Source organism: Vicia villosa, linkage group LG1 (genome assembly GCF_029867415.1).
Source record: "Vicia villosa cultivar HV-30 ecotype Madison, WI linkage group LG1, Vvil1.0, whole genome shotgun sequence".
NCBI lineage: Eukaryota > Viridiplantae > Streptophyta > Magnoliopsida > Fabales > Fabaceae > Vicia > Vicia villosa.
The window spans coordinates 238,574,064-238,644,613 of NC_081180.1; the positions used below are offsets into that span (position 1 = coordinate 238,574,064).

Here is a 70,550-nt window from a genome sequence, read left to right on the forward strand (position 1 = left end):
GGAAAATTACAAATGAAAATGCAGAAATGAATTGATGATTGCCATTGTTGAGGAGGCTTGACTCTGTCTGGACTTATTGCTTTTGGAGATGCTTTATGAAATCTGGGTATTCATTTGGGTAGGAACACTCAATTTATGTGAAGAACGTCTGGAGTGAATGATATTGCTTTGGAGTCAATAAGATCTTTGACCTTGCGTTTCAGAATATTACAATCCTCAGTTGAATGTCCAGATGCCCCAGAATGGTACTCACACTTGGCATTTAAGTCATATCCCTGAGGAATCGGTGTTGGAGGGGGCTTAGATTCCCTTAGTTTGACCAAGGAATCATTGAGTAAATGTGAGAGCAGTTGACTATAGGTCATAGGAATCAGGTCAATCTTTCTTGGTGGTCTTCTTGGCCTTTGTGGACCTTGTTGCTGGTAATTTTGCTTATAGTTCTGAGGATGAGAAAACTGTTGTTGAGGTATAAAGGGTTGTTGATGAGCCACCCATGGTTGTGGAAGTGCAGCGGCATATGCTTGAGGAACATATTGACCAGGAACAGCAATAGGCATTGGATAATATGAAGGCTGAGCAGCAAAATAGGCAGGGACTTCGCCTTTGTCAATAGAAGCACTACTAGTCTCACCCTCTTTCTCTTTAACAAACCCTGAGTACGGTTTCTTGCCATTGCTATCAGTGTTGCTAGAACCAGAAGTACCTTGAATAGTACCAGCTTTGACACAAGTCTCAACCCGTTCACCAATAATAACCATATCAGAGAAAGATGAAGAAGTATTGCCGATCATATGTTGAAGATAAGGGCCTTTCAAGGTTCCCATGAACAAATCAATCAATTCACAAACCAGAAGAGGAGGTTGGACCCTACCAGCAAGCTCACGCCACCTTTGGGCATACTCTTTGAAAGATTCCTCAGGTTTGTGTGACAAATTTTGAAGTTGGACACGGCTAGGAGCCATAGCAGTGTTGTAATGGTAATGCTTCAAGAATTCATCAACAAGCTCTCCCCAAGTATGAATGTGAGTCCTCTCGAGTTGCATATACCATTCTAAGGGAGCTTCAGTAAGACTGTCTTGAAAGAAATGCATAAGCAACGGCTCGTTGTCAGCATGACCAGCCATCTTACGGCAATAAGAACGGAGATGAGTCTCTGGGCATGTGACCCCTTTGTATTTGTCAAAATCAGGCAACTTAAACTTCGGAGGAATGACAATTCCAGGAACTAGGAACAAAGCAGCACTATTGAAGATAGAAGTCTTGGCAACCTCAATGGCCTTGAGACGCTCCTCGAGAGCACGATACATTCTGGCAGTTTCAGTAAAACCAACAGTAAGATCTTGCTCATGGTCAATAACATCATGGTGGTCATCCACAACCTTCTTATGAGGATCCTCTACAGGAATTTCCACATGCATAGGTTTTGGTCCCCCATTAGCAAGAGTGGTGGGAGCAATAGTGGAAAGTTTAACAACATTTTCTCGAAGCTCACCTTGCCCCTGAATAACAACATGGAGAGTCTCCAAGAGTTGGCTCATCCTCTCCCCCATAGTATCTATGTCCTTTCGAAGTTCAGCCTGATTCTGTTCAAGATGGTCCATGATTCTTCTCTGATTGCTCCTTGGACGATACGGATGTAGGGAAGTCAGTTTCGTTGATGAATCAAATATCTGAATTGAAAGGGACCCCAATAAGCTTCTGATAGAACTATGAAATGCAATATGATATGAATGCAATGTTTCATTTCCAAAGGATCCTAAAGTCTTTTCATACACTTTTGTTCCTCTTTTTCTTTTGAAATCAAAGCTTTATTTTGTATAGAATCTATTTTTTTTCTTTTCTGTTTTTTTTTTTGGAAACAGACTTTAGGATCCCCCACAAATGAAGTGGATGAAGCAATGACGTAATTCAATGCAAAAGCATGGGATCAAGATCCATAAATAACCACTGTACAATCTTATGAATAACTGATATAGGTCAGATGTCATGAGATCAAAGTTCCGACATAGGCATCACGGAACCATAGGAACAATAGTCACCATCAGAACAGAAGAGTCACCAACGGTACCTGTCATGTGTATCCCTCCCCACTAACAGGTGAATCTAGGCCAGGGTAAGGTCAAAATGGCAACCAGCGTTATCAGTCCTCCCGAGGTACCACCATTGTTGCATCTACATGCCAACAATGATACCCCATTTGGACCTCGACTGGGCGTGGGTCTCATGATGGCACTAGACAAGACCTGACATCTCGCCGGCGTCATGACTATCCACTCTATCCTAGGTATCCTATATGTCAACTCTGGCCTGGGTATTGGGCCTTTTACCTCATAGAAACAACCCACCCAACCTGCAAACAGAGAAAATATGTGGTCCCCACGGGGACCCATAATATAGTCCAGATGCATGCGAAAAGTAAATATGATATGCAAGCAGAAAATAAACATGATATGCAAGCATATATATACAAGATGTAAACATAAACAAACAAAGAAACACCCAACAAAAGAAACAAACAAAGGCTAGGATCGACTCGCTAAGTATGGACCCGCAATAGGTCTAACATCCCCAGCAGAATCGCCAGTTGTCGCACGCTCGCAAAAAATGAACAGAGTCGCCACTAATATATTTATCCCATAAGGGAAAGGAATATCAGAAAACCTGGAATATAGAAAGGATAAGAAAAGGTCTTGCGACCAGAGATAGGGTACGGGAATCGGTTACGCGAGGGGAAGGTGTTAGCACCCCTCACGCCCATCATACTCGATGGTATCCACCTTTGTTTGTTTCTATCTAAAGAGTGTGAAACTATGTCTATGTCTATATGAGAATGAATGAAAAATGTAGGGAAAAGAATGAATTGTACTCGCACGGGCCCTACCCTGCTGCCTACGTATCCTTTTTAGGAATCAGAGTTACCGTAGCTCGGCTCACATGTTTCTGTTTGTTTTTTGTGTTTTTTAGTTGGGCGGAGTTAACGTTCGTGCTCCCGCATAAGGGGACAACCTACGATGCGATCGAATGCCCTTAAGAAAGAAAAGAGAGAGAGAGAGGGAGGATTTGGTTTGTGTCTTTTAGGGTAATTCCATGATGACGAAACCCACTACAAGGCTTCGCACCACTTCCTTAATTTGTTTTAAATCTGATCATTTATTAGTGTTTTAAGTGTTTTTGATTGGTTTTTTTTAAGGGAATTTATTTGTGATTTAGATCATACAAAAAAGAGTTTTTTTTGAATATTTAGAGAACGCACATCAAGGCCTACACCTCAATCGTTTCTCTAAATAGCGGTTAAGAAATACACCGAGGCCTACGCCTCAATCATTTCTCTCCCGCTAAGTAGAAAAGAAATATACCGGGGCCTACACCCCAATCATTTCTTCCCTACCATGAAAAATAGTAGCGGTATGATCCTCATCGATATTTATTAGATTTTTTAAGGTTGAAAAAGAAAAGAAATGAGAAAGGGAACTAGCCTATTTTCTAATCTATGTTTATTCAAGAGAAATCTAAATCTAATGATCAATATAAATTGCATAAATGCAACAAAATAATAGGCAAAAACTATACAATTCATCAAGGAACATATAAAGCAAACATGAAAGGTTCAATTAAATTTCTACCCAAAATTATTTACAAAAAGAATCAAAGCAAAAAATACAAGTACACTATGAAAAAAAGATTTATTAAAGGTATTGAAAACAATTAAAAAAATCGACAAAAATTATGACAATTATTTACACATTCTAAAATACCTAAAAACAAATTTTTATGTATTTTATATTTGAGCTAAAAAGGAATTATGAGTTAAAAAGTAAGAGAAAACAAAATTAAAATTGAAAAAATAGAATCTAAACTTCAAGGGGGTGTGATAGTATTTTCTGATGAACTGAAATGGTGTTATGAAGATTCTGGGCCAGAAGCAGGGGGTGGGAACAACAATCTAGCGCTAAGGCCCAGTTCAGTAGCATATGGTGTATTAGCAGTTAGGAGGTGTGAATAAGGAAACGTGGAAGGCCCAAGCGCGTGGCCCAGAATGCTTCACAAAACAACCCAATCTTATTTCATTTCACTTTATTCTTCTTCAGCATGTGAGATTAATGTGTCATATGGTTTTTTATTGTTTGCAATGTAATACGCAGAACTAACATACACAACATCAATTGGTCAAATACATTTTAAGTGGAATAAGACAAAAAACCAGCATAAGCCAACCAGACTATGACATGTCACACTCATTGTAATAGAAAATTATGAAAAGAAAGAAAAACGTAAAAGAAAGGAGCAGCATGCATGTGTTACTCACGTGATCAGTACATGAGGTACTGTTCACCGTCTTCTCCGACGTACCAAAGCGGTAGTCACGACAGCATCGGCGCGGGAGCTCCCGGAAAATGAAAAACGAGACCTTGCTCCCACTCGGTTTTGCGCACTGAATACGAATCCGCCCTCCATTTCTTCATTAGATGCCTCTAAGCCCCTAACCGAGAGCAATCACAAAACCCCTAAACAACAAGAACTCTAACTAAACACAACTCTAAGCATAGCAACGTGATTCTTACAACGCATAGCAACCAAATATGTCTTCCCAGCGTTCAAACAAATCATCTCATCACAAAAATTGAGCAAGTTCAAGATTCAAACATACAAAGTAACATACGCAGCACCTGATTCATAAAACTCACTCGTGTGCTACCATCATTTTCATTAGGATTAGAAGGCGTACCTAAACGAGATCTTGAATTGATGGAAAGCAAATCTCCACTGCTTGTTCTTGAATCTTGCTTTGCACTGGTAACAACGTGATAAAAATGATGATGATTCTGACTAGATGATGAGATTCATGGAAGCCTGATGTAGATGAAGGCGTGGTGGTTGTTGCAGTGGTGATGATGAAGATTAAGAAGCAGTTACGAGTTTGTTGCAAGTTTGTTAGGATTCGTTGAAGAATATTGCAGAGATGAAGTCGCTATGGTGTTTAGATGAAGATAGAGATGAGGGAGAGAGAATCCAAGGGTGAGAAGAGAAGAGTGTGATGATTTTTATGGAGGTTTGAAGGGATGAGAATGGAGGTTGATGATTGAAGATGGTGGTGGTTAGAGGTGGAGGAGAGAGGTTGTTATGGTGGTTAGAAAACGGTTAGGGTTGTTGGAAGAAGATGAAGTGAGAGAGAAAAGGGAAGGGATGAGAGAATGACGAGAGGTTTGTGAAACTGAAAAGAAAAAAGTGAGTGTCTGTTAATTTGTGAAAGGCTTGGTTTCTTATATAGCATGAAGGTGTATGTGGCTTATGGTGGTATGCATTGCATTGAGCCCTCGTGCGTGCGGCAAGTTTTGGCCTGCTGCCTTCTCAAATGTAAGTTTTCAAGGGCACGACTTCAAGGCCTTATATCTTGCTCCACCTACAACCCAATCCCACGAATCTTATCTTGTTGGATAGAGGGCGTGGGATGGAGTACGTTGACATTTGAATGGACTTCATATGATGCTTGTACTAATTTGAAATTAGCTTTGAATTCAGCACGCCACATGTTCGATGAAACGTTCACGCGTGACCTAGCCTCCGGCCTAGGTTCTTGGCAATGCGTGTCTTGGCGAGGTCATGAGTTTGAGGCATCATATCTTCCAAACCACATACCCAAAATCAGTGATACTTTGCTCATTGTATAGAAGGCATAGAGGAGAATAGAATGATACCAAACTTAGACCAATTGGGTGCTTGTAGTTTTCTGAATATTGTCCCAAAGATGGTACCCCATGTGTTTGTTTAATTGCTGACGCGTGGCCTTGATTTTGGCCTGGGTTATGACTTGAATCAAATGAGTTTCTCAAGACTTCAAACCAATTTATCTTCTCAACCAAGCTTTAAATGAAAAAACTCTCAACTAGAGAATTGTAGTATGCCATGATCTGAACATTTTTATGTTGGGAACTTTCTGAAATAGGACCTTTTGACACGTGTGAATCAGGGCTGAAGTGGACTGCTCATCAAACTTTTTAATAACCAAAATTGTCCTAAGTATAAAACTTTCCTTTTTTATTATTTTTCTATTTTTGGCAACTTTTGTCAAACTCATGATTTTATCCATTCTTTGACTTTCCTTGACCGATTTTCTACCAAAAATCAATATTTGAGTGATTGACCTGATTTTGACCCAAAAGTCAACTGTTCCGATTTTTCTCCGATCTTAATGAAATTTTTGATTTATTAGCATCCAGTCAAATGAATATTTCCACAAGGTCAATATGAAATCTTCCCACTCATAGAATCAACTCCTGATTAAATGTTGACGAGAAAGTCGACTGATCGACTTTGGTCGAAGAAACCCTGATTGAGGTGATCAGGTGACTTGCAAGCTTGCACACTCCCATCAATGCCATGAACTGGAGAAAACCTTAATTTCAAGAGATCTTGAGTATAAGGATGACATCATCTGTTGAACTTCAAATCCCTTCTTCTGATCAAGTACCAATGATATGAATGTATGCAATGATATGACCTAGATGGATGTATGCTTATGGATTGTGAGCCAGATAAATGAGGGTATGACAAATTTGGGGTATGACAGACAGCAACTACCGGAACCGGAGACTCAACCACTGACTTAGATAGGCAACAACCATATTTATCGGGCCTCATCAATGGTCATAAATTAAAACCAAAAGTGCAAGAACACTACTAAAAGTACAAAAAGTGATACTCTAAAATAAAACCAAATTTGTGATTTGCAATTATATAAATGAAATGTAGATGCTGGTTGTGTTACATTTTTCTCTTGGTACATGAGAAACTTTAGATTGTCAACACCAAAATTATCTTAGATAACTATGGTCAAGTACAATCTAAAGACAGACTAGCTTAGGAAGCCAAAAGAGTGTTGGAGTAATTTTCAGAGTATAAAATGTTCTTATATGATAGATATAGAACTACTAAGCTGATATTAGAGAATTTTTATTCCTATTATAGCTTTCAAGGTCAAATAAAACAAACTCCTTAAAAATATTTTCTATACTATATGTAAAAAGCGCTGCTATTATGACTGACAGTCATGGCAATAATTGTACCTGGATTCTCAAACATATCATGGCAAGGAAAACTGATATTGGAAGAATTGAGAATTGTTGGAACAACATGAGGAATCAGAGGAAATTTAGCATGATGAAGGTTTATAATCTCTTGATTGAGGATGATAATAGGGTTGATTGGTACCATATGATGGCTCATAATTTTGCAAGGCCTAGAGCAAAAGTGATCCTTTGGCTTGTTTGTCAAAATCGATTTCTAACCAAAGCTAGAATGAAAAATATGGGAATGCTGTAGAATACCATTTGTGATATGTGTAAAGAGGATGATGAAGATCTTGATCATCTAATGTTCAAGTGTAAGGGTACATTCACTATTTGGCAAGAGATTTTGAAGTGGCTGGATATGAAGATGGATCACAATATTGACATGGCTTGGATTAAAAGGAAATCTAAAGGGAAAGGTTGGCCAAATGCTCTATTAAAAGCTGCTACAACAGAAGTCCTTTATGGAATTTGGATGTATAGAAACTCTATGATTTTTGGTAATAAGAGGTCTTATAGAGATACTCAATGTGTCATTAGGAATATAATAGATTCTATAGTCTATAGAGGGTGGATGAAATCCAAGTATAGAAACCACATTGTTAATATTCTCATGTAAATATGGTCAACTTATATGGCTTCATAGCCTTGCTTTGTAATAGCTCTTTGAAATGAATAAAATCTTTTATTTTAAAAAAAAAGCGCTTCTATATGTCCCCTTTAGGCAACGCTTTGACTTAAAAGCGTTTTCTTATGCACCACTTTAGAAAGCGCTTTGGAAAGTACCCCTTTAGCAACGCTTTCCCACTTTAGGCAGCGTTTTCCCCACTCCAGACAACACTTTTCTCTTTAGCGCTGTCAAATGTTCACTAAATTTTTTAAATATAAGACTTATTTTCACTTATAGAAAGTGCTATCCAATATATACACTAAATTTTCACCATATTTTACACCAAATTTTCACCACATTTTGCACCAAATTTGGTAGCTTCAATCCAATAATTATGCACCAAATTTGCATATACAAAAAATTTAAATATATATAATAGATGATATATACAACAACAACTTGAAAATTGATGATACTACTAGAAAATTCTAAAATGCTAAATTTATGTTAAATCTACATATTACTATCTTCGAGAATTTCTAAAAAACAACAACAATGAACTTGTTAGCTCTATCTTCTACAGCTGCACCTATAACCTGAAACAAAACCAAAAGATCAAAATTCATACCATGATAAAACAAAATTTTATTCGAATTTATACTCAAAACTCGAAAGCTATATTCAAAATTCTCATCAATGAAAGAAAGACAATATACCTTATAAAATTCTCAACTCCATAATGAATTGACACCATTCTTCCATAAGTTCATCCAATTGATCTTTTGAGTAATGAGCACACTTGAATTCTTCAAAGTACTACATAATAATATAACATAGTATGTGATTTAGTTAAAATACTATGCCATTTTATGAGAAATATTAAAATAATTCCTAAGTTAGAAATCCATACCGTGGATGGAATCTCTATTCGATCCAAAAGAAGAGTTTCTTTCATAAACCTCAAGATGAAATAACCGCAATCTATACCATTACGCTGAGGAGGACACTACACATGGAAAGAAAATACAGATATATATCAGGAAATATCCCTTAACTTGTTTTATCAAGTATCATCACTAATATAATTAAAATTGTGAAAATATACTTGCACTCTGATCCACGTAATGTTGTTGGCTCTACTCTTTGGTACTTGAATATCTCTTTGTGATCGAAAAGCTTGTAGAACGCTATAATAAAATATAAACGACTTTTTAGATTGTCAACACCAAAATTATCTTAAATACACTATAGTCAAGTACAATCTATAGACAGACTAACTTAAGAGCCGAAAGAGTGTTGAAGTAATTTTCAGAGTATAAATTTTTTTTATATGATAGATATAGAACTGCTAAGCTAATATTAGAGAATTATGATTCCTATTATAACATTCGAGGTCAAATAAAACAAACTCCTTAAAAATATTTTCTATACTATAGACAGCATACCTTATATGTTTAATCAAGGAAATCATAGTTGATATAATTGTGATTTCTTGAATCTTGTTAAAATAATCACATGCCATCCTCCTACAAGTTTCTACCGCCTGAAATCTTCAACACATGTTAGTGAATGTGTCAATAATGAAAAAGAAAATCAGCCTTTAAGAACAAACTAAAGATCACCGGAAATTGTGGATCAATTTCTCGTAAATAAAACATTGGAAGAGAAAGAATAGATCATAGATGAAAGATTACCTTTACATGGAAATAAATGAAGGAGTGAATTATGCAGAGAAGTAAGTGGGGAGAGCTTAGATCTAGAATCTATTGTTGGGTTTATTTGGGAATGCTGTAGAATACCATTTGTGATATGTGTAAAGAGGATGATGAAGATCTTGATCATCTAATGTTCAAGTGTAAGGGTACATTCACTATTTGGCAAGAGATTTTGAAGTGGCTGGATATGAAGATGGATCACAATATTGACATGGCTTGGATTAAAAGGAAATCTAAAGGGAAAGGTTGGCCAAATGCTCTATTAAAAGCTGCTACAACAGAAGTCCTTTATGGAATTTGGATGTATAGAAACTCTATGATTTTTGGTAATAAGAGGTCTTATAGAGATACTCAATGTGTCATTAGGAATATAATAGATTCTATAGTCTATAGAGGGTGGATGAAATCCAAGTATAGAAACCACATTGTTAATATTCTCATGTAAATATGGTCAACTTATATGGCTTCATAGCCTTGCTTTGTAATAGCTCTTTGAAATGAATAAAATCTTTTATTTTAAAAAAAAAGCGCTTCTATATGTCCCCTTTAGGCAGCGCTTTGACTTAAAAGCGTTTTCTTATGCACCACTTTAGAAAGCGCTTTGGAAAGTACCCCTTTAGCAACGCTTTCCCACTTTAGGCAGCGTTTTCCCCACTCCAGACAACACTTTTCTCTTTAGCGCTGTCAAATGTTCACTAAAATTTTTAAATATAAGACTTATTTTCACTTATAGAAAGTGCTATCCAATATATACACTAAATTTTCACCATATTTTACACCAAATTTTCACCACATTTTGCACCAAATTTGGTAGCTTCAATCCAATAATTATGCACCAAATTTGCATATACAAAAAATTTAAATATATATAATAGATGATATATACAACAACAACTTGAAAATTGATGATACTACTAGAAAATTCTAAAATGCTAAATTTATGTTAAATCTACATATTACTATCTTCAAGAATTTCTAAAAAACAACAACAATGAACTTGTTAGCTCTATCTTCTACAGCTGCACCTATAACCTGAAACAAAACCAAAAGATCAAAATTCATACCATGATAAAACAAAATTTTATTCGAATTTATACTCAAAACTCGAAAGCTATATTCAAAATTCTCATCAATGAAAGAAAGACAATATACCTTATAAAATTCTCAACTCCATAATGAATTGACACCATTCTTCCATAAGTTCATCCAATTGATCTTTTGAGTAATGAGCACACTTGAATTCTTCAAAGTACTACATAATAATATAACATAGTATGTGATTTAGTTAAAATACTATGCCATTTTATGAGAAATATTAAAATAATTCCTAAGTTAGAAATCCATACCGTGGATGGAATCTCTATTCGATCCAAAAGAAGAGTTTCTTTCATAAACCTCAAGATGAAATAACCGCAATCTATACCATTACGCTGAGGAGGACACTACACATGGAAAGAAAATACAGATATATATCAGGAAATATCCCTTAACTTGTTTTATCAAGTATCATCACTAATATAATTAAAATTGTGAAAATATACTTGCACTCTGATCCACGTAATGTTGTTGGCTCTACTCTTTGGTACTTGAATATCTCTTTGTGATCGAAAAGCTTGTAGAACGCTATAATAAAATATAAACGACTTTTTAGATTGTCAACACCAAAATTATCTTAAATACACTATAGTCAAGTACAATCTATAGACAGACTAACTTAAGAGCCGAAAGAGTGTTGAAGTAATTTTCAGAGTATAAATTTTTTTTATATGATAGATATAGAACTGCTAAGCTAATATTAGAGAATTATGATTCCTATTATAACATTCGAGGTCAAATAAAACAAACTCCTTAAAAATATTTTCTATACTATAGACAGCATACCTTATATGTTTAATCAAGGAAATCATAGTTGATATAATTGTGATTTCTTGAATCTTGTTAAAATAATCACATGCCATCCTCCTACAAGTTTCTACCGCCTGAAATCTTCAACACATGTTAGTGAATGTGTCAATAATGAAAAAGAAAATCAGCCTTTAAGAACAAACTAAAGATCACCGGAAATTGTGGATCAATTTCTCGTAAATAAAACATTGGAAGAGAAAGAATAGATCATAGATGAAAGATTACCTTTACATGGAAATAAATGAAGGAGTGAATTATGCAGAGAAGTAAGTGGGGAGAGCTTAGATCTAGAATCTATTGTTGGGTTTATTTGGGAATGCTGTAGAATACCATTTGTGATATGTGTAAAGAGGATGATGAAGATCTTGATCATCTAATGTTCAAGTGTAAGGGTACATTCACTATTTGGCAAGAGATTTTTAAGTGGCTGGATATGAAGATGGATCACAATATTGACATGGCTTGGATTAAAAGGAAATCTAAAGGGAAAGGTTGGCCAAATGCTCTATTAAAAGCTGCTACAACAGAAGTCCTTTATGGAATTTGGATGTATAGAAACTCTATGATTTTTGGTAATAAGAGGTCTTATAGAGATACTCAATGTGTCATTAGGAATATAATAGATTCTATAGTCTATAGAGGGTGGATGAAATCCAAGTATAGAAACCACATTGTTAATATTCTCATGTAAATATGGTCAACTTATATGGCTTCATAGCCTTGCTTTGTAATAGCTCTTTGAAATGAATAAAATCTTTTATTTTAAAAAAAAAGCGCTTCTATATGTCCCCTTTAGGCAGCGCTTTGACTTAAAAGCGTTTTCTTATGCACCACTTTAGAAAGCGCTTTGGAAAGTACCCCTTTAGCAACGCTTTCCCACTTTAGGCAGCGTTTTCCCCACTCCAGACAACACTTTTCTCTTTAGCGCTGTCAAATGTTCACTAAAATTTTTAAATATAAGACTTATTTTCACTTATAGAAAGTGCTATCCAATATATACACTAAATTTTCACAATATTTTACACCAAATTTTCACCACATTTTGCACCAAATTTGGTAGCTTCAATCCAATAATTATGCACCAAATTTGCATATACAAAAAATTTAAATATATATAATAGATGATATATACAACAACAACTTGAAAATTGATGATACTACTTGAAAATTCTAAAATGCTAAATTTATGTTAAATCTACATATTACTATCTTCGAGAATTTCTAAAAAACAACAACAATGAACTTGTTAGCTCTATCTTCTACAGCTGCACCTATAACCTGAAACAAAACCAAAAGATCAAAATTCATACCATGATAAAACAAAATTTTATTCGAATTTATACTCAAAACTCGAAAGCTATATTCAAAATTCTCATCAATGAAAGAAAGACAATATACCTTATAAAATTCTCAACTCCATAATGAATTGACACCATTCTTCCATAAGTTCATCCAATTGATCTTTTGAGTAATGAGCACACTTGAATTCTTCAAAGTACTACATAATAATATAACATAGTATGTGATTTAGTTAAAATACTATGCCGTTTTATGAGAAATATTAAAATAATTCCTAAGTTAGAAATCCATACCGTGGATGGAATCTCTATTCGATCCAAAAGAAGAGTTTCTTTCATAAACCTCAAGATGAAATAACCGCAATCTATACCATTACGCTGAGGAGGACACTACACATGGAAAGAAAATACAGATATATATCAGGAAATATCCCTTAACTTGTTTTATCAAGTATCATCACTAATATAATTAAAATTGTGAAAATATACTTGCACTCTGATCCACGTAATGTTGTTGGCTCTACTCTTTGGTACTTGAATATCTCTTTGTGATCGAAAAGCTTGTAGAACGCTATAATAAAATATAAACGACTTTTTAGATTGTCAACACCAAAATTATCTTAAATACACTATAGTCAAGTACAATCTATAGACAGACTAACTTAAGAGCCGAAAGAGTGTTGAAGTAATTTTCAGAGTATAAATTTTTTTTATATGATAGATATAGAACTGCTAAGCTAATATTAGAGAATTATGATTCCTATTATAACATTCGAGGTCAAATAAAACAAACTCCTTAAAAATATTTTCTATACTATAGACAGCATACCTTATATGTTTAATCAAGGAAATCATAGTTGATATAATTGTGATTTCTTGAATCTTGTTAAAATAATCACATGCCATCCTCCTACAAGTTTCTACCGCCTAAAATCTTCAACACATGTTAGTGAATGTGTCAATAATGAAAAAGAAAATCAGCCTTTAAGAACAAACTAAAGATCACCGGAAATTGTGGATCAATTTCTCGTAAATAAAACATTGGAAGAGAAAGAATAGATCATAGATGAAAGATTACCTTTACATGGAAATAAATGAAGGAGTGAATTATGCAGAGAAGTAAGTGGGGAGAGCTTAGATCTAGAATCTATTGTTGGGTTTATTTGGGAATGCTGTAGAATACCATTTGTGATATGTGTAAAGAGGATGATGAAGATCTTGATCATCTAATGTTCAAGTGTAAGGGTACATTCACTATTTGGCAAGAGATTTTTAAGTGGCTGGATATGAAGATGGATCACAATATTGACATGGCTTGGATTAAAAGGAAATCTAAAGGGAAAGGTTGGCCAAATGCTCTATTAAAAGCTGCTACAACAGAAGTCCTTTATGGAATTTGGATGTATAGAAACTCTATGATTTTTGGTAATAAGAGGTCTTATAGAGATACTCAATGTGTCATTAGGAATATAATAGATTCTATAGTCTATAGAGGGTGGATGAAATCCAAGTATAGAAACCACATTGTTAATATTCTCATGTAAATATGGTCAACTTATATGGCTTCATAGCCTTGCTTTGTAATAGCTCTTTGAAATGAATAAAATCTTTTATTTTAAAAAAAAAGCGCTTCTATATGTCCCCTTTAGGCAGCGCTTTGACTTAAAAGCGTTTTCTTATGCACCACTTTAGAAAGCGCTTTGGAAAGTACCCCTTTAGCAACGCTTTCCCACTTTAGGCAGCGTTTTCCCCACTCCAGACAACACTTTTCTCTTTAGCGCTGTCAAATGTTCACTAAATTTTTTAAATATAAGACTTATTTTCACTTATAGAAAGTGCTATCCAATATATACACTAAATTTTCACCATATTTTACACCAAATTTTCACCACATTTTGCACCAAATTTGGTAGCTTCAATCCAATAATTATGCACCAAATTTGCATATACAAAAAATTTAAATATATATAATAGATGATATATACAACAACAACTTGAAAATTGATGATACTACTAGAAAATTCTAAAATGCTAAATTTATGTTAAATCTACATATTACTATCTTCGAGAATTTCTAAAAAACAACAACAATGAACTTGTTAGCTCTATCTTCTACAGCTGCACCTATAACCTGAAACAAAACCAAAAGATCAAAATTCATACCATGATAAAACAAAATTTTATTTGAATTTATACTCAAAACTCGAAATCTATATTCAAAATTCTCATCAATGAAAGAAAGACAATATACCTTATAAAATTCTCAACTCCATAATGAATTGACACCATTCTTCCATAAGTTCATCCAATTGATCTTTTGAGTAATGAGCACACTTGAATTCTTCAAAGTACTACATAATAATATAACATAGTATGTGATTTAGTTAAAATACTATGCCATTTTATGAGAAATATTAAAATAATTCCAAAGTTAGAAATCCATACCGTGGATGGAATCTCTATTTGATCCAAAAGAAGAGTTTCTTTCATAAACCTCAAGATGAAATAACCGCAATCTATACCATTACGCTGAGGAGGACACTACACATGGAAAGAAAATACAGATATATATCAGGAAATATCCCTTAACTTGTTTTATCAAGTATCATCACTAATATAATTAAAATTGTGAAAATATACTTGCACTCTGATCCACGTAATGTTGTTGGCTCTACTCTTTGGTACTTGAATATCTCTTTGTGATCGAAAAGCTTGTAGAACGCTATAATAAAATATAAACGACTTTTTAGATTGTCAACACCAAAATTTTCTTAAATACACTATAGTCAAGTACAATCTATAGACAGACTAACTTAAGAGCCGAAAGAGTGTTGAAGTAATTTTCAGAGTATAAATTTTTTTTATATGATAGATATAGAACTGCTAAGCTAATATTAGAGAATTATGATTCCTATTATAACATTCGAGGTCAAATAAAACAAACTCCTTAAAAATATTTTCTATACTATAGACAGCATACCTTATATGTTTAATCAAGGAAATCATAGTTGATATAATTGTGATTTCTTGAATCTTGTTAAAATAATCACATGCCATCCTCCTACAAGTTTCTACCGCCTGAAATCTTCAACACATGTTAGTGAATGTGTCAATAATGAAAAAGAAAATCAGCCTTTAAGAACAAACTAAAGATCACCGGAAATTGTGGATCAATTTCTCGTAAATAAAACATTGGAAGAGAAAGAATAGATCATAGATGAAAGATTACCTTTACATGGAAATAAATGAAGGAGTGAATTATGCAGAGAAGTAAGTGGGGAGAGCTTAGATCTAGAATCTATTGTTGGGTTTATTTGGGAATGCTGTAGAATACCATTTGTGATATGTGTAAAGAGGATGATGAAGATCTTGATCATCTAATGTTCAAGTGTAAGGGTACATTCACTATTTGGCAAGAGATTTTTAAGTGGCTGGATATGAAGATGGATCACAATATTGACATGGCTTGGATTAAAAGGAAATCTAAAGGGAAAGGTTGGCCAAATGCTCTATTAAAAGCTGCTACAACAGAAGTCCTTTATGGAATTTGGATGTATAGAAACTCTATGATTTTTGGTAATAAGAGGTCTTATAGAGATACTCAATGTGTCATTAGGAATATAATAGATTCTATAGTCTATAGAGGGTGGATGAAATCCAAGTATAGAAACCACATTGTTAATATTCTCATGTAAATATGGTCAACTTATATGGCTTCATAGCCTTGCTTTGTAATAGCTCTTTGAAATGAATAAAATCTTTTATTTTAAAAAAAAAGCGCTTCTATATGTCCCCTTTAGGCAGCGCTTTGACTTAAAAGCGTTTTCTTATGCACCACTTTAGAAAGCGCTTTGGAAAGTACCCCTTTAGCAACGCTTTCCCACTTTAGGCAGCGTTTTCCCCACTCCAGACAACACTTTTCTCTTTAGCGCTGTCAAATGTTCACTAAAATTTTTAAATATAAGACTTATTTTCACTTATAGAAAGTGCTATCCAATATATACACTAAATTTTCACCATATTTTACACCAAATTTTCACCACATTTTGCACCAAATTTGGTAGCTTCAATCCAATAATTATGCACCAAATTTGCATATACAAAAAATTTAAATATATATAATAGATGATATATACAACAACAACTTGAAAATTGATGATACTACTAGAAAATTCTAAAATGCTAAATTTATGTTAAATCTACATATTACTATCTTCGAGAATTTCTAAAAAACAACAACAATGAACTTGTTAGCTCTATCTTCTACAGCTGCACCTATAACCTGAAACAAAACCAAAAGATCAAAATTCATACCATGATAAAACAAAATTTTATTCGAATTTATACTCAAAACTCGAAAGCTATATTCAAAATTCTCATCAATGAAAGAAAGACAATATACCTTATAAAATTCTCAACTCCATAATGAATTGACACCATTCTTCCATAAGTTCATCCAATTGATCTTTTGAGTAATGAGCACACTTGAATTCTTCAAAGTACTACATAATAATATAACATAGTATGTGATTTAGTTAAAATACTATGCCATTTTATGAGAAATATTAAAATAATTCCTAAGTTAGAAATCCATACCGTGGATGGAATCTCTATTCGATCCAAAAGAAGAGTTTCTTTCATAAACCTCAAGATGAAATAACCGCAATCTATACCATTACGCTGAGGAGGACACTACACATGGAAAGAAAATACAGATATATATATCAGGAAATATCCCTTAACTTGTTTTATCAAGTATCATCACTAATATAATTAAAATTGTGAAAATATACTTGCACTCTGATCCACGTAATGTTGTTGGCTCTACTCTTTGGTACTTGAATATCTCTTTGTGATCGAAAAGCTTGTAGAACGCTATAATAAAATATAAACGACTTTTTAGATTGTCAACACCAAAATTATCTTAAATACACTATAGTCAAGTACAATCTATAGACAGACTAACTTAAGAGCCGAAAGAGTGTTGAAGTAATTTTCAGAGTATAAATTTTTTTTATATGATAGATATAGAACTGCTAAGCTAATATTAGAGAATTATGATTCCTATTATAACATTCGAGGTCAAATAAAACAAACTCCTTAAAAATATTTTCTATACTATAGACAGCATACCTTATATGTTTCATCAAGGAAATCATAGTTGATATAATTGTGATTTCTTGAATCTTGTTAAAATAATCACATGCCATCCTCCTACAAGTTTCTACCGCCTGAAATCTTCAACACATGTTAGTGAATGTGTCAATAATGAAAAAGAAAATCAGCCTTTAAGAACAAACTAAAGATCACCGGAAATTGTGGATCAATTTCTCGTAAATAAAATATTGGAAGAGAAAGAATAGATCATAGATGAAAGATTACCTTTACATGGAAATAAATGAAGGAGTGAATTATGCAGAGAAGTAAGTGGGGAGAGCTTAGATCTAGAATCTATTGTTGGGTTTATTTGGTTGTGTTGTACAACTAGCTTCTCTGGTTGAGTTTAATTGTGTTTCATTGGTTAATTTAACTCACTCATTCACTATGTACGGTAAAGTTACACAACCTTTTTTAAATGGATAGATAAGAATTTGTTTTTATTTTATTTTTGTTGTTTCGATTCATTTCATGTTTCCAAATTAATACATAAATGTCACTGTTTTTTTTATAACAAACTATAAAAAAGTATTTTGATATTTTTAAATGCATACAAAATATATTAAAATAAATTATTAATCTATTTATTATATTTAAAAATAAGCTAATATTATTTAGGCTTAAATTCACTTTTGGTCCCCCTAATTTAAAGTTTTTTTAAGTTTTAGTCTCTCTATTTTAAAAATCAGTTTTTTGGTCCCTAAATTTTACTTCTTATGGGATTTCCACGGTCTCCCTCCATTTGGCAATCTCATTAATGACGTGGCATAGATACAGTACCTCCACATCATATTTAATGAATATTTTAATTTAAAATATTTTATTTTAGTTTTAAAAAGCAATTTTAATTAAAATAAAATTTTTAAAAAACTTTTTAATATAAACCAAGGAATACATGAACATGAACCCTAGTTCCTCTTTTAAAATCAAACACAAAAACCAGCAAGCCGACTCAAATAATGATTGATTTGTGATGCTACTTTGTGAATCTACTTCATAATGGTTAATTTCAACTTGTTGAGGTTTTACAAAAAGAGCTACCCCAATATTTGAATTATTGATTTGAAAATCAAAGGTTGAACCACCAAATAAGATTAGAGTAAAGTAATTCATATCCAAAAGATAAGTAAGTGAACAACTCTTTATAAGGTTCACGTTCAATCTTTCTTGTCCATCCTTATTTACTACTGTAGAATCATTAAATTGAAGTGTTGAATAGTCCTCGTTTTTGCAGGGATGTTTTTCCCATGTGTTTCTTCTTATAGATCCTACTAAAAACCCAGTCATCAGCACATACGAAAAAAAAACAAATTAAATATAGTTCAATAAACTCTTGAAATTTGGAAAGTAACAAACAAATATTACGAATAGTTTAAGGTTTGAAGGACTTTCTCGTTTGATTTTAAGGAAGAAGAAGAAGACAACTTGCGGCTTGTTGGTTTCAAAAGAGGAACTAGGTTATGTTCATGAGTTTCTAGGTTTGTATTAAAAAACCATTTTAAAATTATTATTTGAATTAAAATTGTTTCTTAAAACTAAAATAAATACTTTGAATTAAAATATTTATTAAATATGATGTGGCTCTCCTATATCTATGCCACGTCATTAATGAGATTGTCATATGGAGGGGACCATGAAAATTCCCAAAGAAGTAAAGTTCAGGACCAAAAAACAGGTTTTAAAACGGAGGGACTAAAACTTACAAAACTTATAATTAGGGGGACCAAAAATACATTTAAGTCTATTATTTAATCGACTGTATTTAAGAATGATTACTTTAAATTTATTATTTCTCTTTTTAAAAAAATTAAATCAAATTGAAAATAAATTTAAAACTTGAATTGACCCAAATTTTTAATTAATTAAAGATTATAAGTTTGAGAGATTTAATCAAAATACATTGGACTTCAAACTAAAATTCCAAAATTCTAAAAATAAATAAGAAAAATAAAATTTTAATATTATTAGTTGATAACTATGAGAATTGGTACAAGTAAATGAAGAGTGTTTTCTGTTATCAAGATATTTGGGATGTTGGGAAAGAAGTGGTAGCACCAGTTGCAGAAAACGCAATGGATGAACAAAAAGCTGCACATAAGAATTGGAGAAGAAGAATTATAGGGCTCTCTTTATAATTCATCAATGTCTGAGTCGAGATAATTTTAAAAAATTTAGTTATGTAAAATATGCAAAAGAAGCTTGGAAGATTTTAGAAAAGTCTTTTGGAGCATCATCGACAACCAAGTGTCATGGAGAAAATAGTTCTATAATAATGAAGCAAGTCCTCGGGAGAATGTTGCTCATTTACTTATGAGATACATGATTTTTATGGTAGCTCTTTGTAGGATCCTTTGGGTTGTTTGTACATAAATTCTTCAAATTGTCTTTTCAAATTTGTTGTCTTAACTATAGCTTTATCTGCACGAGCATTAGCTAATGCAACCTCTACGTGCTTTAGAAGCCTCGGCTTTAGCCGTCTCAATGGCTCTGCTATCCGCTTCTCTATTCGGGTTTGAAACGGTCACTTATGTCACGTAAGACACTCCATATTGCACGTTAACTGCCATTCGGGCAGTTCCGTAACACCGGCCTTGTGACTTACCGCCGGCAACTTCTTTCCATAATTGTAGCTTTTCTGACCCATCCATATTATTATCATTTTGTGTGGCTTGTATCAAACGAGACATATAATCTTCCTGTACAAGATAAGATAATAATCAGTACAAACATGTCATGCTACAAGTTTGCATATATAATCAATCCACCAGCCATAGTTCAAATAAACCATCCATTTACCTAAGGCTGCTATAACATGAACTAGTTCCTAATTCAAACATTGCATCAACCAACGTTGCATTCATAACTCTAAACAACTCACTCACGAACCACTCATATTTAAGTAACACATTAAACCATGCCAATTCAAAGTTTTTCCACTACAAAAAAAAACTCAAGTTTGTCAGGTGAAAACCACCATGCAAATGCAAATATCACCCTACAATGCACCAGTTACGAGGTGATACGCTCACCCTGCAAAAACGTTAGTTGCAACTTTTTGCAAGGGGATTCGCACCCCGAAACTTTGCCAAGTTTAAAGCACTCCGTAAACACACTTTCCAATAGTTACAGACAACTACGTTCCATGTGACATTCACCTAGCAAAATTTGAATATTCAAAAACTTGCATGGTGAAATTCACCTGACAAATATTTTGAGATACCATGTTAAATGCACAACGCAAACAGTAACGTATATAATAAAAAATATATATATTTATATTATTCTAAATATTAAAATTAATATTTAGAAAAATATAAATATAATAAATCATTTAAATTAAAAAAATTTAAAATACTAAATTTATAATAAATTCTAAATATTTAAATTCATACTCATTAATATAAAGAAAATCATACTTAATATAAAGAAATTCATAATTAATCCAAAATATTTAAATTCAAAATAATATTCACTCTGGATCTGAGACGTCCGCGTTATTTTCGTTTTCTTCATCATTCTCGTCTACCACTCCTTGGTTACCAACTGCTCCAAATCCACCACCACCATATTGTTGTTGAAATAATTGTTGCATTTGTTGTATTTATTGTTGCATTTGTTGTTGCATTTGTTGTTGTATTTGTTGTTGCACTTGTTGTTGAATTTGTTGTTGGTGTAAGCATTATTTTCTCTTGTGAAAGTCTCAATGCTTCCTCCAACTCCATCTTTTTTTTTCTCAATGTTTCATTTTCACACACTGCTTCACTCTGAGCTAGTTGTCTAACTGTTTCAATTATTTCAGGAGTTACTGTCGGAGGACGTGAAGACCCTTCCCCGTCTGCAATTCTCCTAAATAAAGAATGTAACAGCCCGATTTTATTAGATATTTTATTTATTAGCTTATTTGTATGTTTTATTAATTATTTGTTTATTTAATTATTATGTGGTATTACTAGTTAAATGAAATATCTAATCATATGCATATTTGTGTTTTATGATTTAATTAGGTTATTAGTAGTATACTATCTATTGGGCCTAATTAATAATTGGATGGGTGGGTAATAACATAACTAAGCCCATTAAGAGAAAGATAGTAAGAAGAGAAAACTAGGGTTTTAGAGATAACACAATTTGGGGAAAAGAAGAGAAGAGAGGAGATAGGACAAGAGGAGAGGAATTGTAGATTTCTTGAAGTTAGAAGGAGAAATTCAAGAGGTAAGGGTTTGAATACAAGTTCTTGTAGAATCTATGATTGGGTAATGTGTGTTGTTGTGATTATCTCTTTATCTTTACCATTTCATGGAAACATAGAAAAGTTAGGGTTTATGAACAAATGCATGAATTTATGATTTGAAATGTGTTTTAATTGATGTTTGATGATGTTATGATGTTAGAAGATCCATAATATGTGTTATATTTGTGGTTATAACATGTATTCTATTGTTGTTCGTGATGGTTGGTGTTTTTCAACTTGATTTGGTCGGGTTTAGGGGGTTTGGGATGAAATTCGTATGCTGTTTTCTGTGATTTGAGATTTTCTAAAATCGCCTGTTCACGCCGCGAACTTTATTGGCGCCGCGAACTGCTTGGCAGAAACTCAGGAAGATTTAATTCACTCAGTTCGCGCCGCGAACTTTTTTGGCGCCGCGAACCCTGCTGTATGCAGAATTTTCCAAACTTTGAAATGTCATAACTTTTGATCCGTAACTCCTTTTTAGGTGCCGTTTGAAGCATATTGAAGCTTAAATAATTGTCTATATGATAGAATAGAATAGATTGGCACTTCATTAATTAATTATGATGATAACTGGGAATAACATTTACCTATATGTGTATGTTATGGATGAATTGTGCATGATCAATGTTCATGGATGTATTATGTGATATAATAACCGTGAATTATGTGATTGATTTCTAAATGCTAGTTGATGTGGAATAGTTTAAATTGGGTGTTAATATATGGATAACATGTGATTACTTATGTGTGCATTATGAATTAATGACTTGTGGTTAATATTAATAGATGTGTTAAGTGATATGATATCCATGATATGTTGGAATGAATATATGTATTTATATGTACTATTTGAATGTATCTTGTTGATGATGATCATTTAAATGTGTATGTATCGAGATGTGGATTGAATAAATGATAATGCTAGACTTGAATACATGTGATTGATTGATGTGTGTTAGTTGATGCATTGTTTGGAAGAGAAGTCATGTTGTGTAATGTTGTGTAAAGTTGTAAAGATGTGATTGCTTAGTTTAAGAGATAGAGAGATCGTCTTAAATGCATGAGTATTATTTTGTTGCACACGTACACAAGCATGAGTCTTTGAAAATGGCAATGTTGGGTAATCTCGCGAAGGTTATTTACTTGTCCCAAACCTAACGAGTATGGGGTTTGAAAGCTTAACGAGTATGGGGCTTTGAGGTGGTTATCTAGTCTAGAGAGAATGACAATCGGCATGACCGAAAATGATAACGGAGGGATCCACATGCATATCGCATAGAGTCACACTTGAGTCGCACGTGTCGGTGTGAAATGTTATTGTTGGTGTGATTTATGTGACATGAATTGTGTGGAATGATGTTGATAGATATGCATATATGTGGATTTGGTGATTCATTTGATATGAATTGTTGTTGTGTTATGAATGTGATATATGTGATTTGGAACACATGTGATATAGATGTGAATTTATATGTATTAATGATATATGTATATATATGTGGATATGTGAATCATGTTTGATCACTTAGAATTGAATGAGCTATGTTGTATGACATGACCATGTGAATCTTGATTAATTGCATATGATGCATGTTTATGGGGAGAGTGATGAATTCTTGAAATGTATTCTTATTGTATTTTACATTTCCCATTATTATGTTTTCTACAAGAAGTTGAATTCTCACCCTTCTGTTTGAGTGTTATCCTTTGTTGGTAACGTGCAGGTTTCGTGGATAGTGACGCTTCGAAGGAGACTTAGCGTCGAGATTTAGATCTCTAGTAGGGTGTCGTGACTAAGTAGTCACTTGTGCTCTGGTCATATGTAACACATGGGAGTTGGGTTTTATGTTTTTATGACTCGATATTATGAGATATTTGTTTACTCATATTGTATTCGTATTTGAATATGTTATTTTGGTTAATGTGTGGCCTTGAGTCAAGATGTTGAGACATGGTGGATGATGTATGGGAATCATCCTATTTTACCATTTATTTGATGAGATGATTATTCCGCTGAGGTTTGCATGTTGTTTTAAAATCTCGTGTTATTTGGAAATGACCATTGGATGTTTAAAAAATAAAATATTTGTTCTATTTTGAAATGTGTGTAACGCCCTCGTGAGATGCATGCTTCTTTACTCTGATTTACGCAAATATATGCCTTATTTGTTTAGTATAGAATTGAGGGTGTTACAAAGAACACTTATCCCCTTTTGTGTAGTTGACAGCTAAAGGTCCAGTAGCATAAATTTTTTCATTTCTATTATTTCCCTAACTTGCTTTCAACCACAAATATTGATCAATAGCTAGATCAAGAGGATGTCGCCCCCGTGGACCACCTAACTCAAGATGTTTAGCTAAAAACTCCACCTTCAACCTCTGGTACTCCTCCTACACATATGTAAATAAATTAAATGAAATAATAGAGTTTAGGCAATTTATTCAAATAAAAAATATAGGTGAAGGCAATTAAATGAAATAAAAATATAGGCAATTTTTATAAAAACATTGATTTAATGCCACTAATGGAAGGGTGCTCTACATATACGTTAGGAGTCTATGGTGTCAGTAAAAACAAAAAGTAACTTTTATAAAAAAAAATAGTTCATAATTTTATCTCCTAATTAATGAATATCAACGAGTATGACCATTTTGATGGTGCTAATTTATTTAGCCAAGTTTAATTCAACTTAATACCTTCTAAACAAATACTTGAAAAAACACTTATGATTTGGAATAATAACAATACATTGTAGTAACAGAACAAGCCAAAGATGCAACACAAACAAACACAGAACTGCACCCACTGATACAAACAGACTAACCATAAACTCCACATGCAACCCCTACACCAACCACTATAACAGAATAACAACCAGATATAATGATACAGGCGTAAAAAAGCAACACAACACAGATGATAAAAACGGACAGATAAGGGAATCTCGGGTACAGACGATAACGGACGATGCAAAGTATTGATTATGTACACATGTACCGTTATGGGTCAATATTGACTATTTTTAAGGCGGAAAAGGTATGGTGCCTTTCCAATAGTTCAGGCTGTGGGATCAATCAAATGGGCCAAACAATGACACATGTACAATTAAAGAAACATAATTAAAGAAAAACAAGCTTCTCTTTCTTATCCCACACCCACACCAGTCAGGACCCATCACGTAGGTGTCGCAAGAGCTTGCTCGACGCAGTTTGAGTTTTCTCGCCGCCATTAATACTTTTCTCCACCCCTTTGATGGTAAAACATACCATTTTAGTTAAGAAAAACAAAGCAACATAAATTGTTGACAAGGGAGCGGTTACCCAGAAAGTTGAGAACGATGGTACACGGAAGGGGTTTGGAAATGAAACAAACATTAATTGCAAAGAGTATTTAGGGGATAAATCAAACAACTTTTTCAGATCTACACAACTATTCATATGTTATTTCTATGAACACGTTAAGTAGAGTAGGGGAAGAGCAACAACTGGTTTGCGTGAAGAGTAATACAAACAAGAAAGTAGAGATGGTGGGGCCTGCTGGACTATTCGTTCTGAATAATTCTTTTACTAATTCTCCTTCTAAACATGAAGAGTTGGCGGTGGTGAAGCATCATGAAGAGGTCACGGAGAGAGAACGTGGTAATACATTGGAGAAAGTCAAAATAGTGGACGTGGACCCCATAGTTGACACGGAAATGACAAACTTAGATAACTTTTTAGAAGTCCCAATCTTTTACACAATATTAGAGGAGGTGGGCCACAATGTCACCCACGTGGGCCAAGAAGAGAGGGACGTTAAGAATTCTAAGGAGGAAGGTTCTGCATGCATTTTCGGGCAGAGCCAAATATCCAAAAACAGCACAAAAATCACAAAAAAATTTGCAGTGCCAATTAAGAAAGTGGTCAAAATTAAAAATAAGAAGGAAGGGAGTATCAAAGGAAAACAAAATTTATATTTTGATGATCATTGTCAAAGGGTGAAAAATTCAAAAAAAGCTTGGAAAAAGATAAGAGAGGTGTTGGACCTAGGGGACCAAGCAGAAGATTTCATTTACCTTGTAGAGATTCGCCTCCAAGATGGGAAGGAATCAATCCTGAAGGGAGCTTCTCCACATTCCAAACAGAACAAGCTTCTCCACATTCCTCAATCTCTAATGCTGATATCACAAACTGTAATAAGAGACTAACTAATGGAGTGCTGAACAAGGCGGCGGAGGGGCTGTGGAATTCAATGGTAAAGTTGAGCATCAAGAACATTTTTGACAAATTTTATCCTATATCAAAACTGAAGGAAATGGAATCTAGGGAACACAGAGGGAAGTTGGTGACGAAGGGGATCAATAATCATGCACCCCCATGATTATTTTTTCCTTAAACTTGAGAGGAGGAGGTAGCCGGGCCAAGAGGAAGAGAGTCGGTTACCACATTCCAAAAGGGGATGTTGATATTTGCTTTATTCAAGAAACAAAGTTAAGTGGCATAGATTTAAATGTAGTCAAGGATATGTGGGGAGATGTTCAAGTTGAGTGGTCGCATTTGGATGCCAACGGGGCGTCGGGAGGCATTCTTACGATGTGGAAAAGGGACTTCTTCACTCTAAACATCAATTTTAGAGGTGAGGGTTTCTTGGGTCTTTGTGCAGAGAAGGAAGGTAAACTTATTTACTTTTTGAATGTCTACGCTTCTTGTGACTTAGTCACGCGAAAAAGGACTTGGAATAAGGTACGTGAGTTCAAAAACATCAACTTTAAAGGATCTTGGTGTATTGGAGGAGATTTCAATTCTATCTCCTCTTCTGAAGAAAGAATTGGGACATTAACTCGAAGTTATAGGAGTGATATAATGATTTTTAATGAGTTCATAGAGGAAATGGAGTTGGTGGATCTACCTACTATAGGAGGCAAGTTTACTTGGATAAAAAGTAATGGCAAGGCTATGAGTAGGCTAGATAGATTTCTTCTATCGGAAAGTTTTGTTGAAGATTGTAAGGTGGATGGTCAACATATTGGTGAGAGGGATGTGTCCGACCATGCTCCAATTTGGTTGAAAGACAATAGAAAGGATTAGGGCCCTAAACCCTTTAAGTACAACAATATGTGGTTCAAGCATGAGGAATTTGATAATTTTGTGAAGGAGGAGTGGAAAAAGATTGAATTCAAAGGGAAAGGTGACTATTGCTTGGTTGAAAAGTTGAAAGTTATCAAAAACTGGATCTCTTGGTGGAAAAAAAGGTCTATGGGTGGATAGATCTCAAAATTGACAAAGATGGAAAAGAGATGCACTCTTTAGATAATGTGCTTGTTCATTTTGCAGGTAACGTTCCGGAAGAAGTGGTCTTGGAAAGAATAAAAGTGGCGGAGGATTTTTGGGATAACATTAACAAGAGATAATGTCTTCTAAGATTAAAGTCGAGACAACTTTGGCTTTCCGAAGGCGATGACAACACTCACTACTTTCACAATTCTCTAAAAGAAAGAAGAAGAAGGAATTCTATTTGCTCCATTGACACATCGGCGGGAAGAATGGAAGGGGTTGACGAAATTAAAGAGTTCACTTTCAAGCATTTCGAGAACTTCTTTAAAGAAGTCCACTTTAGGCCGGAGCCTATCGAGATCAAAATGAACTCTCTATCAATTGAAGAATCATTGAACCTTGAGAAACCTTTCTCCGAAGATGAAGTGAAGGAAGTTATATGGTCGTGTGATGGTAACAAAAGCCCGGGGCCGGACGGATTCTCTTTGGAGTTTTACAAAAGGTATTGGCTCCTCCTTAAAGAAGATTTGATGAAGTTTTGCAATGACTTCTATCACAAAGGTACTCTTGTAAAATCCATTACTTCTTCTTTTCTCGCTCTTATCCCTAAAAATAAGAATTCGCAAGACTTGTTAGAATATCGTCCCATTTGTTTAGTGGGGAGTATTTATAAGATTATTGCAAAGATGTTAGAGGAAAGAATGAGAGGAGTAGTGGATAAGTTGGTCTCTTCCAATCAAACCGCTTTTATTCCGGGTAGAAGCATGATGGATGGGGTCTTAATGGTTAACGAGATTCTTGATTGGGCAAAAAGGAAGAAGAATGGGTGCTTATTACTCAAATTAGATTTTGAAAAGGCGTATGAATCGATTTCATAGAATTACCTTAGGTGGATTTTGGTGAAAATGGGATTTGGCAAAAGATGGATGAAATGGATTGAGTCTTGCATTTTTACTAGTTACATGTCCGTGTTGGTCAACGGTAGCGCAACGAAATACTTCAAGGTTCAAAGAGGATTACGCCAAGGTGAACCCATATCTCCATTCTTATCCGTTCTTTCTATGGAAGGATTAACCGCTTTAACTAAGAAATCGGAGGAGGTGGGAGACTTTAAACCGTTCAAGTATGGAGAAAACGAATTTGTGGACATTCTTCAATTTGCGGATGATACCATCATTATAGGAGAACCCACTTATGATAATCTTTGGAGCTTGAAAGTGTTGTTGAGAGGTTTTGAGTTTGTCTCCGGATTGAAAATCAACTTCTATAAAAGCAATCTTTTTGGAACTCACATAGGAGAGTGGTTTTTCAAATCGCCCACAACTTTCCTCGCTTGCAAAAAAGGATCCTTTCCGTTTAAATTTCTTGGTATTTGGGTGGGTGAAGGAGCTAATAAGAAAAGGGTGTGGAAGGATGTGGTTGACAACATAAAATCAAGATTATCAAAGTGGAAGGGTAGAAACATATCCATTGGTGGAAGGGTGACTCTTATTGGATCCGTTCTTAATGCTATTCCTATTTTTACTCTATCTTTCTATAAAGCTCCGAGTAAAATTATTCATGAAATAAAAGGCCTTCTTAGCAACTTTTTGTGGTGTGGGAATGTGAAAACAAGATGCATTCATTATGTAAAGTGGGAGAATGTTTGCAAGACAAAAGGGAAAGGAGGGTTAGGTATAAGAGATGTGGGATAAATGAACAAATCTCTTCTTCTTAAATGGAAGTGGAGCATTTTGAAGGAAGACAAGGCAATATGGAGTAGATTTTTACTTTTGAGATACCATAACCCGAAACTTAAAGTGTTAGCTTCTTGCAAGGACTCTTTAAACCGGGATGACTCTAGATGGTGGAGAGATATAATTCTTAACGATTTCAAAGAGGATGAATAGGTTGATGGTTTTACCGATTGGGTAAAATATGAGTTCAAGATAGGTAACAACATTCTTTTTTGGCATAGTTGTTAGTTGGGTGACCAAACACTTCGAGCTTCTTTTCCGTATTTGTTTGATCGGACAAACAATAAATTATGTGCGGTGGGTGACCTTATCAATTGGAACAACGGTGACATTTCTTGGAACTTGGAAGCTATTTTTGTTATTGATCTTTTGATTCCTCCGATTCTGAACAATTCTACCTTTAATATTCTTGGTATGGGCTCGGTTTTTGATAATGAATTGAGGGATTTAAAGGCGCTTCTAGATAGAGTCGTGTCGGAAAATTCGGCAACAGATGAATTCCAATGGAAACTAACCTCTACCGGAACTTTCTCGGTGTCTAGTGTATCGCATTTGGTGTCTAATGCAAAGAATCTAGCTTGGCCAATTCCCACCATCAAGTTATTGGATGTTATTTGGAAGACAATCATCCCGGAAAAGATCAAGATCTTTTCTTGGAGATTTTTCATCAATAGACTACCGCTAAAAGTTCTCCTAGCCAATAGAGGTGTGTCTAATTTTACTTCCATTGATTGTTCTTTTTGCTCTAATCATCCGGAATCTTTGGAGCACTTTTTCTATCAATGCCACGTTTCAAATGTGGTATGGAATATAATTTTTATTTGGTTGGGTAATGAAGTTGATCTTTCTCTTGAAGAGTTCAAGAGCTTTGGGTGTATCCAAGACAAGGTGAAAAATACCAACATTAAAGCTAAACTAAACACAATTTGGATGGCTTCAATATGGTGCATTTGGACTATGAGAAATACCATCATTTTTGATAACGCCCTTTTTAGCTTTGATGAGGTGATATCTAATATATTGTATTATATTCTTGATGATGGGTTTGTAATAGGGAATCATCGCGTAGGATTAATTTTTATGATTTGTATAAATTACCATTACTTTGTACCAACACTTTCTAGTGTGTTCTTGATGGTATAATTTTTATTCCATTGCTTATTTAAAAAAAAGACAATTATGAATAAACCGTATAATAGAAGTTGCAGCAGACTTGAAATGAGATTGTATAATATAAAAATATGAAATGTGACAAAATGAAATTTCACGCGTTTCAAACTTAAAGTATTAGTATTGCCAATGTCAGCATGTATGAGTAACTCTAATCAACTATATAATTGCACACATACCCTTAATTACACAAAAAATATAAATTTTATTGTGAGAATGGCATATAAAGTGTTTCAAAGATAAAGTAATATTGGAAATACTATTATGTGTATAGTTTAAAAGAACTATATATTTAAACTATACATTTTTTATCAGAAAAAAAAGAACTATATAATTTGAGAACCTGACTGTTAAGTTGAGTTGAGTGTATGTATGTAACAGTGGAAATGTGACATATTAAACAATGATGAAAAATTGTTGTATTTTGTATAGACATAAAATTGCAATAATCTTTTGGTTGTGCGAGGATGAGACCAGAATCCTAATGCATTCTTTGATTTGTTTTTTTTTTTAATAAGCAATTGATTGGAAAAATCGCACTAGAGTACAACCCTTACAAAAACACAAGGCATTAGAGATAGTCCAAAACTTTAGCAAAAATTAAAACGCAGTAACCTCAAAATTTAAGCTACTTTAAATCTTTCTCTAAATAAGACTACTAAGATGGGTAAATAGTATGACAACATATTGATTTTGTGAAAATTTCAAATGACTTTTCTCCATAATAGCTACAACGCGACAAACAACCGCAAAAGCAACTAACACATTCAAAAGCAACTAACACAATCAAAACATTGCAACCACAGTTGTGTCTACGACAGCATCCGCAAATTAAAAACATTGCTGAGACCTTTTGTTAGCAGAAGTTGATGTCAAAGAAGCTTTTAGAATTCTGAGACTCTGCAGTATATAATCAATCCTAACATTGTAATAATGAATGCAAAATGAAGAACAATTTTAGTGTATTACACAGTGAAATAGCATTGAAGGTTGACAACGGAGTCACAGAAAATGGGTGTTAATGGTGGTTAATGATGGAAGATAATGGTTTTGAAAGGGAAAATGGAAAAAGGGGTTGTTTTTCGCAACTAGCCGTTGCTGACCGTTGGAGGTCCGCGGGCGCGGTCTTTGGAAATTTCAGCTGGGCCGATTTTGCTTCTTTAGATGGGCCTCAATGCTTTTTGCCACAATTTTACTACTTGGGGTGTGTACCTAGTATTTTGATGTAGAATTTTGTTTTTGTTATATATATATATATATATATATATATATATATATATATATATATATATATATATATATATATATATATATATATATATATATATATTATGTGTTCATTATGTCTTTCTTTTTACTTTCTAACTTTTTATTTTCTAATATTTTCTTCTTATATATATATATATATATATATATATATATATATATATATATATTGTTAAGAGTTAATAATAAATGGGAAGAAAATATAAAATAGGCAGGAAAATAGAAATGAGTCTGGAAAATAAAAATCAACAGCATATTAGTAGTAGTAATGGAGAAGGTCTCTCGATCGATGGGAGTCCAAATCACCAACCGGGTGGATGCTCGGAACCTCGTATATTAGCAAGCTGACGTCAAAGGTCAGCAATCTCATGAGTCAAATCATCAATCTCACCAGCATAAGTGGCACCATCTAACTCAACCTGTAAAGTCAGGTCGCTTACCTCCTGACAGAGTGTAGCCATCTCTGCTCGCATAGATTCCATTTGTGATCAAATATCCGGTTCCTGTAAAGCAAAGTTATTAGTATAAACGGTAGTATGCTCATCCTCTGGTCCAGGGGTGTACTCAGGAACTGGGTCCTTTGTAACTGGATCCTCTGCCTCAGGGGTATACTCAGGTACTGACGGATCGATTGGCACCACAAAAGTCTCGCCCCAACCCTCCAAAGAATAATTCCAATTTTCTCGGTTGGAGACGCAGGTCATCTGTGGATCAGGTAGAGTAAAATAATAGACAGCCTGATCGTCGATGAGAAGTCTGTACTGATACGGATGGAATGAAGCTTGTCTCATAAGTCCACGGTCCAAGTAGAAATCTATATCTTCGAGTACTACCACAGTATGGGGTTAACTGAAATAACTTATTGTCTAGACCCAAAGCGGATGCGATCTGTGACACATTCCCACCTGCATGCAAATATCCCTCAGTGGATCTCGGAGCCATATCGAGGCTCTCTATCAGGAAAACCCCACTCGCGATGGGACGTGATTGTTTAGTGCAATACAAAAATAAAATCTCCTCAGCAGTCACGAGATGATCATAGTAGCTCCTCCCAAAAAAGGTGTGGCATAGAATCATCTTAAAATATCTAAAGGCAGGATTGTGGATCCTCTTGGATAACTGCTCAGACGGGTCAAGACTACCTCCGTCAGTGATAGCTTTCCAGAACCTGTCAATGTCACTGCTCATGAAATAACCCAGTGGGAGCTCAGGGATGGCGTTAGGTGTAGTCTGGAATCCTAGCAGATCCCCAAACTCCTTCAAGGCGAGGGTGTACTCCATGCCGAACATGCGGAAATTGATGCGTCCACGGTCATCCCCACTACCTACATAGGGCTCATAATCTAGTGAACTGAGGAACTCCAAGGTAAGGTTCCTGTAGGTCACATGAATGTCCTCAGCGTACTCGTCCCAGCCGATCTGATGGCATAGATATCGGACACTCGCCTTAATTCCTATTGCCTCCATGCAGGCCTGATCTGGATATCTGGTCGGTAGCATGAGTTGAGCAGACAGTGCAGCAAAACGGGCTCTTTGAGTATCATCTCTGAAAGTCACAGTCAATCCATCGATGAAATCCATCCTGAAAAAGGTAACAAAAGTTATATGGTCATGAAAAACATAAATACGAAGATTAGTCCAAATAACAAACTATATTATATAAATTAAAAACTAAAAATTAAATAATAAAAGAAAAAGAAAAGAAATAAATCATAGGTTGCCTCCTATGCACCGCTTGTTTAACGTCGTTAGCTTGACGATAAGATCTCACTTTTCTACGTTGGTATTGGCGAGTCTATCAAGGTTTGACTAGAGCAGTCAATGGACAAGTCACCTCCTTTATATAACTTCAATCTCTGTCCATTCACAGCGAAAGGAGCGCATGAATTATTCTTGATTTCCACTGCTCCAGTCCTCAAAACTTTTGATACTTCGAATGGGCCTGTCCATCTTGAAGTAGCTTATCAGGAAAAGGGGGTAATCTGGAATTAAACAGAAGAATAGGGTCTCCTATGTTGAAATATTTCTTAGTGATTTTCTTATCATGCCACATCATTGTTCTTTCTTTATATATGTTGGCATTCTCATATGCATTCAGGTAGAGTTCCTCTAACTTATGTATGTCCAAAATACGTTTTTCTCCAGCTTTCAGGTAGTCTAAGTTTAAGGTTTTTATAGCCCAATAGTCTTTATGTTCTAATTCAAAAGGTAGGTGGCAGGACTTTCCATCGACCAATTGGTAGGGGGTAGTTCCAATAGGGGTTTTATAGGTTGTTTTATAAGCCCATAGTGCATCCTTTAGCTTTTCAGACCAATCTTTTCTGGATATTGAAACGGTTTTCTCTAGGATTTGCTTGATTTCCCTATTTGATACCTCTACTTGGCCACTGGTTTGTGGGTGATATGGTGTTACCCACTCACTATCCAAGATCTGATATATAATACCAGCTTCTAGTAACTTTAGAACTACTTTCTTGACTACATCGCTCATTATAGGGTTTATCCTTCTTTAGTGTTCTCTTGAGGGTTTTGAATATGCTTCTAACGTAATCTGATGCATGCATACGGATGGGCTTATTCCTTTCAAATCAGAGATTTTGTACCCTAAGGCTGAGGGATATATTCGAAAGATATCTAAGAGCTGATTTGTTTCATTTTGGTTTAGAGTGTCATTGATTATAACAGGTCGATTCATCTCTTCATCCAAAAACTCATATCTTAGATTTTTGGGTAGTTCTTTAAGTTCTACAGATGGATTTTTAGGACACGGCATATGATTGGGGGTAAGGGCTAAACATTCATAGAGGTTGTCATCAATTTAGGATTCCATTCTCTTAAATCCATCATCCTCCAAAATGGGGGTCTAAGGTAATTTAATTATAGATTCGTCTCGCTCAAGTTCATTTATGCATTCGTTAATGATATCGATTGCATTACATGCATCTCCAATCACCGGTGCCATAAAGAACTTGGAAAGAATGGATTCTATATTTTCATCTCCTACATCAAAAGTTAGTTTTCCTTTTTTAACATCTATTATGGCTCCGGTTGTCGGCAAGAATGGTATTCCTAGGAGAATCAGAATTTCTTCATCTTCCTTAATATCCATTACTAAGAAATCGGTTGGGATATACAACTGACCTATCTTGACTGGTATGTCTTCCAATATTTCCATAGGGTATTTGACAAATCTATCAGCTAATTGTAAGGACATTTTAGTCGGCTGAAGTTCTCCTAAGTTTAACCTCTTGCCAACTGCCAAAGGCATTAAACTTACGCTCGCTCCTAGGTCTAAGAAAGCTTTATTGATCATATGATTTCCTAGGATGCAAGGAAAGGAAAAGCTTCCAGGGTCCTTTTCTTTCTTTGCAAGTTTATTTTTAGAAATGAAATTGCATTCTAAAGGTTTCGGATCACCGAGTCTGCGTTTGTTGGACAAAATGTATTTTAAGAATTTAGCATATGATGGTATTTGGGTGATTGCTTATGTAAAAGGGATTTCTACGTGAAGTTTTTCTAGCACCTTGATGAATTTTTGGTATTGACTTTCTATTTTGGGTTGCTTAAGTCTCTGCGGATATGAAACTGGTGGCTTATATGGTGGAGGTGGTGAATAATCTTTATCTTTTGTTTCTACTCCTTGGTTTGGTTGTTTTACAGATTCCTCTGATTTCTCTACTTGGTCCGTGGGTACGACATTTTCCTCATGTTTTTCGGGTGCGCTCAAGGTTGAGTTTTTAGGTCCATCGTAAGTGGTTCCGCTTCTTAAGGTAATGGCGTTTGCTTGCCCTTTAGGATTGGGTTGAGTTTGTCCAGGGAATTATCCTCCAAATGTAGTTTGTGTGGCTTGTGTTTGAGCTACTTGCGAGATCTGAGTTTCAAGCATCTTATTATGGGTTATCATCTGGTCAAACTTGGTTCCTAGTTTTGCTATTAGGTCATTCGTATGAATGTTTTGGTTGTGGAACTATTTATTTTGCTGATTTTGGGCCATAATGAAATTTTCTACCGTCTCCCTAAGATTGGGTTTCGGTGGTATAACCTGCATAGGTTGGTTTTGTCTTTGAGTTTGGAAACCTTGCGGTCTCGAAAATCCAGGATTTTTTATTGGGTTATTGTTTTTATAGGAAAAATTCGGGTGGTTCCTCCATCCAGGATTATAAGTATTAGAGAAAGGGTTCTTTTGGGTGTAGTTAACTTGTTCTGAGCTAGGCTCAAACAATAGGTTACAATCAGAGGTTTGATGTCCTTGGGTTCCACATAGTTAGCATTCCGTTTAGACTGCAACTACTGTGGCAGGGTTTTGAGACATATTTTCTACTCTTAAGGCTAGGGCGTCCATTTTGGTTTACATTTTTTCTATGCAACTTATCTCATGTATTCCTCCTTGGGTCTCCTTCTTCTTTACCGTTGCTCGTTCTGCTCCCCATTGGTAATGATTTTGGGCCATATATTCGATTAAGGCACAAGCTCAGGGTAAGGTTTTTTCATCAATGCACCACCAGCGGCAGTGTCGATAGACATTTTGGTATTATAATGGAGTCCATTATAGAAGGTGTTTATGATCAACCATTGATCTAGGCCATGGTGTGGTCAAGATCTCAAAAGGTCTTTATATCTCTTCCAGGCTTCAAAAAGTGATTCACCTTGGTTTTGAGTGAACCTAGTGATCAGGTTTCTAAGGACAGCGGTCTTGCTTGGGGGAAAATACCTAGCAAGGAATACTCTCCTAAGGTCTTCCCAAGTTGTTATTGAGTTGGCGGGAAGAGAGTCTAACCAGTCGTGTGCCTTACCTCTAAGGGAAAAAGGGAATAGTCTCAACCGAATTGCTTCGGGTGAAGCACCATTTTCCTTAAGGGTGTCAGCCAACTGGATAAACACTTTTAGGTGTTGATTCGGGTTCTCAGTAGCGAGGCCAGCGAATTGGTTTTGTTGTACTAATTGTAATAGTGAGGGCTTTAGTTCGAAATTATTAGTTGTTATAGCAGGGCTTACTATACTAGAACTAGGCTCCTCATTAGATGGTTGGGCAAATTCCTTAAGAGGTCTTTGGTTACGGTCTTCGACCGTTGCTCTTCTTAACCTTCGGATAAAAAGGTGTGCTCGGGTGTCACGTTCAAGTTCCACTAAAGGATCTAATAAGTTTCCGGTGCTACGATTCTTACGCATCTACCGGCTAATAAAACCTTAGTCTAAATGTGATAACAACAGGGGAACGAAATTTGACAAAGATTGTTCCCCGGCAACGGCGCCAAAAACTTGATGGGTCTGTAAACAGAGTCTAAAACAAAACTGCAAGTGCACAGCCTATCGAAGTAATATACAAGATTATCGAACCACGGACACCAAGTCGTCAATCTATCAACTCTATTGTTAAGGTCTTTATCCGAGGCGATTGAGAATATTTGATATGAGTGCAAGAAAGTAAATGGATATTAAAGTAAATAGTAGATAAAAGCAACAAGTTCGAATGTAATTCACGTATATCAGACAGTGTTCCAGTTACACATGGATAGAATTACTTATGGGGCAATATTTTCTACTTATTGAAAGGAACAATTTAACGGGAACTTGTCGCTTTCGCGTACTAAGAACCGAGTTTACTCTTTAAGTCTACTCATTCATTTGTCACATATGAACAGTGTGCATTGCGTTAAAGTAGTGAACCTATTTTTAAGAAATTAATTACTTGTCTTACTAGAAAAGTGATTTTAACTTGGAAAATTTAACTTAAAGAGAATCTTGGCTTTTGGCCAAGAATCAGATTTCCAACCCATAAACGCGTCCGAAAATAGTTTCAAAATTGTTTTCTAAAAATACGTCAAAAATCCCTAATTAACCAAACAGTCGGCATCCGGTAAGCCTGAGTAATGTATCAAAATGGAAATCTACTTCAAATCTAAGCTACACCCTAACAACCATTTCAAACGAAAAGGACGAATCTGCGACCAACTTGCAATAATCGCGGTCGACTTTGGAAAAAAATGTTCATAAACGATGACATTCATCCATGAATAAACTATGGTGCATCTGAATCTTACACGGATGAATGGACACCGAAAAGATGCGTTACACAGAAACACAGTTGAAGACGGAAAATATCTCACTGCGATGGTTTATCGTCCATGGCCGGTAGTTTCTATTCTTCGTGCACCTTCTCATTCGCCATGGTTGATGAATGCTTCGTCGCCTACTGTTTGCGATGACGGTGATTTGTGAGTGTAAAGGATGAACACACTATATTTCGTACACCTTGAATTTTTTATGACCTTCCAATATTGTTACTACCTTTTTGGATTACCAATGTACTGCTTTTAATTCAATAAACCTTCTAGTTTTCTACACTGTTTTATAATAATATTTTCAAACTATTTTATATATTCCTTTTAGGGTTATCTTTATGTACATTTTTTTCCATGTCATTTATTGTTATAAGACTATTTAAGTTTGCTAACAAATTATTTTGAAATATGGACTTATTATTTTTTTTATCAACCTTCTTATAATATTCAAATGTAGTTTCCAATTATACAAGAATCCACTACAAAATTATGTTTTTGAATACTACTTACACCTACAAATATTTTATGCTTTTTCATTTTGCCAAAAAATACACCATATGTGCTACAGCTAGACCAACCCACGCAGGTACCCGTGCGGGAGCACGGGTTTCCCACTAGTTATATGTAAGGTTCTTTAGGAAGTTCATATTACACTACAACGCGGAAGCCCTTTAAAAGCGCTTTTTATGGGCTTTAAAAGCGCTTAAAAGCGCTGTGAAAGCCAGCGCTAGCGTAGGTAACAAAAGCGCTTCAGAAAGCGCTCTGGTAGGCCCCCCCTAGCGCTTTTCTGGAAAAAGCGCTCTGGTAGGCCCCCCTATAAGAGCGCTTTTCTGGAAAAAGCGCTCTGGTAGACCCCCCTATAAGAGCGCTTTCCTGGAAAAAGCGCTCTGGTATCCCCCCTCTATAAGAGCGCTTTTCCAAAAGCGCTTTCGTATGTTGCGTTTTTTTTTTATGCTTTTTTATTATTCTTTGGCAGCGCTTTTACTAAGAAGCGCTTTTGTAGGTGGACCTTTAAGAGCGCTTTTCAAAAGCGCTGTCGTTGCTAAATGATGTATTTTAATGTGCAGCCTGTAATTTAATCCTCCCAGTCGACCTGTAATATTTTCGACCTGTAATATGTTTTCAACCTGTAATATTTTCGACCTGTAATATATTTTCGACGATATAATTTCAGCCATCAGTAAGACAATATATATATATATATATATATATATATATATATATATACACTAATATAATACCATTATAATATCCAAAATTATATATATACATCATTACAACATCAATAATATTATAGTTCAAATCGACACAAATCCTACATGAAAAATTGCTTAATATAAAAGTGACACAAATCCTCTTTGATTTCTTCCAACTTAAGTCTCGGGTACCCAGCAGCACGGAATTCGTCAAGGTACTACAAAACAAAAACATAATATGAATGATATCTTTAGTTAAATGTAATAAATTATATGAAATTATCTTAAGTTATAAATTCATACCGTGAGCGGAATCTCTAATTGATTCGCCTGAAGGATTTCTTTCATAAACCTCAAAACAAAGTATCCGCAATCTGAACTGTTTCGCTGTTGCGGACACTACATAGAAAAACAAATAAGATTTTATAGTTGTCTTGTTTTATCAAGTAGCATCAATATTATAAGCAAAATTGTGAAAAATAATGTACCTGCACTTTGATCCAAGTAATGTTGTTTGATTTAGTCCGGGATACCTGTGCGTCCCGTTGACTTCGGAACACTTGTATTGATCTAACTAACAAATATATAAAAGCATATGTTTAGATCAATCCCAAAAATAAGTAAATATATAAATATACACGAATATTTAGAACGATCCCACTTACAAATCAACGATTTCCTTCATAGCCGGATAATTGGTCCAGTCACCATTTACCGAATTCAGATAATACACGACTTCTCTTATAGGGTTGATAGCAAGCAACAACCAGTGTGCTCTATAAATTAAAACAATAGGTTATATGAAAATTTTGCTATACACAAAAGAAACAGAGATTAGATGAACCAAGAATGAGAAACTAACCCTACTGGTCGGGTATTATACGCCCAAAGATGCAGACTTTCTGAATTGCCGGTGGACATGAATCTATCGACTAAGAGCTGTCTAACTGATTCCGGTTCCGAAGCAATTTCCATTCCGCTGCAATGGGCGGAAGACACGAAACGGAATCTGTTAGACAATACAGTCCCGCGCAACACTCTGTCATACAACAACCTTAAATAAAAACATAATAAACATTAGATTATTTTCATTGAAATGTGTAAATAAATTATATTGTGGGACTAATTAAATAATATATCGGATGAGTGAATATTACCGGATGTATGAGTGCATATTACCGACGCCTAGTTGTTCATGCGTAAAAATCTCTTCCAAGTCATCAATTGCAATATGTGACTTGAATTCAATACCGAAGACACTTTCATCCATATTGATTTCATGTAAAGCACCATCCTTCAAATCGGACATATCAACCATTGTTGCGAGCGTCGTCCGGTACCGAGCCACAAAAGCACCGCCCATTTTGCCGCTATCTTCGGAGGACCAGTGGGTGGTACGCTACGAACTTGCTGCGTCACTTGTTGTGACTCCCGAGCGGATGCCTAAAAATCATATAAGTTAGGTAAAATAAAAAATCATGCAGATTTAGATTCAGATTATATATTAACACTTTAAATGTACCTCTTTTAGTGATGCAACAGACTCCTCCTCCTGTAAAATCCCTTTACCCTTAATTGCGGGTTTTATAGGAGCAGTCTAAAATTAAAATGTAAAACATAATTAATAAACGGTTTAGAATTGACATTCGAAAACTAAATGATTCATAATCGTTTTCAATATACCTCATCACTAATGGTAATGAGCTCCGAGGGCCATGCAACAAATGATCCTATTGCATCTCGCAGCAATGTCGTCTCTGAGACCATGTCAGGTACCGGTAGCATCGCATCATGATCTAATACAACATCCACCGATACTTTCAGGTGTCCATCCGGGAGCGGTCTATGGTGAAGTAAATCTCCCAAAGTGTTGTGCACTTTTCCCTTGCCAACTAGTCGATAATTCGGTGACGATAAGTATAGTTGGCAAGATGAAATGCCCTAAACCAATAGTAAATATAAAGTCATTATCATTAATAAAATAGAACAATTTGTAAGGAAAAAAATTTATAATTACCTCGGGAAATTTCCTTTGACAGTTGATACTAGCCTTATCACTAGTTTCTTTCACCGATGAAGTGTTGCACTTTTCTCTCATATACATATCTTTATCTCTTTGCAATTCAGAGACTTGTGCTTGCAATTCCTGCAACTTTTGCAACACTTCTTCATTGGTAAGATTTGATCTTCTCCTAGGACTCTTGTAAAAAGAGGTTGGAGTCACACCATGACCCTTACCCCTCACCCGACCGGGATACTCAGGAGCATCTAGTGCTCTACTAAGTACGCTCCCTTCACCGGTGGATACCGATTGCGACAAGGTCTCCTGTAATTCATTTACATTTCAATAATTATTAGTGGAGATAAAAAATCATTTATATATTAAAAAACATTTGATTTAATTAAAGACACAGCATTATACTTACACATTCAGTATAAACTCTCTGAACATCGGGATCGACAGCTTGATTCTTGCCCACACGAGCTTCCTTCCACAACACATGTACAGGAAGTGAAGTTTCCTCACTTTTAGTCTCCTCTAACTATGCATTGACACAAATGATAAGATCGTCAAATAAAACATGCACATTTAGACAATTAATTAAAACGTATTTCTATTTACTTACAATTTTATCCTCTAAGCGTGCATATCCCAAACGCCCTTTTTTATATGGATACGCGGGTTTGGATGCTCTCGCACTATTCGTGGCACTCCTTTTCCGAAAATCTTCATCTCTTTGCTTTACAAACTCAGCCCAATCTTTTTCATCAATGAAGATCTCATACTTTTTTGGCCGTCCTGGTGCCTCTTCAAGAAAGTTTCCATCTTTATCCTTAAGATAGGTGTTTGTCAAAAAAGCTTTCCACCCTCTATATCTTTTGCCGGCCAAACTAAGTATGTAGCGTCTACGATCATCTGGTATCTCAAAAGTCCTCTGCAAAAAAACATACGCATAGTGTGTTAGTATAAGTAATTTAAACAATTTATCGTCAAGATAATAACAACAATTAACCATATATGATATATACCTGAAGCTCGACCCAAATCGCTTTTTTTTTCGCATCCAACTCTTCGCTTTTCAGATTCCATTTAGCTATGGAGACCGGAATATGCATACGAACAAGTGTACCAATATAGCTTGTCAACTTTGCAGAATTAGGACCAATTGCTTGTTTATCAGAATTCCAATCCAAATGGTATACTAATCCTTGGTCTCTATGTCGAATGATTCCCTTCATAATGGTGATGCCTCGTGCAACTTCTTTTGCTTCAGTATCAGGTGGAGCATTTGTATCCGTGGCATCTCTTTCTTGAGCATCTCTTTCTTGTGAGTTTTCTTGTGAGTTTTCAGGTGGAGCATCTCTATCCGGAGCCATTGAACCTGTATCAAACAAACTAATGCACATTAGTACACTATTAATAAGCTAACAATCTATACAAGTCAAATGGAAGTCAAACCATGCATGTACAAGTAAATCGGAAACGAAATCGGTACAAATCAAAATAAGCGTCAAAAAAGAAAGTTGTCGGAATTAAACGAAATTTACATGGCTATGGTAAAACGTCCCCACGGACTCAAAAATAAAGTCGGTTTTCCGAAATTCAGACCCTAAGCCCTACTTTTGATTACGGGCAGAAGCAAAACCGATAAAAAAACAGTCCCGAAATGTAAAGATAAGTGCATGAGCAGCTCCGGAATCGTCAAAATAGTATAGTTACATGTAAAGAAGTCAACAAACGGATACATGGTTCAAAAGTTATGTACAAAACGAGAATATGCACCAAAATTGAATAAGTACTATACTATTGAATAAAACAATCGGTACAAATTGAATAAAGCAAATTAGTCGGAATATGTATACTATTACCTTTATCACTGACGTCTCTTTCTTTTCTTGGTAGGATTGTGTTCTACGCGTCTCTTAACAACGCGGACGGTTGGATTGATCCAAATACCCTCATTATGATCATTTCTAGTACACGATTCATTCTCATTTTGATCGTTTCTTGTACAAGATTCAATGCCAACACCAATATCACCTTGATCTTCAATGTTTTCATCAACTATTTTGTTAGATAAAAGCACTATAGACCATTTCGTACTTGTCGGATCATTGACATAGAACACTTGTTTAGCTTGAGAGGCTAGAATGAAAGGCTCATCTTTGTACCCTACCCTATTGAGATCCACTTGCAAAAATCCTGACTTATCCATTCGTATGCCACTATTATTTTCAACCCACTTGCAACCAAATACAGGAATCTGAAACTTCGCGTAATCAAACACCAAAATGCGCTCGATAACCCCAAAATATGACAAATTTGCAAATTTCGGATTTAAGTCATTCGCACTTGATATGTGCATTGCTTCAGCTACCAAGGTAACACCACTATTTTGCATAGTACTTTTATCATCCTGTTCTTTGGTATAAAATGTGTATCCATTAATTGCGTATGCGCTATAAGAAAGCACAATTACACTTGGACCATAGGCTAAACATCTCAACCTTTTTGTTACTGAAGCAGGATCTGAACGATACTTTGAATAAATATGATCCCTAAACCACGGTATGAAACTTCGATTGTGCTCTCGTACTATCCAGTTCTCATTTCTATTTGGATTTAAATCTCGGAGAACAACCTTGTGCATTTCAATATACGGCTCAACCTCAATCTCATTGTGCAGAACATACAAGTGCGCTTGATCCCGTTCGACCATTGATACTGTCACAACTTTATTTCCAATTAGCCTTTTTCCTTCTTTTTTTTCGACAATATGAGATTTGGGGAGTCCAATTGATTGAACATTTGACAGATATTCAGTACAAAACTCAACCGCTTCTTCAACAACGTATCGTTCGACAATACAACCCTCCGGTCGACTTCTGTTTTTCACGTACCCTTTTAATATTTTCATATAACGTTCAGCAGGGTACATCCATCTCATATAAGCTGGTCCGCACAATTGTGTCTCTTTCACAAGATGAACGACTAGATGAACCATTATGTCAAAAAACGAGGGAGGAAAATACATTTCAAGATCACATAAAGTAACAACTATCTCTTTTTGCAATGTTGGTAAGATCGCGGGATCGACCACCTTACTGCAAATTGACCTGAAGAAGAAACACAGCTTAGTTATTGCGCTTCTTACTTTTTCTGGCAGAATAGAACGTATACCTATTGGTAAAAAGTGTTCCATTATAACATGGCAATCATGCGTCTTCAAACTCTTTAACTTGAGGTCTTTCATGGACACAAGTCTTCTAATATCTGAAGAGTAGCCTTCTGGAACTTTAACTTCACTGAGGAACTTACACAATGTTTTCTTCTCCTTTCTAGATAGAGTGTAAACAGCAGGTGGCAGATATGTTCGTTTTCCTTTCGTCACGGGTCCCAATTCAGTTCTCATTCCCATGTTTACCATGTCCTTCCTTATGTTGAGGCCATCCTTAGACTTTCCTTGTATTTGAGTAACGTACCTATGACGCTGTCAAATACATTTTTTTCAATATGCATAACATCCAGGAAATGTCTTACGTACAACGACTTCCAATATGGAAGTTCAAAAAAAATTGACTTCTTCTTCCACCCACCCTTGACAAGTGAATGTGCAAAAGGCTTGCCAAACTGAGTGCTCACATCTTTCACCTTTTCAAAAATTTGATCACCTGACAAAAAAGGCGGGGCTGTACGATGTTCGGCCTTTCCATTGAATGCTTTTCTCCACCCACGGTAGTGATGATTAGAATTTAAGAATCTACGATGGCCGAGAAAGACATTCTTCTGACAAAGCTCCAATCGTGTCGTATCGGTTTCATCTTCACAAACAGGACACGCCTTTTGACCTTTATTGCTGTACCCGGATAGATTTCCGTATGCTGGAAAATCATTAATTGTTCCAAACAACATCGCCCTCAAGTTGAAACTTTCCTTCCTATACCCATCGTAAACCTCCACACCGTTCTCCCACAAAAACTTTAAATCTTCGATTAACGGTGCCAAGTATACGTCTATGTCATTCCCTGGTTGTTTAGGCCCAGAAATTAGCATAGATAACATCATGTACTTACGCTTCATGCATAGCCACGGAGGTAGGTTATAAATCATAAGAATCACAGGCCATGTGCTATGCGAGATACTTTGAATACCATGCGGGTTCATTCCATCAGTAGACAATGACAACCGAAGGTTTCTTACTTCTTTTCCAAATTCAGGATAATCAGTTTCAACTTTCATCCATTGTGGTGAGTCTGCCGGATGTCGCAACTTTCCATCAATAATTCTTTCATCTGCATGCCAAGTCAAGTGTCTTGAATCGGTCTCACTATGATACATGCGTCTAAATCTCGGAATTATAGGAAAATACCATAAGACTTTAGCAGGAGACAACTTTTTCTTATATCGAGGGGCACCACATTTAGGACACTCATTCAACGCTGCATACTCGTTTCGAAACAAAACGCAATCGTTTGGACATGCATGTATCTTATCATAGCTCATGCCAATAGAGGACAACATCTTTTTGGCTTCATACGTTCGATTGGGAAGAACATTATCCTTTGGTAGCATATCTTTCATAAGGGCTAATAACTCTGTGAAACTTTTATCCGACCATCCATTGTCCGCCTTTAAGTTGTACAACTTTAACACCGCAGACAATATTGTGAATTTTGAACAACCATCATACAACGGTTTCTCTGCATCGCTTACCAACCTCTCAAACATTTTGGGACAATCCGCAAGATCTTCTTCAAGCGCTTCTGCAATCTCTTCGACTCGATCGCACTCGTATGTGTCTGTGCAATCGTCGTTTGAAGCATACTTCCTATTACAACTCGACTCAGCATTCCCGTTACTTTTCTCACCATGCATTGTCCAACATGTATAACTTCTATCAATTCCAAACCGTAGTAAATGGGATGCCAACTTATTCCCGTCAACCTTACCCCCATAACAGCAACCCAAGCAAGGACACGACATTCGAAGCGGGTCTTCGGAGTGCGCAACCGCAAACTCAACGAATTCCCATACCCCTTTCTCGTACTCTTTCGACAATCGGTTTGAATTCATCCATGTCTTATCCATGTCTTAATTAAGCTAAACAAAAACGGTCAAACTTTCACTCTTCACAAGTAACCCCTATGGCGAATTCAATTCACAAAGTTAGTAAGTTCATCACTTAATATTATTGACATCAAGAATATTCCACATGTCGGAATAATGAGTATTACTAAATATAATCTAAAAGTTACAAAGTTAGTAAGTTCATCACTTAAAAATCAGAGAATATTCCACATGTCGGAATAATGAGTATTACACTCACGTCTTAATTAATTAAGCTAAACAAAAACAACTAATTATTAAGAAACAGAACGGTATAATGCGTTTCTGTCAAAACGCAAAGGATACACGGAATGAATCAGAAGCAATAAAACGCAATGTAAGATTCTTGAATGAGATCAAACTTTCACTCTTCACAAGTAACCCCTATCTAGCAAATATATTCCCTAAACATGAGAAATTGGGTTCAAAACAAGTTCTAAATCCCTAAACCAACATCCCGGACAGCCATGATATACGTATAAATTGGCTCTCAAAATTCACTTCAAACAAGTTCAAGATGAAAGAAAGTAAACTCAACCATAGCCAAAGCTCAACGATGTCTTTAGAATCAAAATCAAATAATATCAATACAAAATATGACTTAATTCCACTTCAAAACATGAGATCAATTCCAACCACCTTTGAATCAATTAACTTAGAAACCGGGAAGCCACTACACCAACCTATTAACACATACTTAAGTTCACTTCAAACATGTCTTACACAACGAACTCGGACAGCCATGAACATGAACCAAAACCAAAACTCAAAGAGAAGCACAATATCATTCAAACTCAACAATACACTCTAAAGACATTTAATCAAACATGTAATATGCTTCATTCTCAAATTGCAGTGCAACTGTGCAAGGTAAAGAAAAACAACATCCCTTAGTTGAAACCCTTAAAACTAAACCCATAAATCATTCCCAATCTCTGAACTAAACTAAACTAAACTGATGGATTATATCAAATTTCAACTTGGAATATAAACTACATATGAAAATAAACTTAATATGAATCCATTTGTTTTACTATAGAAATGCTACCAAATTTCTTTCAGGCATTTCATCAAACAAGTTGCAGGCAGAAGTCCAATCTTTGATACCAAAATTTTCACTAAAAAAATAAGTGATAGAAAAATAACAAAAGAAAATGAAGCCTAAAACTCACCGGCGGTGAGGTTCTGGATGAAGACGGAGGAGAAAACGAGTGTAGACGGAGGGACGCTGACGGTGGTGGATGGCACCGATGGTGGTGGACGGAAGGGCGATGGAGGATGATGAAGATACAGTGAGGGTTTTTCGCGTGCAGAGAACAGAAAACGAAATAGAGAAAGTGAGAAACAGTAACAGGTGAGAAGCGTGTTTTTGGTTTTTTAGTAATAAAGGCTACTAAAGTGCTTCTGAAAAACGCTCTCATAGCCTGGTCTATACCAGCGCTTTTGACTAAAAAGCGCTCTCATTAAACCCCCCTATAGCACCGCTTTGAAAAGCGCTTTAATAGACAACCCTACCAGAGCGCTTTTGAAAAGCGCTCTCATACCCCCCCTTACCAGAGCGCTTTTTAAAAGCGCTCTCATACACCCCCTACCAGAGCGCTTTTTAAAAGCGCTCTCATACCCCCCCTACTAGAGCGCTTTTTTTACATCATTTTCCCTTTGTTTATTAATTTTGTTTTTAGCGAACCCTACGAGAGCGCTTTTGCTAAAAGCGCTTTAGTAGCTGCGCTGCTACAGCTTAAATTTGTCGTAGTGTTAATTGTTGGACAACATCTATCACAATAGGACAACCACTATCACACTTGGACAACAACTACACAGAGACTCAACCACTGACTTAGCTAGGCAGCAACCGTATTTATTGTGCCTCAGCAATGGTCAAAAAATAAAACCAGGAGTGCAAGAACACTACTAAAAGTACAAGAAGTGATACTCTAAAATAAAACCAAATTTGTGATTTGCAATCATATAACTGAAATGTAGATGTTGGTTGTGTTACATTTTTCTCCTGGTACATGAGAACCTTTAGATTGTCAACACTAAAATTATCTTAGATACACTATTGTCAAGTACAATCTATAGACAGACTACCTTTAAGAAGCCAAAAGAGTGTTGAAGTAATTTCCAGAATATAAAATGTTGTTATATGATAGATATAGAATTGCTAAGCTAATATTAGAGAATTAAGATTCTTGTTATGCATTTGAGGTCAAATAAAACAAACTCCTTAAAAATATTTTCTATACTTTAGACAACATACCTTATATGTTTAATCAAGGAAATCATAGTTGGTATAATTGTGATTTCTTGAATCCTGTCAAAATAATCACATGCCATCCTCTTACAAGTTTCTACCGCCTGAAATCTTCAAATTGTGGATCACATGTTAGTGAATGTGTCAATATGAAAAAGAAAATTCAGCCTTTAAGAACAAACTAAAGATCACCGGAAATTGTGGATCAATTTCATGTAAATAAAACATTCTTGGGTAAATAAAACTGAAGAGAAAGAATAGATCATAGATGAAAGATTACCTTTACATGAAAATAAATGAAGGAGTAAATTATGCAGAGAAGTAAGTGGGAGAGCTTTTAGATCTAGAATCTATTCTTGGGTTTATTTGGTTGTGTTGCTTCCTTCGGTTACTCACTCACACGATTTAATATGTGGTTGGTGGGAGTGTTGTACAACTAGCTTCTATGGTCGAGTTTAATTGTGTTTCCTTGCTTATCTCACTCATTCACTTTAATATTAAAAACCTACATTTAATATTTTGGGACAATGTTGCAATTATATAACAGTAGTGCCAATACTATTAATACAATAAAGTGTACATATGGACCATTCAATACTTGAAACTAAGTAGGATAGATAAGAATTTGCTTTTTATTTTATTTATGTTGTTTCGATGCATTTCATGCTTCCAAACTAATACATAAATGTCACTGTTTTTTCTATTTAATAACAAACTTTAAAAAAGTATTTTGATATTTTTAAATGGATACAAAATATATTAAAATAAATTATTAATCTATTTGTTATATTTAAAAATAAGCTAATATTGTTCATTAGATTGTATTTTAGAATGATTACCTTTAAATTTATTATTTATCTTTTTAAAAAAATTAAATCAAATTGAAAATAAATTTAAAACTTGAATTGACCCAAAAATTTAATTAATTAAAGATTATAAGTTTGAGAGATTTAATCAAAATAAATTGATCTTCAAACTAAAATTCCAAAATTCTAAAAATAAATAAGAAAAATAAAATTTTAATTTTAATAATAGTAAAACTAATGACTATTTTACAATTATTATTTGAGGTGAAATATTAACAATATCTTTTGAAGTTTCATAGCTAAAATTTAATTATAAATTGACATATATAGTCAATTAATTATTGAAAATCGATCTAACAAACGGGCACTTTCCAGCGAGTATTTCAATTATAAAAGTTAATAACTATGAGAATTGGTACAAGTAATTGAAGATTTGTTTTCTGTTATCAAGATTTTTAGGATATTGTGAAAGAAGTGGTAGCACCGCTTGCAGAAAAGCAATGGATGAACAAAAAGCTGCACATAAAGAATTGAAGAAGAATTATAGGACTCTCTTTATAATTCATCAATGTGTGAGTCGAGATAATTTTGAAAAGTTTTGTTATGTAGAATATGCAAAAGAAGCTTGGGAGATTTTTGAAAAGTCTTTTGGAGCAACAACCTCAATCAAGTGCCATGGAGAAAATAGTTCTATAATAATATAGCAAGGCCTAAGGAGCATGTTGCTCATTTACTTATGAGATACATGGTTTTTGTGGTAGCTCTTTGCAGGACCCTTTGGGTTTCTTGTACATAAATTCTTCAAATTATCTTTTCAAATCTGTTGTCTCAACTATAGTTTTATCTACACGAGCATTAGCTTATGTAGCCTCTTCATGCTTTAGAAGCCTCGGCTTTAGCCGTCTCAATGGTTTGGCTATCCGCTTCTCTAGTCGGGTTTGAAACGGACATTTATGTCAAGTAAGACACTTCATATTGTACGTTAACCACCATTCAGGCAGTTCCGTAACACCGGCCTCGTGACTTACCGATGACAACTTCTTTTCATAATTGTAGCTTTTCTGACTCATCAACATTATTATCATTTTGTGTGGCTTGTATCAAACGATTCACATAATCTTCATGTACAACACAAGTTACTAATCAATACAAACATGTCATGCTACAAGTTTGCATATATAATCAATCCACAAGCCATAGTTCAAATAAACCGTCCATTTACCTAAGGCTGCTATAACATGAACTAATTCCTAATTCCTAATTCAAACATTACATCAACCAAAGTTGCATTCATAACTCTAAACAACTAACTCAAGGACCACTCATATTCAAATAACACATACAACCATGCCAATTCAAAGTTCTTCCACTACAAAAAAACTCAAGTTTGTCAGGTGAAAACCACCCCGCAAATGCAAATATCACCTTGCAACGCAACTGTTGCGAGGTGATACGCTCACCTTGCAAAAACATTAGTCGCAACTTTTTGCAAGGGGATTCGCACCCTGCAACTTTTCCAGGTGTTTTTCACCCCGCAACGTTTCCAGCTTTGAAGCACCCCGCAAACACGCTTTCCAAGAATTACAGACAACTTCGTTCCATGCGACACAGTTGATTCAGCGCAGGTGACACAGTTGGTTCAAAGCAGGAGTAACAGTATGTTAGGTGGCTTACGGGGTGAGTTTCACCTAGCAATATTTGAATATTCAAAAACTTATAAGGTGAAATTCACCTGACAAATATTTTGAGATACCATGTTAAATGCACAACGCAAATAGTAACGTATATAATAAGAAATATATATTAATATATTATTCTAAATATTAAAATTAATATTTAGAATAATATAAATATAATAAATAATTTAAATTCAAAAAAATTTAAAAATACTAAATTTATAATTAATTCTAAATATTTAAATTCATACTTATATAACGAAATTCATAATTAATCAAAAATATTTAAATTCAAAATAATATTCACTTGGGATCTACCACTCCTTGGTTACCAATTGCTCCAAATCCACCACCACCATATTGTTGTTGAAATAATTGTTGCATTTGTTGCATTTGTTGTTGCATTTACTGTTGTATTTGTTGCATTTGTTGTTGCATTTACTTGTCGAATTTGTTGTTGTGTAAGCATTATTTGCTCTTGTGAAAGTCTCAATGCTTCCTCCAACTCCATTTGTTTTTTTCTCAATGTTTCATTTTCGCGTGCTGCTTCACTCTGAGCTAGTTGTCTATTTGTTTCAGTTATTTCAGGGGTTAATGTCGGAGGACGTGAAGACCCTTCCCCGTATGCATTGTCCTAAATAAAGAAAACATATCCCCTTTTTTGTAGTTGCCAGCTAAAGGTCCACTAGCATAAAATTTTCCATTTTTATTCCTTCCCTTACTTACTTTCAACCACAAATATTAATCAATAGCTGGATCAAGAGGATGTCGCCCTTTGTGGACCACCTAACTCAGGATGTTTAGCTAAAATCTCTACCTTCAACCTTTGGTACTCCACCTACACATACGTAAATAAATTAAATGAAATAATAGAGTTTAGACAATTTATTAGAATAAAAAATATAGGTGAAGGCAATTAAATGAAATAAAAAGTATAGGCAATTTTTATAAAAACATTGAATCAAAATTTTTATAAAAACATTGGATCAAAAGTCATTAATGGAAGGGTGCTCTACATATACGTTGGGAGTCTATGGTGTCAGTAAAAACAAAAAGTAACTTATATAAAAAATAATTCATAATTTTATCTCCTAATTTGATAGTGATAATTTATTTATCCATATTTTATTCAACTGCTAATTTATTTAGCCATATTTAGTTCAACTTAATACCTCCTAAATTAATATTTAAAAAAACACTTATGATTTGGAATAATAACAATACAATGTAATAACAAAACAAGTCAAAGATACAACACAAGCAAACACAGAACTGCATTCACTGATACAAAGAGACTGGCCATAAACTCCACATGCAGCCCCTACACCAACCACTATAACAGCATTACAACCAGATATAATGATAAAGGGGAAAAAAGCAGCACAAAACGGACGATAAAAACGGACAGATAATAGGAACTCGGGTACAGACAATAAACGGACGGTAAAAACGAAAAATCAAGTTTATAGATAAAAACGGTTGCAAGTTAATGCGTGGTTTTTTTCATCTCATTTATAATAGAGTAATTATTAATTAATACTATTAATTATTCTTCAAATGTGAAAAACAAAAGATTTACATCATTTGGATAGACAAACACTAAAGCAAATAACTTAAAATGTCTTCATTTCTAAAATTGAATTTATGGTATATATTTTGTCAAACTATTTCGAATTTTTGAATACCTATCATTTGAAAATTTATGGTATTAACTTTAATTTATTCTAACTAAATGTTATAAGAGTTTGATCAACAATGAATTTATGTTATAAGAATTTTTGGAAACCTTAAATTATCTGAGTTCTCCTTAGCTTGTTATGAACACTAAAAGAGTCATATGCTACACATTTTCATTTAAAGCACTTTGCATATATAAGAGTTGATACATAGAAATGAACTATGTTTATTTTTATTAACAAAAATTTAAGACTTGTATAATGGTATAAATCACAATAAGAGGAGTTGGGCAGCGTATAGTTTTTAATGAAACCCTATGAATAATTGTTTTTATTTCTAATGAGAAGTAAAATTAACCAGAGATCAAAATTAAAACAAAGAGAAGAAATACTAATATCATCTTACTTGAGTATCTCTAGCACGGTCGTCGCAATACTCTCCATCTCTTTGCCAATAAGTCCTCTCGTGAAGCTCTTGCATTAATGGAGTTCTTATCTTAGCCACAACCTAATACACATAAAACTCCAATAAAAATATAACACAATTAAGAATATAATTTAAAAAAGTAGTGACATGAAAGTATATTACCAATCGATCAGCATGATCAGCAATACTAATGCTTTCGGTTCTATGATTAGCGGCATGCCTTTCTGATGCTCTACGCTGCTTTGCTTTTTCAGATTTTTTCTTTAAACACATTTTCGTCCATCCATGGAGGCTTGATCCCTCTTTCTTCATATCCAAGTCTAGCAAGCCTAAACATGTCTGAAAGTCGTGCTGATGCTCTTTTCCTAAAATTAATCTCAACCAGCTCATCATCTAGTGTGTACCATACACACTTCTCCTACAATATAGAAATTTAAACAAGATGGTTAGAAATTAAAAAATTAATTTCTTAAAGAATACGAACATCTCACTCCTCCCTCTGTCCGACAACATTCTTGATCAAATGTCCTGGTAACAAACAATTTAACTCCTTCCTCAAAATGTGGTTTAAGTCCAACTTAGCAATGATCATGAAATAAAACCAAGAGTGCAAAAACACCACTAAAAGTACAATAAGTGATACTCTAAAATAAAACCAAATTTGTGATTTTCAATTATATAAATGAAATGTAGATGCTGCTTGTGTTACATTTTTCTCCTAATACATGAGAAACTTTAAATTGCCAACACCAAAATTATCTTAGATGCACTATTGTCAAGTACAATCTAAAGATAGATTTTACCAACCAAGAAGATTTAGTAACTTGTAAAAAAATAAATCCCTAGGATGTGTCGGTAAATTAAACATAAACTGTTCACGGGTAAGCTTAAGAAGCCAAAAGAGTGTTGAAGTAATTTCTAGAGTATAAAATATTGTTATATGATAGATATATAGAGTATAACATTACAAGGTAAAATAAAATTAAAAATCTTTGCTATACTATAGACAGCATACCTTATATGTTTAATTAAGGAAATCATAGTTGGTATAATTGGAAATGATTGAGTGTGGTCAAAATAATCACATGCCATCCTCTTACAAGTTTCTACCGCCTGAAATCTTCAACACATGTTAGTGAATGTTTCAATAATGAAAAAGAAAACCAGTCTTTATATATGAAGGTGAAAGAGAAGAGCATATATGAAAGTTTACCTTTATATATATATATATATATATATATATATATATATATATATATATATATATATATATATATATATATATATATATATATATAGGGAGCATATCAAGTGAGAGCATTTTTAAATGAGAGATGAGAGGAAGAAATATCAACCATTGAATTCATCAAGAGAGATAAATTAATAGCCTCATTAATATAGTAACATTCTCTCTCTTGATGAATCCAATAGTTGATATTTCTTTCTCTCATCTCTCATTTAAAAAATACTCTCACTTGATATGCTCCATATATATATATATATATATATATATATATATATATATATATATATATATATATATATATATATATATATATATATATATATATATATATATATATATATATATATATATATATATATATATATATATATATATATATATATATATATATATATATATATATATATATGAAGGAGTGAATTATGCAGAAAAGCAAGTGGGAGAGCTTAGATCTAGAATCAATTCTTTGGCTTCCTTAGGTCACTCATGCACTCATTGGCTTCCTTAGGTCACTCATGCACTCACATTATTTATATGTGGTTGGTGAGTGTATTGTATTTATTTTGACACAAGTGGTAGGTGAGGGTGTATTATCTTTTGGAATAGTTAGAGATAATGGCAGACAGCCATATTTTACGTGATTCTCATTACTAGTGCCATTTATTAAAAGCTTCAGTTCTTTTCAGATGAAGTGCATACACACATTTGCACAATAAATATGTATTTATTAAATCGGTATAATAGAATGATTCAGTCTCTAAAAAATAATACGGCACCTACAAAATTTTAAAATATCATAATTTTACCTGTTCACTCTTTAAATTCAAATTCTAAACATAGTCATCACAAACAACAAAATAGTATAAAATACAAATTTAAATAAACTTTGAACAAGTTCTAATTGAAAACATGGAAAAAATTCTAAATAAGTTTTGAATAAAGTCTTCTTATATTTTCATTTTATTTTATTTTTGGAAAAATATCAAAACGGCGTCATTTTGTCCGAGTAAAAAATGTTAGAACAAAACTTTATTCTCCATATAATCTCTAATTTTGATGATAACAATACATATATTTTTTATGTAACAATTTTGTATTCTAGTGGTTTCTTGAGTGTGGAGATTTTATATTTTATTTGATTCTGGAAAGTTATCTGGAAAAATCATTAGCATCAAATTGTCACGCCTCAGAAGAACTATTGCATCTACTTCTAAAGAAACATCAGGAGTTCTGAAAATGTTTAATGTTCGCTAGAAAATGATCTCCATGTGTTTCTCAAATAAGTTGTTACTTCTAGATCAAATAAGCTTTTGCTTACGACTCAAAAATCAAGAATTGATTCTCAGATAAGCTTTTGCTTTTAGCTCGATAGACAAGGTTTTGACTCTGAAGACTCTGATACTATTGGAACAGTCATCTAATGTGATCTCTTCTGCACCATCATTACTTTAGATCAAAAGTATATCATTAGAAGATAAAGATCAGAAACTTGTACAAGAAGAAAATAGTACAATAGTACAATACCCATCCCACTATGGTGAAAACACATATACGACCAAAAAGAATTTGTGTCCTCCTATTTCCCACGAGATCATGGTGCCGTTATGTCAGCTGGCAATGATAGTGACATTTTGTCCTTCTCAAAGGTCTACTTTTTGAGCCTACATAAAGGATCAATGTTTCATTGAAAAACTACTGATTGAAGAAGAATTGCAAGAGAACTATAAAGAAACAAATTGAGAGTTACTGTGTAAAAAATTCACGTAGAAAAGTTCATCCAAGAGAAACTAAAAAACACAAAGAGTTATTGCTCATTATTTGTGTGTAAACATTTATTCTAAAACTTTGTTTCATTTGCTTATCAAGAAGCATTATTTGAAACACTTTCTATTGTAAATCTTTTGAGATTTGTTTTTCCTCAAGTGACTCGGTGTTAGTATGCATACTTGAGAAGGCTAATCTGTTTTTTCAAACTCTTAGACGTATATTTGTAATCTTTCAAGATTAGTGGATTAAGTCCTTTTTGAAGTCTTTCCAAAAGATCATGAGAAGTCTTTCCAAAAGATGGAGACCTTTGGTTACTGCGTTAAAACTATCTAAGGATTCAGATAAGAAAGCTATCTAAGGATCCTGATAAGAAAGCTATCTAAGATCATCAGAAGTCTTTCCAAATCTATTGCTCTAAGATTCAGATAAGAAAGAACCAAGTCATAAATGAACAAAGCCTTCCAAGCTAAAGAAGTAGAAAATTCTGACAATGAAGTTTCTCATGACGAAGATGAATTGTCCATTCTGTCCAAAAGAGTCAAGCAACTCTAGAAGAAAAGACAACAACTTTCGAGGATCTAGAAACATAGGAGATCGTCCAAAAACATCTGTAAAAGGAATAGCAAGTAAGGAAGTAACGTACTACGAGTGCAAGGAGCCTAGACACTACAAAAATGAATGTCCAATGCTTAAGAAGAAAGCACCAAAAAAGAAAGTTTCAGAAAAAAGTGGTTTCAATGGCAAGAATAAAGGTCTTGTAACAACATGGGATGACTCTGACTATGAAGTATCAGAACTTTCTCTGAACTTTCACGTGCTGAGTTAGAGTTATGTCTTTCTGAATCTCAGAATAGTTATCAGAAACTTCAACAAAATTTCAAGAACCTATAGAAAGTTCATGAATATGAAATTAAAGAGTATGGTTAGCTAGAGAAAGAAATTTCTGAGCAAAAAGGAAACAATTTTATTTTACAAAAAGAGAATGCTTTTCTAAACAAAAAATGCTTAAAACTTGAAGAAACTCTTTCTAAAGCTCCTCTATCTTCTGAAACCAACTTATACAAATACGATAAGGCATTTCAGAAACTCTTAAACAATAGTATGGATATAAGATAAATGACTTCTATGATCTATGGCGTCAGTCATAATGGAAAGAGAGGAATTGGTTATGTTACTGATAATGATAATCAGACTCCACTTCAAGAAAACCAACCTATATCTCCATTATCTTATCACTACACACCAGCACAGATACAAAAGTTTAATGTTGCATGAAAACCCAAGTATATTAGAAACTCTGGGATAACTAGTTTAAAATGACCCAAAATATTGGGTACCAAATGATAAAATAGTGTATGTTGCAGTTATCTTATGCAGCAGAGTTAAAACACCAGTCATGGTACCTGGACTCTGGATGCTCGCGTTATTTTGTTTCATCCCTATTTGAAAGAATGTACTCCCCATCCCCGAGGTGTTGTAATTAATTTTATCCCTTTCCTTTATTTTCTTGTTTGTTTATATCTCGTCATTTGCATGCTAATAAAATCAATCATCTCCCGCATTCTTGGTATATATACCGAGCCCCAAAACTAAATCCATGTAAGTCGATTACTTTGTGTATCTCATTCAACCACCCTAAAGCATACTTGGTTCATATACCAAGCCTTGCCCCACTATATTGTAAGTTGATCGCCTTGCGCGTTACCATCGACCTATTCAATTCTTAATTAAATCTTTTTTCTAATGATTTCTCGATCCAATGCCGAGTTTCTTTTCAAAAATCTATTTTTTCTTAGTCAAATAGAGGATAGGGAAGTTCAGTTCCTATCTCCTCTTTAACTAATTGAACAAGAGTCTTTTTGACTTAACTATTCAAATGGTTACAATTTGATTAAATTAATTTTAAATAAATCGAGGATAGTTTGACTCAATAAATGACAAAAATGAGAAAACGGGAAGTTCAGTTCCTAGCTCTCTCATGAATATTTGATGCTCATCTGTCTGTAACACGTCAAAACTAAACTCGTCTCATTTCTTTTCAACACAAGAGTTAGATAGGAAAAATGGAATTTCAGCTCTAATCTTTCCCTAAGTGTTGAATATATGGGTTGTCAGGACTCAAATATTTGACACTCATGCTCTATAAAATGAACTTAAAACTCACCTCTTTTCTTTTTTTCTCTTTTTTAACAAAAGAGTTAGATGGGAAAGATGGAAGTTCAGTTCTAATCTCTCCCTAAGTGTTGAATATATGGGTTGTCAAGACTCAAGTATTCGCCACTCATGCTCTATAAAATCATCTTAAAACTCACCTCATTTCTTTTTTTAAAAAAAGGAGTTAAATAAGAAATATGGAAGTTCATTTCTAATCTTTCCCTAAGTTTTGAATATATGAGTTGTTAGTACTCAAGTATTCAACACTCATACTCCACAAAATTAACCAACAAACTCATTGTTTTCACCCCGAACTACGAATACTCTGACTTTCCCATTGCGCGAGGGAATACGTAGGCACAACATGCGATGTCTTGGAGAGCACAATATTAAAAAATAAAAACCATTCCCCATACATACCCTTCCCCTTACTCATTCGCAAAGCTAACTAAATGGGTCCCATCGAGTACGATGGATGTGAGGGGTGTTAATACCTTCCCCTTACATAACCGACTCCTGAACCCTAATTTGATTGCAATTATCATCTAATCCATTTATTTCTCCTGTGGGTTTTATTCGATACTTTCCTTTCCTTTTGGAATAAATAATGATCGGTGGCGACTCTGTTGTATTCCGAAAGCGACACATTTTAGCGTCGGTTTTGATAAACGCTATAACCTATAACTGTATGGTGTAGCATCGCTAATATACGACGCTAGTTATTTTGTTTTTATTTTGTTTTTATTTTAATTTAAACCTGTTTAAACCCAAATTTATTTGGTACATGAAATTTTCCAAAATCTCTTTATAATTTCAAAATATTCATTGATACATTTTTATCACATTAAAATTTCAGCAAAGGATAACAAACTTGTGTATATCCACAATATTGCTACATTAATTTAGATGTCAAAGTTACATCAAAATATTGACACAGTACACCAAAAGAATGGATACCTAGGAAGAGCAACAAAAATAAACACTAGTGGTTGACATACCTCTTGATCTTATAAAGACTAAACATATGGAAGATGAGGTTGAGGAGTGCACTAAGGTAAGTGCTAATAGGAGAGACAAATGGAAAGAGGTTGTGAGTGAAGACATGTCGTCTCAAATTCAATGTCAAAATGGTTTAGACTACTAAGGATTTTGAATGATCTTCTAGTGTTTTAAAAAAAATTCCCATGATTCTTTCATGGAATGTAAGGGGGCTCAATAAATGACAAAGACAAAAGAGGTTAGCTCTCGTCTCTTAAGTTTTAAACATATGATTGTTATGATTATTGAAACTAGAGTAAGGAAGGAAATGACAAATTATGTTAGAGATAGATTAAAGCTCAAGGGGTTGAACATGGATACTTGTTTGGTACATGCATTTGTTCATACCACAAGTATTTATTTGGTACACGCATTTGTTCACAAAATGCAATAAAAAATAGATTAAAAAAATAAATAGCTTAAGAAAAATAGTTAAATTCAATTTAAAAATAGATACAAGTAGAAGATAAAATGTAAATGGAAATTTAGAAACATAGGATAATTATTTGCGATCTATTTTGACAAAAATGTGTGATTCTCTATAGTGAAACTAAGTTTATAACCAAGTTGGAGATTGCATTCTCTCTTGAATTAATTCCAAGTAGATCCAAGATAGATGTAAGTTTTGTGTCCATTATTTAAAACACAAATGATATTGCAAGTGTGACAAATGTCATAATCTTCCTTATTCTTCACATCTATACTAGTTATATCCTTTTCATGGAAACAATAGTCAAATACTATCTTTGGAATGTACTAGAAAAAATAGTAAATAAATAAATAGTAAATACATTTTGTTCATCTAAGACACTTTGTAATAATTTTATTAAGATATCATTTAATAGTCCTTTTAGAGTCGAGTGGATCTATAAGATAGGAGAATCCATTGAGATTATTAACTCACCCTGTTATTGTTGAATTTTCAAATAACTCAAGACGTGATGAAGGCAGAGGTAAAGTCGTACGAAGATGTTTTGAAGATTTCGATGTTTCAAGATAGTTTTTGATGTATATATCTTAGTGTTTTGTTAGGCACTCATGTATACCATCTTCCATATGGTGTATTTTGAATATCTTGGATATGTATATAAATGATGTAGTTAAACACTAATGGTATATCAATACCAATTAACACTTGTATGCTATTATTCTAGATTTATATTATACGCGGTTTACATTCACAAATGTAAAATTGTGATAGTTCAAATCGTCACATGTTTTTTCAAAATACCTAACATAATATATTCTGTAACAGTTTATAGAGATACTAATTATTTATTTTTTTATAGTTTTAGCAACAGTTTAAACTATTATTAATTAATGTTTATTATAAATAAATAATTTTTATTATTCTAATTTTTTATTTTTGGTAATCTTTTTTATCTTTTTTTGTTAAATTTTTATTTTTTGTAATAATTTTAATTTTTTTCTTTAACTTTTTATTTTACTTTTAAACAATGATAAACTGACATAAATATGTTCAGAAATATCTATAACTTTCTAATAAAATGAAAGTACAAATATATACTATCATAATAAGCATACAAGTTACATATCATATAATACAATAAATCGAAAGCATATTAAATTCTAATTTTATCTTATTACATAGTACATAGGAAAGTCATACTATAATTAGATTATAGCAAAGTTTAATTAATCATTTGTTATGTTTGATTTTTTTAATTTGGTAGCTAGACTCAGATGAAGATCTACCATCTTCGAATGATTCTAAGTATGATCCCGGAAAAAAATGATGTATTAAAATAATATACATGTCTTTTACTAATTTTGCATTTGCATTAAGAGTGCAATTTCCTTTTTCGTAGCCTATTTCTTTTATTTAATAATGCAATTTCGCTCCATCAATTTATCAATTTTTTTTATTCTGTTCTTTAAGTGCATCAATATCTTCTTGCATTTCTTTTATTCTTTCATTTGTTTCAGAAGAAGATGTCGATCCCATAAGCCTATTAATTTAGAAAATTTCTTTAGCCACCTCCCTATGGGGGTCACCCCCAGCGAAAATCCGAAAATACCCCTGCTTCGGAAATGAACTTCCGAAGCGCTTTTTTTTTTAAAAAGATTTCCATAATTCGGAAGTGCATCTCCGAAAACATCTCATGGGGGGTGTCTTCGGAGAGGAACTTCCGAAAACACCTCATGGGTGAATTCGGAAGTTCATTTCCGAATTATGCAGAAACTGTGTTTTTTTTTTTATGTTTTTTCTTAAACAGTCTCGCATTTTAATTAAACGCAAACGCCAAATAAAATAAGCGACATATAAACAGAAAATACCAATACGATAAATAAAATGCAAATAATATATACAAGCCGAATCAAATAGTAATAGTGTGCGTAATATACAATCCGAAAACAAAAAATAAATAAACCCGACCACCCGACCACTACTGGGTGTGCCTAACCCTCTCACCCTGAGCCCTCCTCTGCCGCCTGTACCCCGCCGCACGGCCCGCATCAGTGACGATCGTCTCCATCACGGCGACTGCATCTGGACCGCCCTGAAGAACGACACCCCGATCCAAGGCGTCCCGCCCAAGCATCTCTATCCGCTGGCAGATCGGCAGGAGATCAATGGCGTGGTCATCCTTGTTAGAACAAGATTTGTTCTGATCAATATTCTTAGTTTTGATGATAACAAGGATATGAATTTTGTGTGAGATAATGTGGTACTCTAATACATTGCAATTTCCATTTCAGGAAATATATAAAGAGTATGCACAAATCAGCGCTCAGAAGCTTTGTCTCAGAAGGTTCAGCATGCAATATCAGAACATGGTCTGGCAAGACATCAGAAGATGGTCAAGGTAGAATCAGAACATGGTCTATGAAAGCATCAGAAGAACTTGAGGTCAGAAGCAGAAGCACTGAAGTTCTCATGGTATCACGCTCAGAAGCACTTCAAGGTCAGAAGACAAGAAGATGCTATGCACCAAGCTGTTTGACTCTGATGATATTCAAATATTATATTCAAACATCAGATCAGAAGAAAGTACAGGTGGCAGGCTACGCTGACTGACAAAAGGAACGTTGGAAGCTATTAAAGGCAACGTCAGTAGACACAGCGTGAACAAGGCTCGAGGTAGTTGACAAAAGCGTGAAACATTAAATGCAAAGCTGTACGGAACACGCAAAGCATTAAATGCGTTCAACGGTCATCTTCTCAAACGCCTATAAATATGAAGTTCTGATGAGAAGCAAGGTGAACAACTCTGAACCAAATTCTGTGAATATTAACTTGCTGAAACGCTGTTCAATTCAAAGCTCAGAAACTTCATCTTCATCAAAGCTCACTACATTGCTGTTGTAATATATTAGTGAGATTAAGCTTAAACGTTAAGAGAAATATCACTGTTGTGATTATAGCTTTTAAGAAACATTGTAATACTCTTAGAATTGATTACATTAATTTGTAAGTAACTAGAGTGATCAAGTGTTGATCAGGATACTCTAGGAAGTCTTAGCTTGTGTCTAAGCAGTTGTAATTAGAGTGATCACGTGGTGGTCGGGATACTCTAAGAAAGTCTTAGCTTGTGTCTAAGCAGTTGTTCCTGGAGTGATCAGGTTGTGATCAGGATACTCTGGAAGACTTAGTCGCGGACTAAGTGGAAAACCATTGTAATCTGTTGCGATTAGTGGATTAAATCCTCATGTGAGGTAAATCACTCCGCGGGGGTGGACTGGAGTAGTTTAGTTAACAACGAACCAGGATAAAAATAACTGTGCAATTTATTTTTATCGTTCAAGTTTTTAAGAGTACACTTATTCAAACCCCCCCTTTCTAAGTGTTTTTCTATCCTTCAATCCTCGGCCTGCTGGTTCTCTAGGATCTCCTCATGTGCTGGCCTAGGAGCGCCGGGAACGTCGGGTCTCAGTAGAGGATGGGACACCCGGTAGAACCATGTGACGTACCCCTCCTCACTGTGCCAGTCCTGTGTGACCCGAGTGAGACGGTACTCCTGCGGTACCACATGATGCTGCCAGTCCTCCCATATGGCAGTGAGCTGCACTCGGGTCACTGTGTCGGGAGCTGCCTCAAAGGGTGACCTGGGTATCCGCTGCACGAATCCGAACTGACGCATGCACCGCTCAGGGAGATACCGGACCATGATGCCGGTCCCGCATGCCAACCAGCCTGAATATAGAGCAATGCCGTCAAAGGGGACAATCTGAGCGTAGTCGACGAACGGCCTCCAGGTGACGTCGTCGTGCATCGTGCGGTCCAAGTACAGACGATATGGTCCCACCGCATCGTTCCCCCTCTGGAGAGCGTATCTGGCGGCCCTGGGCATGGCGTCCACGTACGCAGGATCGATGTGAAAGCCGTGGATGCGGGAGAAGTAGGAGATGATCCAGCTCTGAAACAGAAACACGATAATGTATTAAAAATAAATACGAAACATAAATAAATAAATAAATAAATACGATAATGTATTAAAATAAAACGTATCGTAAGCAGTGTGCAGGATCCGACCAACTGCCTCGTCCTCCAGTTGGAGGCCTCATTCAGCTTCTGGTAGAGATATGCCGGAGTAGCTGCCCCCCAGTTCCACTGGTGAACGGTATCCAGGTCCATGAAGTAGCGGAGGTAGGTCACGTCGACGTACCTGGCACTCTTATCCACAAAGCATGCAGCGCCTACCACATGCATGTACCAGCACCGGAGAGCGCAGCCGCGGTGATACTCTGTGAACAGCTCGTTACCCACACCCTCAGCCTCGGCAGCCGCGTCCAGGTGGTGCTCAAAATAAGTGCTCAGTGTGGTGAACCGGACATGAGGCCCAGAAGTCGTGACGCACTCATAGTGAGCAACCTCGTGCTCCATGCCCAAGTAGAGCATCATCCACTCAATGGCCTCCACCCTCTGGATCTTGGAGTGGGTCAACAGCGGCCCCCTAATCGGCAGGTGGAGAAGACACTGCACGTCGTGCAAGGTGATCGTCATCTCCCCAACCGGCAAGTGGAAAGAGGACGTCTCCTTGTGCCAGCGCTCCACAAATGCCCCCTGCATGCCGGTGCTGATCGTGGTGTACCCCGTCATGCAGAGCCCGCTGAGCCCTGAACCTCGCACATGGTCGTTAAACCACTCAGCTGCTGGTTTAAACAGACCGAAAATCTTGCGGGCGTGGTTGACCATTTTCAGCGGCTCTCTCTCCTGTTACAAAAAAAAAAACAAATAAGCGACATATATTAAATAAGCGGACATATATTAAATAAGCGACAAATAAACGGTTAGATTATAAAAAATGGTGACAAATAAACGGTTAAATTAAAAAAAATACCTCTCCCTCCCAGATCCGCCGAGCGACGTGATCGTGGTAGTGAATCAGCACGGAAGTGTCAAAGGGCCCTCCCGGATAGCCACCCTCCTGCTCATCCTCCTCCCCGGCAGGAGGGTCAACATCCGGTACACCCTCCGGCTCGTGGTATGGCACTGGCACCTCCTCCTCCTCCTCCTCCTCATCCTCCTCTCGCTGGCGGGAAGAAGATACCCGAGCCAGCCGACTCCTAGATCCTGAAGCAGATGTACCCTCTCCCACGTCCACGGGAACTCGCACACGGCGTCCCCGGCCCTGCCCCCGTCCCTGGGTCGACGCCAGCTGCGCCGCCGCCCGCTCGTGTCTAGCCGACGCAGTCTGAGACTCTCTCCCCTGTCTGATGCGTGTTGGTTGGTTGCCTGACATGTTCCTGTAAACAATTGAGATCAATTAATATGCGAGACAAAAGAAGAAACAAAAATAATTGAAATTCTGATACAGTTCGGAAGTTCATTTCCGAAAACTGGGATGGAGGTGTTTTCGGAAATGAACTTCCGAAAAACCCCTGCGAGGAAGTTTTCTGCAACTTCCATGGCAGACCCCTAAACCAAACATCAAACCTATGTTTACACATTCTAAACATCCTAAATATCAGTATAAACCTAACCTAATACATTTTTTGCTATTTGTAAACACCCTAATATACATTTTAATCATAGATCTTAAAATCAAAATGCTTACCGATTGAATGGATTTGAGGACTTTTGAATGTAATAGAGCAAGTAGATGGAGCCTTTGAGGTAGCTTGGAACTGGTTTGCACAAAAATCTCTTGGGGTGTGAGTTTGGAAGAAGATTAGGGTAAATGATTAGGGGGAGGGGGCTGTTTTGCTTAATCTGCAAAACGCGCAGTATTTCGGAAATGAACTTCCAAAATGGTGTTTTCGGAAGTGCATTTTCGAAATAAGTCAATTTTTTTTAAAAAAAAGGCGCTTTCGGAGATGCATCTCCGAAAACACCTTTTTCTTGTATTTCGGAAATGCATTTCCGAAGTCAGGGGTATTCTGGGTTTTTCATCAGAGGTGGACTAGAAGGTAAGGAGGTGGCCAAAGAAATTCTCTTAATTTAAGATGGTAGTATTTCAAGTTTCGTACAACGAACATATTCAGAATGTTCCTTCGAAAGACTTTCTCAATACTTTATTTTCAAACAGAGAGTTCTGATATACAGCTTGTAATTATTTTGCACATGCAAATGAGAGTTCTGATATATAGTTTGTAATTATTCTGCACATGCAAATGAGCAAGTGAGTTATAAGTAACTAAAATTTTATAATTCATACATTGGCTTGTTAGATATAAAACCTATATGAATTTGAATTGATAGAAATAACATCATAATTAATAGTCACAATTTTTTTGGAATATATAGGTTAATAGTCACAACTATAACCCCTTAAACCACTTCATTCACATTAAATGTGCATCACCAAATGCTTGTAATGAGTTGGTTGAAATGTCACTGTAGCATTCAAACTTTTAAACTTGCATGTTCCTCTCCTTAGACTAGCAAATTACTTTATTGCTTTTAGCAAAATGTTTTTTTTAGCATTGAAAAGAACTCCTCAATCATATTATATAACAGTTTTCACGGTGTGAAAATAAATTTACAAATAGTTAGAGCAAGCAATCATATGAATGAAACTAGTGAGATATTTATGCGTTTTTACGAGTACTGATGTGGTATGTTGAATTGTGATCAATTATTTGCAAATTAAAAAAATAAAATGAATAATTAAATTAAAAGTTTTTGTAAAGAAAACAAATGAATACGGAAAAATTTATAATCTCGTATTAATTAATAGAGGTAAAAAAAACAAAAGAAGTGTGCTAAACATAAAGTTTAAAAAATAGAAATAACGAAAACCAAAAAATAGTTATAATTAAATGCATTTAAAATAATAATTGACAATTAAAAGAATATTTTAAAAAAGAATGCTAAATACATTATCAAATAATAATGATATAAAAATTATTGGTTTCAATAGTAAAGTTGTTATTCGAGAATAAAATTACATTGGAATTTAATTTGTTGAGATATATTTTACGTCTTGCGATGTTGTAGTGGTTAGCCGGAAAAAATGATAATGATAACGAAGATCCATTAAAGAAATTTATTATTAATTGTATTACAATGAGAAATTAGAAATAATTAACTTTATATATATGATATTTTTTGTTTGTCGAAGTAACATCAAATTTAAATTGAATTCTGTCACAAGATTTGAATATATCGGATTCACAGAAATTTCTCTTGTCGTATGCTAATTTAGTGCGGTAACGTTCAACAATGTAAGTATATTTGTCTTTCCGTTATCACCACATAACATAAGAAAGTGATAGTCATAATCTTTTAAAATTGTTGCAAAGTCTACCTACAACTTCTATTAAATAATAGTGAAATTAGTTTAGTCAAGTTAGAAAAAAATAAATAGATTTAATCTAAAGGAGAAAAGATAGAGAAACTCAACTAATTTTGGTAGTCCCACACTAATAGGTATTAGAGCAATTTCAAATGAAAAATTGTCTTTGTGGTAGAGAAATCTAATGTGATAACGGGATAATTGTTCGAGATTGAACAATTGTTTAAAACTATTGATTCTGAAATTGTTGTTACCATAATATCCGACTACACAACAACATTAGCTGGTAAATTGTAGAACGCCTAAACATCTTTCCATCCACTAATTATCACTAATTATAAGTGGATGATCTTGATCTTTGTTATAGGAATAAATCATGGGAGTGTGAAGAAGAATTTCAGTCACTTTAATTTTTTAATTGTGAGAGTGGTTGCAAGAAGATAAGAAAAAATGTTGTTATTGGTATTGTAATGGTTGATATTCGGAAGTGATAAGAAAAAATATAAGTGATAGTTATATTCATATTCATATTTGGCATAGCATACCACATAAATATCTTCACGGGCCAACAATAATATCTTCAAGTGGATGAAAATGTGCAGTTCAATACAATAAGAATGCAAAGTAACTTCCTTTGCGGAGGTGGGGTGGAGGAAAATAAGAGAAGGATTCATTGGGTGAGATGGAAGGATGTGTGCCTTCCTCTTGAAAAAGGAGGACTCGGTATCAAGAATATCTTGAATTTTAATTCTGCCCTCGTTAACAAGTGGAGGTGAAGGATCTTATAAGGTAGTGATTCGGTTTGGTACATTATGTTGAAAGCTCGATATGGTGACGTTGTTACAAAGAGCTTTTGTGGAGGTATGTTTCCTATTAATTCTATATCCTCTTAATCTACTTCTTCTTCTTCTATATGGTGGAAGGATCTTTTGTTGATTGGGAAGAATGTGAATAACGACCCTTTGGTTTCAAATTGCCGTTTTAAGGTTTGTAATGGTTATACGACTCCGTTTTGGGAAGCGAGATGGAGCGACGAGGTTTCTTTGAAAGAGAAATATCCGGATTTATATTTGGTTTCTTGTTTGAAAAATGTGACGGTGGCGGGAATGGGAGGATGGGAGAATGGTGTTTGGAAGTGGGGAAATTGCGATATAAATTTATTTCATCTAACTGATCCATTACTTAGATCGACTTTTGATTCTTTTAGTAATTTCATTGGTGGGTGCATGATGGTTTTAGATGTAAAGGATGGCATTTTTTGGGACCTTACGAAGGATGGGTCTTTCTCCGTTGCTTCTTGTTATAGACATTATGCGGATAGGAATATTCCGTATGGCCCTCCAAATAAAAATGATAATGCTTTAGCCTTGATTTGAAAGATGGAAGTCCCTTTCAAAATTAAAGCATTTGGTTGAAGGCTTTTTGTGATTAGGCTACCAACCAAGGATATATTAGTACATAGGAATATAGCTTTATCCTTGGAAAATACCAAATGTATTTTTTGCGGTATTGATCCAGAAAGAAGGGAACATTCTTTCTTCAAGTGTAATATGGTGGAGTTGGTGTGGAGGGAGGTGGCGGTTTGGATAGGTAAGGAGGAGTGTGAGATGGAAGAAGATTTTTTTTCAAGCTTCATGGGTTGGTCCCTTTTTTGTAAAAAAAAAGAAGGTGAAAGGAGGAAAAATATGAGTGATTTGGTTAGCTACTATTTGGTTCCTTTAGTTAACTAGGAATAGTATATGCTTTAGAAATTGTAGATGTTTTGAAATTGGCTGCATTTTATGGTAAAACATTCCTTTTGTATGAGTGTGGAATTGTGTAGGATCATATGGTTGAGCTAGTACAGGTTTTCGTTGGATGTCATGCTCGATGTCATGACATTTGTGTCTGACAACAGTAGTTGTTACTCTTTAGTTATAATGTTTCCTTATTTATCTCAGGATACTATTTAGGAAACTATATATTGTGTGTTGTATGATTTGTGCTAAAATATCTCGGATTACAGCTTATGAGAACACCCTGATGATGTGGAAATTAGGTTAACTTGGTTAACCCTAATTTATGTGTGGAAGGCCCATGGCCCAAGTCCTGCTGCCTGCTGACTATAAGAAGACTGCAAATCCTACTTTCAGAGGCAGAGTTTTTAAGCGTGAAGATCATAATACTCTGTGTGTTTCCACCGTGTGTGTTTTTATTGTTACTTGTGATCTAAGCAATTATCACGTAGATGATTGCTCTGGAGTAGGGTATATTTGAGGTTTACGTACATTCTCACTCTAAGCTTTTAAGCACGAGTGTGTGTCTCTTGATTGAAGCTTTTAAGCAGGTCAAGGTGTATTTTTAAAGTGTGTCTTCTCTTTAATTTGTTTAATGTTTGTTTGTAATCACTGTTGTGATTGAGGGGGAGTGAGTGGAGATACTCAGGTCTAGGAATAGATTGGAATTACATTGGGTAGGTCTTAAGTGAGGAGTTGTTAACGGGGGGTTTAACTCCGAATTAATTCTGCTTATATTGGACTCCCTCTCTGGCTTGGTAGCCCCCAGAGTAGGTATTGTTGTATACCGAACTGGGTGAACAATTTGCTGTGTTCTTTACTGTTTTTATGCACTTCTGTTTTATCATTTTGTTCTGTGTAATTATGGATGTCATTACATCCAGTACGACATCGCGTGTGAGTTACTAGAATTTTTAATTGACATCAGAGCAGGCACCCTGCCTGTTTACATCTGGGTGAGATCTAGGGAAATCAAATTCTGGTACTATGGACAAGAATGAGGAAGAACTGGCTTTGGGAAACTCCAAGACTATAAATGCGCTGTTCAATGGAATAGACAAAAATATACTCAGACTTGTGCAGCACTGTGATCTGGCCAAAGATGTGTGGGATATTCTCAAAATAACTCATGAAGGCAAAGGGATTCAGTGCCATGGATGTGAAGGCTATGGTCACATTAGAGCCGAATGTTCCACCCATCTTAAAGAGCAAAAGAAAGGGCTAACTATCACTTGGTCTGATGGAGATTCTGAGAGTGAGTCTGAAGAAGAAACGACACAACACATCATAGCACTAACGAGTGTTTGTGCATCTAATGATGATTCCAGTGAAGATGAACTGACCTTTGATGAGCTTGCAGCCTCATACAAAGAGCTATATGTCAAGAGTGCTGAAGTGTGTAAACAATTGGAGAAGTAAAAGAAGCTCATAAAGGAATTGGAAACTGAAAAGAAAGAATATCTTGTAACCATATACTCACTCAATGGTGAAAATAACATGTTGAACTCCAAGCTTGATCAAATGTCAAAATCTATCAGAATCCTGAATTCTGGAACTGACTCCCTAGAAGAAATCTTGCAAGCTGGACAAAGATTAGGAGACATGTTTTGAATAGGATATGTGGGCAGATCAGAATCCATCTTAGGACTCAAGAGGCCAAAACCTGAAGTCCACATGCCAGTTTGGTGATGGAGAAAAAGGATAAATCCAAGGGATTGAAACACTGGAATATCCTGAAGCTCCTAATCTGGACAATGTTCTTCTTGTAAAAGGACTGACTGTAAATCTAACCAGCATCAGTCAACTATGTGACCAAGGCTTCAATGTCAAATTCACCAAGAAGGAATGTATCGTCACAAATGAAGAACATAAGGAAGTCATGAAGGGCTCTAGGTCTAAAGGAAACTATTACTTATGGGAGCCTAGAATCTCTAAATACTCCTCTGACCCCTTTATGACCAAAGTAGAGATTGAGGACAATAATCAAGAAAGATCAGTCAAAAAAGTGATAAAAAATGTTGTTGAAGATATGGATGAATCTGATAAAGAGACATTTTGATAGCAAACTCACTGCCAGTGAACTTGCTACTACTCTCTCTGAAACCTATCTATGGAATGAAAGACTATGTGCAAGAGTGTTGGAGTATAGAAATACCTATACTCTCCTACAAGAGGAAAATGCAAGTCTCCGTTCAAACATTGAGGCTCTGGAACGAAAGTTGCTGAATAAATCACATAACAGAAATTTAGAAGT

The 70,550-nt window shown here is 34.9% G+C and overlaps 8 protein-coding genes, 1 long non-coding RNA gene and 1 other non-coding gene across 21 annotated transcripts; 3 read left to right on the top strand and 7 right to left on the bottom strand.

Annotated features, from left to right (window-relative positions):
• Positions 1-7,083: 7,083 nt before the first annotated feature.
• Positions 7,084-7,686, top strand: LOC131597192 (uncharacterized). Its single transcript, XM_058869903.1, has 2 exons — positions 7,084-7,263; positions 7,321-7,686. Exons 1-2 carry the CDS (start codon positions 7,084-7,086, stop codon positions 7,684-7,686), a joined length of 546 nt encoding a protein of 181 aa, XP_058725886.1.
• Positions 7,687-8,063: 377 nt separating this feature from the next.
• LOC131624114 (uncharacterized) lies at positions 8,064-9,305 on the bottom strand. Its single transcript, XM_058895101.1, has 5 exons — positions 9,123-9,305; positions 8,783-8,864; positions 8,588-8,683; positions 8,394-8,493; positions 8,064-8,273 (listed from the first exon to the last, which is right to left on the bottom strand). Exons 1-4 carry the CDS (start codon positions 9,197-9,199, stop codon positions 8,395-8,397), a joined length of 354 nt encoding a protein of 117 aa, XP_058751084.1. The 5' UTR covers positions 9,200-9,305; the 3' UTR covers positions 8,064-8,273; position 8,394.
• A 1,055-nt stretch (positions 9,306-10,360) lies between these two features.
• LOC131624125 (uncharacterized) lies at positions 10,361-11,469 on the bottom strand. The gene is made up of 5 exons (XM_058895107.1): positions 11,274-11,469; positions 10,934-11,015; positions 10,739-10,834; positions 10,545-10,644; positions 10,361-10,424 (listed from the first exon to the last, which is right to left on the bottom strand). The coding sequence occupies exons 1-4, from the start codon at positions 11,348-11,350 to the stop codon at positions 10,546-10,548; spliced, it is 354 nt and encodes a 117-aa protein (XP_058751090.1). The 5' UTR covers positions 11,351-11,469; the 3' UTR covers positions 10,361-10,424; position 10,545.
• A 1,006-nt stretch (positions 11,470-12,475) lies between these two features.
• Positions 12,476-13,516, bottom strand: LOC131624133 (uncharacterized). Its single transcript, XM_058895114.1, has 5 exons — positions 13,425-13,516; positions 13,085-13,166; positions 12,890-12,985; positions 12,696-12,795; positions 12,476-12,575 (listed from the first exon to the last, which is right to left on the bottom strand). The coding sequence occupies exons 1-4, from the start codon at positions 13,499-13,501 to the stop codon at positions 12,697-12,699; spliced, it is 354 nt and encodes a 117-aa protein (XP_058751097.1). The 5' UTR covers positions 13,502-13,516; the 3' UTR covers positions 12,476-12,575; position 12,696.
• Positions 13,517-14,591: 1,075 nt separating this feature from the next.
• Positions 14,592-15,873, bottom strand: LOC131624141 (uncharacterized). Its single transcript, XM_058895121.1, has 5 exons — positions 15,576-15,873; positions 15,236-15,317; positions 15,041-15,136; positions 14,847-14,946; positions 14,592-14,726 (listed from the first exon to the last, which is right to left on the bottom strand). The coding sequence occupies exons 1-4, from the start codon at positions 15,650-15,652 to the stop codon at positions 14,848-14,850; spliced, it is 354 nt and encodes a 117-aa protein (XP_058751104.1). The 5' UTR covers positions 15,653-15,873; the 3' UTR covers positions 14,592-14,726; position 14,847.
• A 793-nt stretch (positions 15,874-16,666) lies between these two features.
• On the bottom strand, positions 16,667-18,084 carry LOC131624151 (uncharacterized). 2 transcript variants are annotated; one of them, XR_009290474.1, is made up of 6 exons: positions 17,978-18,084; positions 17,729-17,826; positions 17,389-17,470; positions 17,192-17,287; positions 16,998-17,097; positions 16,667-16,877 (listed from the first exon to the last, which is right to left on the bottom strand). It is a non-coding gene; the product is annotated as an uncharacterized LOC131624151 (long non-coding RNA). The 2 variants fall into 2 exon arrangements; XR_009290478.1 differs by having other exon boundaries at positions 17,729-17,833; positions 17,978-18,080.
• An 8,258-nt stretch (positions 18,085-26,342) lies between these two features.
• Positions 26,343-27,053, top strand: LOC131597199 (uncharacterized). Its single transcript, XM_058869912.1, has one exon. It carries the CDS (start codon positions 26,343-26,345, stop codon positions 27,051-27,053), a length of 711 nt encoding a protein of 236 aa, XP_058725895.1.
• Positions 27,054-35,990: 8,937 nt separating this feature from the next.
• On the top strand, positions 35,991-36,097 carry LOC131645399 (small nucleolar RNA R71). The gene has a single exon (XR_009297024.1). It is a non-coding gene; the product is annotated as a small nucleolar RNA R71 (small nucleolar RNA).
• Positions 36,098-39,832: 3,735 nt separating this feature from the next.
• On the bottom strand, positions 39,833-48,531 carry LOC131645005 (uncharacterized). Of its 8 annotated transcripts, XM_058915656.1 has the most exons (10): positions 48,312-48,523; positions 48,038-48,142; positions 42,540-46,161; positions 41,700-42,052; positions 41,297-41,605; positions 41,096-41,212; positions 40,687-40,995; positions 40,353-40,610; positions 40,192-40,266; positions 39,833-40,112 (listed from the first exon to the last, which is right to left on the bottom strand). In XM_058915656.1, exons 4-10 carry the CDS (start codon positions 42,045-42,047, stop codon positions 39,966-39,968), a joined length of 1,563 nt encoding a protein of 520 aa, XP_058771639.1. In that variant the 5' UTR covers positions 42,048-42,052; positions 42,540-46,161; positions 48,038-48,142; positions 48,312-48,523; the 3' UTR covers positions 39,833-39,965. The 8 variants fall into 8 exon arrangements, with proteins under 8 accessions (XP_058771639.1, XP_058771642.1, XP_058771640.1 ...); XM_058915659.1 differs by lacking the exon at positions 42,540-46,161 and having other exon boundaries at positions 48,038-48,135; XM_058915657.1 differs by lacking the exon at positions 42,540-46,161.
• A 1,391-nt stretch (positions 48,532-49,922) lies between these two features.
• Positions 49,923-53,831, bottom strand: LOC131624162 (uncharacterized). 4 transcript variants are annotated; one of them, XM_058895136.1, is made up of 5 exons: positions 53,632-53,831; positions 52,779-53,034; positions 52,596-52,697; positions 51,787-51,834; positions 49,923-51,351 (listed from the first exon to the last, which is right to left on the bottom strand). In XM_058895136.1, the coding sequence occupies exons 2-5, from the start codon at positions 53,007-53,009 to the stop codon at positions 51,271-51,273; spliced, it is 462 nt and encodes a 153-aa protein (XP_058751119.1). In that variant the 5' UTR covers positions 53,010-53,034; positions 53,632-53,831; the 3' UTR covers positions 49,923-51,270. The 4 variants fall into 4 exon arrangements, 2 of the variants coding, with proteins under 2 accessions (XP_058751119.1, XP_058751123.1); XR_009290482.1 differs by having other exon boundaries at positions 49,929-51,351; positions 51,787-51,846; XM_058895140.1 differs by lacking the exon at positions 51,787-51,834 and having other exon boundaries at positions 49,927-51,351.
• Positions 53,832-70,550: the final 16,719 nt, after the last annotated feature.

Coding starts and splice junctions, on each gene's coding strand:
- LOC131597192 (XM_058869903.1), top strand. CDS start 7,084: ATGGCAAGGAAAACTGATATTGGAAGAATTGAGAATTGTTGGAACAAC. Junction 7,264..7,320: donor CAAAAGTGATCCTTTGGCTT/GTTTGTCAAAAT, acceptor GGAATGCTGTAG/AATACCATTTGTGATATGTG.
- LOC131624114 (XM_058895101.1), bottom strand. CDS start 9,199: ATGGCATGTGATTATTTTAACAAGATTCAAGAAATCACAATTATATCA. Junction 8,865..9,122: donor TCCTTGATTAAACATATAAG/GTATGCTGTCTA, acceptor ATTTTATTATAG/CGTTCTACAAGCTTTTCGAT. Junction 8,684..8,782: donor TTACGTGGATCAGAGTGCAA/GTATATTTTCAC, acceptor TTCCATGTGTAG/TGTCCTCCTCAGCGTAATGG.
- LOC131624125 (XM_058895107.1), bottom strand. CDS start 11,350: ATGGCATGTGATTATTTTAACAAGATTCAAGAAATCACAATTATATCA. Junction 11,016..11,273: donor TCCTTGATTAAACATATAAG/GTATGCTGTCTA, acceptor ATTTTATTATAG/CGTTCTACAAGCTTTTCGAT. Junction 10,645..10,738: donor GAATAGAGATTCCATCCACG/GTATGGATTTCT, acceptor ATTATTATGTAG/TACTTTGAAGAATTCAAGTG.
- LOC131624133 (XM_058895114.1), bottom strand. CDS start 13,501: ATGGCATGTGATTATTTTAACAAGATTCAAGAAATCACAATTATATCA. Junction 13,167..13,424: donor TCCTTGATTAAACATATAAG/GTATGCTGTCTA, acceptor ATTTTATTATAG/CGTTCTACAAGCTTTTCGAT. Junction 12,986..13,084: donor TTACGTGGATCAGAGTGCAA/GTATATTTTCAC, acceptor TTCCATGTGTAG/TGTCCTCCTCAGCGTAATGG.
- LOC131624141 (XM_058895121.1), bottom strand. CDS start 15,652: ATGGCATGTGATTATTTTAACAAGATTCAAGAAATCACAATTATATCA. Junction 15,137..15,235: donor TTACGTGGATCAGAGTGCAA/GTATATTTTCAC, acceptor TTCCATGTGTAG/TGTCCTCCTCAGCGTAATGG. Junction 14,947..15,040: donor AAATAGAGATTCCATCCACG/GTATGGATTTCT, acceptor ATTATTATGTAG/TACTTTGAAGAATTCAAGTG.
- LOC131597199 (XM_058869912.1), top strand. CDS start 26,343: ATGATTATTTTTTCCTTAAACTTGAGAGGAGGAGGTAGCCGGGCCAAG.
- LOC131645005 (XM_058915654.1), bottom strand. CDS start 45,759: ATGGATAAGACATGGATGAATTCAAACCGATTGTCGAAAGAGTACGAG.
- LOC131624162 (XM_058895136.1), bottom strand. CDS start 53,009: ATGATGAGCTGGTTGAGATTAATTTTAGGAAAAGAGCATCAGCACGAC. Junction 52,698..52,778: donor CTGATCATGCTGATCGATTG/GTAATATACTTT, acceptor TATGTGTATTAG/GTTGTGGCTAAGATAAGAAC. Junction 51,352..51,786: donor TCTTTGTATCAGTGAATGCA/GTTCTGTGTTTG, acceptor ACGTATGTGTAG/GTGGAGTACCAAAGGTTGAA.